This window comes from Pseudophryne corroboree, unplaced genomic scaffold (assembly GCF_028390025.1).
Source record: "Pseudophryne corroboree isolate aPseCor3 unplaced genomic scaffold, aPseCor3.hap2 scaffold_859, whole genome shotgun sequence".
NCBI classification, from domain to species: domain Eukaryota; kingdom Metazoa; phylum Chordata; class Amphibia; order Anura; family Myobatrachidae; genus Pseudophryne; species Pseudophryne corroboree.
Window position 1 is genome coordinate 95,955 of NW_026970438.1, and position 70,316 is coordinate 166,270.

A 70,316-nucleotide genomic window follows, 5' to 3' on the forward strand; every position below is an offset into this window, starting at 1 on the left:
TTCTGGCCCGGATAATGCATATAATCTTCCCTTTGGCAATGCGGCACCAGGAATTAACTCAATAGCACAATCATAAGGCCGATGGGGAGGCAGAATGTCCGCATTGCCTTTGGAGAAAACATCAGCAAACTCCTGGTATTCCACCGGAATGAGTTCTGGAATGATAGCTGCTACTCTGACTGGAAACGTGATACATTCCTTATCACAAAAAGTACCCCAATGTGAAATCTTCCCCGACCGCCAATCAATGGTGGGATTATGAAAGGCCAGCCAAGGGTGACCCAGAACAACTGGAACTGCTGGGCAATGTGTAAGAAAGAACTCGATTTTCTCGGAATGTAGAGCTCCTACTGTAAGTAGTACAGGGGGTGTACGGAGAGAAATAATCCCATTAGACAGCGGACTCCCATCTAAGCCATGCATGGTGACACACCTACCCAAAGGTAACTGAGGAATGCCTAAGGCCTTAGCCCAAGTTAAATCCATAAAGTTTCCTGCAGCTCCACTGTCAACAAAAGCCGACACCAAAGAACTGAGGCTGCCAAAGGAAACTTTAACTGGGACTAAAAGGGAGTTATTCGAGGAGATAAGCTGCAGACCTAGGTGAACCCCCTCACAATTCACCTGGTCAAAGCGTTTCCCGACTTGTTCGGACAATTACGAGCAAAATGTCCCTTACCCCCACAGTACAGACAAAGACCAGAATTTTGCCTTCTGGCTCTTTCTTCAGGAGACAGCCGGGAGAGACCCATCTGCATGGTCTCCTCTACGTCTTCAGGAATGGAATATACACACGGACTTGTCCTTACAGGTGCTCCTTTTTCAGCCCTCCGCTCTCTGAGACGACGATCAATCTTAATAGAAAGCTCCATGAGTTTATCGAGAGTCTCAGGAGCAGGGTACTGAAGGAGACTGTCTTTTATAGACTCTGATAAGCCGAGGCGAAACTGACTGCGCAGGGCTGGGTCATTCCAGCCACAGTCGTTCGACCAACGGCGAAACTCCGTACAATAAACCTCTGCAGGATTTCTACCCTGTCTGAGAGGGCGCAACTGACTTTCAGCGGACGCCTCTCTATCAGGGTCATCATACAAGAGCCCTAAAGACTCAAAAAAAGCGTCAATTGACAACAATGCCGGATCCTCTGCTCTTAAACCAAATGCCCAGGTCTGAGGATCCCCCTGGAGCAAAGAAATAATAAACCCGACCCGCTGAGATTCAGTACCCGAGGAAGTCGGTCTTAAACGAAAATAAAGTTTACAGGATTCTTTAAAATTAAAAAACTCTTTTCTATCACCAGAAAAACGGTCAGGCAAATGCATCTTTGGTTCAGGGACTACCCTTGGGGAAGCTCGCAAAAGATCTTCCTGCGACTTCACCCGAAGAGAAAGATCCTGAACCATCTGAGTAAGTTCTTGAATCTGGCTGACTAAGAGCTGACCAGGATTTGGCCCTAAACCTGTTGGATTCATGAGGCCGATAAACTCTCACAAAACTGAATGAGAAAAAATTAAACCCCGTTTAATTTTAAGTTTTGGTATGGCCGGTAATAATGTTATGATTCCAGCACTCTGGTCAGAGAAGATCTTATGGCAAGGACTGGAGCACTGGAACGGAATGCTGGGGAAGGGAGCAGGACAGGAAAATAGCCCCTGGCGCCCTAACTCTGTTGTCTCACCCGTGTTGTCAGAAATCCCCTGCAAGACTATGGTTTCTTGAGCCCTTGGCAGCCGCGTTTGAAGGGCGGATTATGTCTGCCCAACTTCGATGCCCCCCCGGTCTTAATGAGAGACAAAGGGAAACCTGAGACAGGGTGATAACAAGAGGCCCTCTAACTAAACAACCAGGCCAGGGGCTAAGCAAACTCAAAACTATAATATGTGCGGAGAAACCGCCAGGAAACAGGACAACCAAAATATCCACTTGTCCAATTCTCCTACCCGGCACCGCCAAGTACCAGAGAGGACTTGTGGAAGCGGAACCATCCGCAAATGCTCCAAACACAAAATATAAAAGGTAAAGCGGCTGAGCCGCAACACACGGCAGAGCCGCAACTCACGAACACCACTGGATATAAAACGGTGATCAGTCAGGACTCCAGGGAACCAAACGACCTCTTGGGATGAGATGACAACTCCCGAATACCGGACTTCTGCGGACTGGAATGACCGGATACAGCAGGACTGGAAACAGACTCTCAGCAAACAAAGGCAGCATGCAGGAAGCTATTACCGGCGTCTGTGAGAAGCCCTGGGAGTGTATTTAACAAGGAGTCCTCCAATCAGCTGCTAAAGGCTGATTAGAATAAATGCCGTGCAGCTGCCTTGCTGCACGGCCAGAGAGCAGGTGAATATCTTAATTTCCTAAAGCCTAGCAACGGGGAACGCGGTCCGCCAGTGGCGTCCCCGTTGCTAGGGTCCGTGCGGCTCAGCGCGCCCGGCGTCTAGCGTTGCTAGGGAGCCGGCGGCTGTACGTGCACGGCGTCTCTAGTTGCTAGGCGCCGGGCCGCGCAGACCATCAAGCGGACCCCGGCGCCTAACAGTATGACTCCCAAAAACAACAACCGCGTCATTGGGACCAACTGCGATTTTGGCAAGTTTAGGAGCCAACCATGTTGTTGAAGAACTGTCAGGGAGAGTGCAATGTTTTGCACCAACTGGTCCCTGGATCTCACCTTTATCAGGAAATCATCCAAGTACGGGATAATTGTGACTCCTTGCTTGCGAAGGAGAACCATAATTTCCGCCATCACCCTGGTGAAAATCCTCGGAGCCGTGGACAGACCAAACGGCAATGTCTGAAATTGGTAATGACAATCCTGAATTGCAAACCTTAGGTAGCTTGAGGCAGTGGCTAAATGGGAACATGTAAGTAGGCATCCTTTATGTCTACCAAAACCATGAAATCTCCGTCCTCCGGACTGGAGATCACTGCCCTGAGAAATTCCATCTTGAAATTTAATTTCTTTAGGAAGAAATTGAGGGATTTCAGATTTAAGATTGGTCTGACTGAGCCGTCCGGCTTCGGGACCACGAAGAGGCTTGAATAAAAACCTTCTCCCTGCTGACTAAGGCCAATTTGAACAATCGGTGAGGGGGAACGTCTTGAAACCCCAGTTTGTACCCTTGGGACACTATTTGTAAAACCCACGAGTCCAGGTCCGAATGAATCCAGAACTGACTGAAGAGTTTTAGACGTGCCCCCACTGGTGTGGGCTCCTGCAAGAAAGCCCCAGTGTCATGCAGTGGATTTGGCAGAAGCAGAGGACAATCTCTGGTCCTGCGATCTTGAAGAGGCTACAGACCTCTTCCTTTTCCTTCCTCTACCTGCAAAGAAAGGGGAATCTAAACTTCTTGCATATCTATTGGGCCAAAATGACTGCGGTAGATAATGATGCGTCTTCATCCGTTGACAGGGAACATAGGGCAAGAAGGTTGACTTACCATTGAAATGAGGATGCATCTTGCTGCCTTTCCAATGAAGCAAGTTTAATTTAGTAATAGGTGAAAAACCATCCTTACAAAGGTGTTAATCAGAGACTTGGCTTTGTGGACACTTTTCAGAGAACAAATTTGTTAGCATAAAAATAAAGCCAGAAAATGAAGAGCTGTTTAATCACTCAATTGGATTTTTCTGCCAGCATATTTTTTTTCTCTGCAACCCACTGCTAAATTGTGCTTCCTAGCTGTTTTTATAAAATCACTGAATCAAATCTAACTCTGATTACATCAGAGAAGGCCAGGTACCCTACACCATAACAGGGGGTTTGAAATTTTGACTTGTCTACTTAAAGATCACCAAAATCTGATAACAAGGTCAATTAGGTCCCTGGGTGGGATTGAACCACCAACCTTATGGTTAATAGCCGTACATACTAACTGATTGCGCCACAGAGACACTTTGCGAAAGACCATACTGACAAAGGCTAATAAGCATTCATCTAAAACGTTTCCTAGAAAAACTTTAAAAAGTCAATAATCTGGAGAGTTTTTGTAAGATGTTTCTTCCATCAACCAACGAAGAAACACATTGGTACTTTCCCATGATGAGTGAGTGCTTCAGGATCTCTTGCACTTACATGTGCAGCAGAGTACTGCAATGGAAGCATGCTGGGCCCATAACCCAGAGGTAGGCAGATTGAAACTATCCTCTGCTATTTGCATTTTTTTTTGTTAATTAAAGTAATCCAAAACTGGGATTGATATTTTGGCTCTTTTATTTTTACTTAAAGTACAATAACTTTTACCATTTTAATTTGTTTTAATAGTATATTGACAGTATTGTTTTCTTTCAAAAATCCACTTCATTTTCTTTACCCTATTATTAAAATGGTAATTGACAAAAACAAACTACATTGTCACCAGAAGAGCAATACAAAATGTACAAGTGATATATTAAAATCATCTTTCCAGCTTGAATTCCAATGATGCATTGGGGCAACGATTTTGTGAGAAACATCTTCACCCTTAAATAAAGATTTTCTTAATTCCTTACCTGTGTGCTAATTAGATATCACCTTGTTTTCACATTAAACAGACTTCCACATGAGAAAGCAGCAAGGATGCAGTGGCGTTAATGTTTCCTGGTGTCAACCTGTATTATTTCAGTAGACATTGAAATGAGGATGCATCTTGCTGCCTTTCCAATGAAGCAAGTTTAATTTAGTAATAGGTGAAAAACCATCCTTACAAAGGTGTTAATCAGAGACTTGGCTTTGTGGACACTTTTCAGAGAACAAATTTGTTAGCATAAAAATAAAGCCAGAAAATAAAGAGCTGTTTAATCACTCAATTGGATTTTTCTGCCAGCATATTTTTTTTTCTCTGCAAACCACTGCTAAATTGTGCTTCCTAGCTGTTTTTATAAAATCACTGAATCAAATCTAACTCTGATTACATCAGAGAAGGCCAGGTACCCTACACCATAACAGGGGGTTTGAAATTTTGACTTGTCTACTTAAAGATCACCAAAATCTGATAACAAGGTCAATTAGGTCCCTGGGTGGGATTGAACCACCAACCTTTTGGTTAATAGCCGTACATACTAACTGATTGCGCCACAGAGACACTTTGCAAAAGTACATACTGACAAAGGCTAATAAGCATTCATCTAAAACGTTTCCTAGAAAAACTTTAAAAAGTCAATAATCTGGAGAGTTTTTGTAAGATGTTTCTTCCATCAACCAACGAAGAAACACATTGGTACTTTCCCATGATGAGTGAGTGCTTCAGGATCTCTTGCACTTACATGTGCAGCAGAGTACAGCAATGGAAGCATGCTGGGCCCATAACCCAGAGGTAGGCAGATTGAAACTATCCTCTGCTATATGCATTTTTTTGTTTGTTAATTAAAGTAATCCAAAACTGGGATTGATATTTTGGCTCTTTTATTTTTACTTAAAGTACAACAACTTTTACCATTTTAATTTATTTTAATAGTATATTGACAGTATTGTTTTCTTTCAAAAATCCACTTCATTTTCTTTACCCTATTATTAAAATGGTAATTGACAAAAACAAACTACATTGTCACCAGAAGAGCAATACAAAATGTACAAGTGATATATTAAAATCATATTTCCAGCTTGAATTTCAATGATGCATTGGGGCAACGATTTTGTGAGAAACATCTTCACCCTTAAATAAAGATTTTCTTAATTCCTTACCCGTGTGCTAATTAGATATCACCTTGTTTTCATATTAAACAGACTTCCACATGAGAAAGCAGCAAGGATGCAGTGGCGTTAATGTTTCCTGGTGTCAACTTGTATTATTTCAGTAGACATTGAAATGAGGATGCATCTTGCTGCCTTTCCAATGAAGCAAGTTTAATTTAGTAATAGGTGAAAAACCATCCTTACAAAGGTGTTAATCAGAGACTTGGCTTTGTGGACACTTTTCAGAGAACAAATTTGTTAGCATAAAAATAAAGCCAGAAAATGAAGAGCTGTTTAATCACTCAATTGGATTTTTCTGCCAGCATATTTTTTTTCTCTGCAACCCACTGCTAAATTGTGCTTCCTAGCTGTTTTTATAAAATCACTGAATCAAATCTAACTCTGATTACATCAGAGAAGGCCAGGTACCCTACACCGTAACAGGGGGTTTGAAATTTTGACTTGTCTACATAAAGATCACCAAAATCTGATAACAAGGGAAATTAGGTCCCTGGGTGGGATTGAACCACCAACCTTATGGTAAATAGCCGTACATACTAACTGATTGCGCCACAGAGACACTTTGCAAAAGTCCTTACTGACAAAGGCTAATAAGCATTCATCTAAAACGTTTCCTAGAAAAACTTTAAAAAGTCAATAATCTGGAGAGTTTTTGTAAGATGTTTCTTCCATCAACCAATGAAGAAACACATTGGTACTTTCCCATGATGAGTGAGTGCTTCAGGATCTCTTGCACTTACATGTGCAGCAGAGTACTGCAATGGAAGCATGCTGGGCCCATAACCCAGAGGTAGGCAGATTGAAACTATCCTCTGCTATATGCATTTTTTTTTGTTAATTAAAGTAATCCAAAACTGGGACTGATATTTTGTCTTTTATTTTTACTTAAAGTACAATAACTTTTACCATTTTAATTTGTTTTAATAGTATATTGACAGTATTGTTTTCTTTCAAAAATCCACTTCATTTTCTTTACCCTATTATTAAAATGGTAATTGACAAAAACAAACTACATTGTCACCAGAAGAGCAATACAAAATGTACAAGTGATATTTTAAAATCATCTTTCCAGCTTGAATTTCAATGATGCATTGGGGCAACGATTTTGTGAGAAAACATCTTCACCCTTAAATAAAGATTTTCTTAATTCCTTACCTGTGTGCTAATTAGATATCACCTTGTTTTCACATTAAACAGACTTCCACATGAGAAAGCAGCAAGGATGCAGTGGCGTTAATGTTTCCTGGTGTCAACCTGTATTATTTCAGTAGACATTGAAATGAGGATACATCTTGCTGCCTTTCCAATGAAGCAAGTTTAATTTAGTAATAGGTGAAAAACCATCCCTACAAAGGTGTTAATCAGAGACTTGGCTTTGTGGACACTTTTCAGAGAACAAATTTGTTAGCATAAAAATAAAGCCAGAAAATGAAGAGCTGTTGAATCACGCAATTTGATTTTTTTGCCAGCATATTTCTTTTTCTCTGCAACCCACTGCTAAATTGTGCTTCCTAGCTGTTTTTATAAAATCACTGAATCAAATCTAACTCTGATTACATCAGAGAAGGCCAGGTACCCTACACCATAACAGGGGGTATGAAATTTGACTTGTCTACTTAAAGATCACCAAAATCTGATAACAAGGTCAATTACGTCCCTGGGTGGGATTGAACCACCAACCTTTTGGTTAATAGCCGTACACACTAACTGATTGCGCCACAGAGACACTTTTCAAAAGTACATACTGACAAATGCTAATAAGCATTCATCTAAAACGTTTCCTAGAAAAACTTAAAAAAGTCAATAATCTGGAGCGTTTTTGTAAGATGTTTCTTCTATCAACCAACGAAGAAACACATTGGTACTTTCCCATGATGAATGAGTGATTCAGGATCTCTTGCACTTACATGTGCAGCAGAGTACAGCAATGGAAGCATGCTGGGCCCATAACCCAGAGGTAGGCAGATTGAAACTATCCTCTGCTATATGCATTTTTTTTTTGTTAATTAAAGTAATCCAAAACTGGGATTGATATTTTGGCTCTTTTATTTTTACTTAAAGTACAATAACTTTTACCATTTTAATTTGTTTTAATAGTATATTGACAGTATTGTTTTCTTTCAAAAATCCACTTCATTTTCTTTACCCTATTATTAAAATGGTAATTGACAAAAACAAACTACATTGTCACCAGAAGAGCAATACAAAATGTACAAGTGATATATTAAAATCATCTTTCCAGCTTGAATTTCAATGATGCATTGGGTCAACAAATTTGTGAGAAACATCTTCACCCTTAAATAAAGATTTTCTTAATTCCTTACCTGTGTGCTAATTAGATATCACCTTGTTTTCACATTAAACAGACTTCCACATGAGAAAGCAGCAAGGAAGCAGTGGCGTTAATGTTTCCTGGTATCAACTTGTATTATTTCAGTAGACATTGAAATGAGGATGCATCTTGCTGCCTTTCCAATGAAGCAAGTTTAATTTAGTAATAGGTGAAAAACCATCCTTACAAAGGTGTTAATCAGAGACTTGGCTTTGTGGACACTTTTCAGAGAACAAATTTGTTAGCATAAAAATAAAGCCAGAAAATGAAGAGCTGTTTAATCACTGGATTGGATTTTTCTGCCAGCATATTTTTTTTCTCTGCAACCCACTGCTAAATTGTGCTTCCTAGCTGTTTTTTTATAAAATCACTGAATAAAATCTAACTCTGATTACATCAGAGAAGGCCATGTACCCTACACCATAAGAGGGGGTTTGAAATTTTGACTTGTCTACTTAAATATCACCAAAATCTGATCACAAGTTTAATTACGTCCCTAGGTGGGATTGAACCACCAACCTTTCGGTTAATAGCCAAACACACTAACCGATTGCGCCACAGAGACACTTTGCAAAAAGTGCATACTGACAAAGGCTAATAAGCATACATCTAGAACGTTTCCTAGAAAAACATTAAAAAATCAATAATCTGGAGAGTTTTTGTAAGATGTTTCTTCTATCAACCAACGAAGAAACACATTGGTACTTTCCCATGATGAGTGAGTGCTTCAGGATCTCTTGCACTTACATGTGCAGCAGAGTACAGCAATGGAAGCATGCTGGGCCCATAACCCAGAGGTAGGCAGATTGAAACTATCCTCTGCTATATGCATTTTTTTTGTTAATTAAAGTAATCCAAAACTGGGATTGATATTTTGGCTCTTTTATTTTTACTTAAAGTACAATAACTTTTACCATTTTAATTTGTTTTAATAGTATATTGACAGTATTGTTTTCTTTCAAAAATCCACTTAATTTTCTTTACCCTATTATTAAAATGGTAATTGACAAAAACAAACTACATTGTCACCAGAAGAGCAATACAAAATGTACAAGTGATATATTAAAATCATCTTTCCAGCTTGAATTTCAATGATGCATTGGGGAAACGATTTTGTGAGAAACATCTTCACCCTTAAATAAAGATTTCTTAATTCCTTACCTGTGTGATAATTAGATATCACCTTGTTTTCGCATTAAACAGACTTCCACATGAGAAAGCAGCAAGGATGCAGTGGCGTTAATGTTTCCTGGTGTCAACTTGTATTATTTCAGTAGACATTGAAATGAGGATGCATCTTGCTGCCTTTCCAATGAAGCAAGTTTAATTTAGTAATAGGTGAAAAACCATCCTTACAAAGGTGTTAATCAGAGACTTGGCTTTGTGGACACTTTTCAGAGAACAAATTTGTTAGCATAAAAATAAAGCCAGAAAATGAAGAGCTGTTTAATCACTCAATTGAATTTTTCTGCCAGCATATTTTTTTTCTCTGCAAACCACTGCTAAATTGTGCTTCCTAGCTGTTTTTATAAAATCAATGAATCAAATCTAACTCTGATTACATCAGAGAAGGCCAGGTACCCTACACCATAAGAGGGGGTTTGAAATTTTGACTTGTCAATTTAAAGATCACCAAAATCTGATAACAAGATCAATTACATCCCTGGGTGGGATTTAACCACCAACCTTTTAGTTAATAGCCGTACACACTAACTGATTGTGCCACAGAGACACTTTGCGAAAGTGCATACTGACAAAGGCTAATAAGCATTCATCTAAAACGTTTCCTAGAAAAACTTTAAAAAGTCAATAATCTGGAGAGTTTTTGTAAGATGTTTCTTCCATCAACCAACGAAGAAACACATTGGTACTTTCCCATGATGAGTGAGTGCTTCAGGATCTCTTGCACTTACATGTGCAGCAGAGTACAGCAATGGAAGCATGCTGGGCTCATAACCCAGAGGTAGGCAGATTGAAACTATCCTCTGCTGTATGCTTTTTTTTTTAATTAAAGTAATCCAAAACTGGGATTGATATTTTGGCTCTTTTATTTTTACTTAAAGTACAATAACTTTTACCATTTTAATTTGTTTTAATAGTATATTGACAGTATTGTTTTCTTTCAAAAATACACTTAATTTTCTTTACCCTATTATTAAAATGGTAATTGACAAAAACAAACTACATTGTCACCAGAAGAGCAATACAAAATGTACAAGTGATATATTAAAATCATCTTTCCAGCTTGAATTTCAATGATGCATTGGGGCAACGATTTTGTGAGAAACATCTTCACCCTTAAATAAAGATTTTCTTAATTCCTTACCTGTGTGCTAATTAGATATCACCTTGTTTTCGCATTAAACAGACTTCCACATGAGAAAGCAGCAAGGATGCAGTGGCGTTAATGTTTCCTGGTGTCAACTTGTATTATTTCAGTAGACATTGAAATGAGGATGCATCTTGCTGCCTTTCCAATGAAGCAAGTTTAATTTAGTAATAGGTGAAAAACCATCCCTACAAAGGTGTTAATCAGAGACTTGGCTTTGTGGACACTTTTCAGAGAACAAATTTGTTAGCATAAAAATAAAGCCAGAAAATGAAGAGCTGTTTAATCACTCAATTGGATTTGTTTTGCCAGCATATTTTTTTTCTCTGCAACCCACTGCTAAATTGTGCTTCCTAGCTGTTTTTTAGAAAATCACTGAATCAAATCTAACTCTGATTACATCAAAGAAGGCCAGGTACCCTACACAATAAGAGGGGGTTTGAAATTTTGACTTGTCTACTTAAATATCACCAAAATCTGATCACAAGGTCAATTACGTTCCTGGGTGGGATTGAACCACCAACCTTTTGGTTATTAGCCTTACACACTAACCAATTGCACCACAGAGACACATTGCAAGAAGTACATACTGACAAAGGCTAATAAGCATTCATCAAGAACGTTTCCTAGAAAAACTTTAAAAAGTCAATAATCTGGAGAGTTTTTGTAAGATGTTTCTTCCATCAACCAACAAAGAAACACATTGGTACTTTCCCATGATAAGTGAGTGCTTCAGGATCTCTTGCACTTACATGTGCAGCAGAGTACTGCAATGGAAGCATGCTGGGCCCATAACCCAGAGATAGGCAGATTGAAACTATCCTCTGCTATATGCATTTTTTTTTGTTAATTAAAGTAATCCAAAACTGGGATTGATATTTTGTCTCTTTTATTTTAACTTAAAGTACAATAACTTTTACCATTTTAATTTGTTTTAATAGTATATTGACAGTATTGTTTTCTTTCAAAAATCCACTTCATTTTCTTTACCCTATTATTAAAATGGTAATTGACAAAAACAAACTACATTGTCACCAGAAGAGCAATACAAAATGTACAAGTGATATATTAAATTCATCTTTCCAGCATGAATTTCAATGATGCATTGGGTCAACAATTTTGTGAGAAACATCTTCACCCTTAAATAAAGATTTTCTTAATTCCTTACCTGTGTGCTAATTAGATATCACCTTGTTTTCACATTAAACAGACTTCCACATGAGAAAGCAGCAAGGATGCAGTGGCGTTAATGTTTCCTGGTGTCAACTTGTATTATTTCAGTAGACATTGAAATGAGGATGCATCTTGCTGCCTTTCCAATGAAGCAAGTTTAATTTAGTAATAGGTGAAAAACCATCCTTACAAAGGTGTTAATCAGAGACTTGGCTTTGTGGACACTTTTCAGAGAACAAATTTGTTAGCATAAAAATAAAGCCAGAAAATGAAGAGCTGTTTAATCACTCAATTGGATTTTTCTGCCAGCATATTTTTTTTCTCTGCAACCCACTGCTAAATTGTGCTTCCTAGCTGTTTTTATAAAATCACTGAATCAAATCAAACTCTGATTACATCAGAGAAGGCCAGGTACCCTACACAATAAGAGGGGGTTTGAAATTTTGACTTGTCTACTTAAATATCACCAAAATCTGACCACAAGGTCAATTACGTCCCTGGGTGGGATTGAACCACCAACCTTTTGGTTAATAGCCGAACACACTAACCGATTGCGCCACAGAGACACTTTGTGAAAAGTTCATACTGACAAAGGCTAATAAGCATACATCTAGAACGTTTCCTAGAAAAACATTAAAAAATCAATAATCTGGAGAGTTTTTGTAAGATGTTTCTTCCATCAACCAACAAATAAACACATTGGTACTTTCCCATGATGAGTGAGTGCTTCAGGATCTCTTGCACTTACATGTGCAGCAGAGTACTGCAATGGAAGCATGCTGGACCCATAACCCAGAGGTAGGCAGATTGAAACTATTCTTTGCTATATGCATTTTTTTTTGTTAATTTAAGTAATCAAAACTGGGATTGATATTTTTGCTCTTTTATTTTTACTTAAAGTACAATAACTTTTACCATTTTAATTTGTTTTAATAGTATATTGACAGTATAGTTTTCTTTCAAAAATCCACTTAATTTTCTTTACCCTATTATTAAAATGGTAATTGACAAAAAAAACTACATTGTCACCAGAAGAGCAATACAAAATGTACAAGTGATATATTAAAATCATCTTTCCAGCTTGAATTTCAATGATGCATTGGGGCAACAATTTTGTGAGAAACATCTTCACCCTTAAATAAAGATTTTCGTAATTCCTTACCTGTGTGCTAATTAGATATCACCTTGTTTTCACATTAAACAGACTTCCACATGAGAAAGCAGCAAGGATGCAGTGGCGTTAATGTTTCCTGGTTTCAACCTGTATTATTTCAGTAGACATTGAAATGAGGATGCATCTTGCTGCCTTTCCAATGAAGCAAGTTTAATTTAGTAATAGGTGAAAAACCATCCCTACAAAGGTGTTAATCAGAGACTTGGCTTTGTGGACATTTTTCAGAGAACAAATTTGTTAGCATAAAAATAAAGCCAGAAAATGAAGAGCTGTTTAATCACGCAATTTGATTTTTTTGCCAGCATATTTCTTTTTCTCTGCAACCCACTGCTAAATTGTGCTTCCTAGATGTTTTTATAAAATCACTGAATTAAATCTAACTCTGATTACATCTGAGAAGGCCAGGTACCCTACACAATAACAGGGGGTATGAAATTTGACTTGTCTACTTAAAGATCACCAAAATCTGATAACAAGGTCAATTACGTCCCTGGGTGGGATTGAACCACCAACCTTTTGGTTAATAGCCGTACACACTAACTGATTGCGCCACAGATACACTTTGCAAAAGTACATACTGACAAATGCTAATAAGCATTCATCTAAAACGTTTCCTAGAAAAACTTAAAAAAGTCAATAATCTGGAGAGTTTTTGTAAGATGTTTCTTCTATCAACCAACGAAGAAACACATTGGTACTTTCCCATGATGAGTGAGTGCTTCAGGATCTCTTGCACTTACATGTGCAGCAGAGTACAGCAATGGAAGCATGCTGGGCCCATAACCCAGAGGTAGGCAGATTGAAACTATCCTCTGCTATATGCATTTTTTTTTGTTAATTAAAGTAATCCAAAACTGGGATTGATATTTTGGCTCTTTTATTTTTACTTAAAGTACAATAACTTTTACCATTTTAATTTGTTTTAATAGTATATTGACAGTATTGTTTTCTTTCAAAAATCCACTTCATTTTCTTTACCCTATTATTAAAATGGTAATTGACAAAAACAAACTACATTGTCACCAGAAGAGCAATACAAAATGTACAAGTGATATATTAAATTCATCTTTCCAGCATGAATTTCAATGATGCATTGGGTCAACAATTTTGTGAGAAACATCTTCACCCTTAAATAAAGATTTTCTTAATTCCTTACCCGTGTGCTAATTAGATATCACCTTGTTTTCACATTAAACAGACTTCCACATGAGAAAGCAGCAAGGATGCAGTGGCGTTAATGTTTCCTGGTGTCAACTTGTATTATTTCAGTAGACATTGAAATGAGGATGCATCTTGCTGCCTTTCCAATGAAGCAAGTTTAATTTAGTAATAGGTGAAAAACCATCCTTACAAAGGTGTTAATCAGAGACTTGGCTTTGTGCACACTTTTCAGAGAACAAATTTGTTAGCATAAAAATAAAGCCAGAAAATGAAGAGCTGTTTAATCACTCAATTGGATTTTTCTGCCAGCATATTTTTTTTCTCTGCAACCCACTGCTAAATTGTGCTTCCTAGCTGTTTTTTATAAAATCACTGAATCAAATCTAACTCTGATTACATCAGAGAAGGCCAGGTACCCTACACAATAAGAGGGGGTTTGAAATTTGACTTGTCTACTTAAATATCACCAAAATCTGACCACAAGGTCAATTACGTCCCTGGGTGGGATTGAACCACCAACCTTTTGGTTAATAGCCGAACACACTAACCGATTGCGCCACAGAGACACTTTGCGAAAAGTACATACTGACAAAGGCTAATAAGCATACATCTAGAACGTTTCCTAGAAAAACATTAAAAAATCAATAATCTGGAGAGTTTTTGTAAGATGTTTCTTCCATCAACCAACAAATAAACACATTGGTACTTTCCCATGATGAGTGAGTGCTTCAGGATCTCTTGCACTTACATGTGCAGCAGAGTACTGCAATGGAAGCATGCTGGACCCATAACCCAGAGGTAGGCAGATTGAAACTATTCTTTGCTATATGCATTTTTTTTTGTTAATTTAAGTAATCAAAACTGGGATTGATATTTTTGCTCTTTTATTTTTACTTAAAGTACAATAACTTTTACCATTTTAATTTGTTTTAATAGTATATTGACAGTATTGTTTTCTTTCAAAAATCCACTTCATTTTCTTTACCCTATTATTAAAATGGTAATTGACAAAAAAAAACTACATTGTCACCAGAAGAGCAATACAAAATGTACAAGTGATATATTAAAATCATCTTTCCAGCTTGAATTTCAATGATGCATTGGGGCAACAATTTTGTGAGAAACATCTTCACCCTTAAATAAAGATTTTCGTAATTCCTTACCTGTGTGCTAATTAGATATCACCTTGTTTTCACATTAAACAGACTTCCACATGAGAAAGCAGCAAGGATGCAGTGGCGTTAATGTTTCCTGGTTTCAACCTGTATTATTTCAGTAGACATTGAAATGAGGATGCATCTTGCTGCCTTTCCAATGAAGCAAGTTTAATTTAGTAATAGGTGAAAAACCATCCATACAAAGGTGTTAATCAGAGACTTGGCTTTGTGGACACTTTTCAGAGAACAAATTTGTTAGCATAAAAATAAAGCCAGAAAATGAAGAGCTGTTTAATCACGCAATTTGATTTTTTTGCCAGCATATTTCTTTTTCTCTGCAACCCACTGCTAAATTGTGCTTCCTAGCTGTTTTTATAAAATCAATGAATCAAATCTAACTCTGATTACATCAGAGAAGGCCAGGTACCCTACACCATAAGAGGGGGTTTGAAATTGTGACTTGTCTACTGAAAGATCACCAAAATCTGATAACAAGATCAATTACATCTCTGGGTGGGATTGAACCACCAACCTTTTAGTTAATAGCCGTACACACTAACTGATTGCGCCACAGAGACACTTTGCGAAAGTGCATACTGACAAAGGCTAATAAACATTCATCTAAAACGTTTCCTAGAAAAACTTTAAAAAGTCAATAATCTGGAGAGTTTTTGTAAGATGTTTCTTCCATCAACCAACGAAGAAACACATTGGTACTTTCCCATGATGAGTGAGTGCTTCAGGATCTCTTGCACTTACATGTGCAGCAGAGTACAGCAATGGAAGCATGCTGGGCTCATAACCCAGAGGTAGGCAGATTGAAACTATCCTCTGCTGTATGCTTTTTTTTTTTAATTTAAGTAATCCAAAACTGGGATTGATATTTTGGCTCTTTTATTTTTACTTAAAGTACAATAACTTTTACCATTTTAATTTGTTTTAATAGTATATTGACAGTATTGTTTTCTTTCAAAAATCCACTTAATTTTCTTTACCCTATTATTAAAATGGTAATTGACAAAAACAAACTACATTGTCACCAGAAGAGCAATACAAAATGTACAAGTGATATATTAAAATCATCTTTCCAGCTTGAATTTCAATGATGCATTGGGGCAACGATTTTGTGAGAAACATCTTCACCCTTAAATAAAGATTTTCTTAATTCCTTACCTGTGTGCTAATTAGATATCACCTTGTTTTCGCATTAAACAGACTTCCACATGAGAAAGCAGTAAGGATGCAGTGGCGTTAATGTTTCCTGGTGTCAACCTGTATTATTTCAGTAGACATTGAAATGAGGATGCATCTTGCTGCCTTTCCAATGAAGCAAGTTTAATTTAGTAATAGGTGAAAAACCATCCCTACAAAGGTGTTAATCAGAGACTTGGCTTTGTGGACACTTTTCAGAGAACAAATTTGTTAGCATAAAAATAAACCAGAAAATGAAGAGCTGTTTAATCACTCAATTGGATTTTTTTGCCAGCATATTTTTTTCTCTGCAACCCACTGCTAAATTGTGCTTCCTAGCTGTTTTTTATAAAATCACTGAATCAAATCTAACTCTGATAACATCAGAGAAGGCCAGGTACCCTACACAATAAGAGGGGGTTTGAAATTTTGACTTGTCTACTTAAAGATCACCAAAATCTGAACACAAGGTCAATTACGTCCCTGGGTGGGATTGAACCACCAACCTTTTGGTTAATAGCCTTACACACTAACCAATTGCGCCACAGAGACACTTTGCAAAAGTACATACTGACAAAATCTAATAAGCATTCATCTAGAACGTTTCCTAGAAAAACTTTAAAAAGTCAATAATCTGGAGAGTTTTTGTAAGATGTTTCTTCCATCAACCAATGAAGAAACACATTGGTACTTTCCCATGATGAGTGAGTGCTTCAGGATCTTTTGCACTTACATGTGCAGCAGAGTACTGCAATGGAAGCATGCTGGGCCCATAACCCAGAGGTAGGCAGATTGAAACTATCCTTTGCTTAATGCATTTTTTTTGTTAATTAAAGTAATCCAAAACTGGGATTGATATTTTGGCTCTTTTATTTTTACTTAAAGTACAATAACTTTTACCATTTTAATTTGTTTTGATAGTATATTGACAGTATTGTTTTCTTTCAAAAATCCACTTAATTTTCTTTACCCTATTATTAAAATGGTAATTGACAAAAACAAACTACATTGTCACCAGAAGAGCAATACAAAATGTACAAGTGATATATTAAAATCATCTTTCCAGCTTGAATTTCAATGATGCATTAGGGCAACGATTTTGTGAGAAACATCTTCACCCTTAAATAAAGATTTTCTTAATTCCTTACCTGTGTGATAATTAGATATCACCTTGTTTTCGCATTAAACAGACTTCCACATGAGAAAGCAGCAAGGATGCAGTGGCGTTAATGTTTCCTGGTGTCAACTTGTATTATTTCAGTAGACATTGAAATGAGGATGCATCTTGCTGCCTTTCCAATGAAGCAAGTTTAATTTAGTAATAGGTGAAAAACCATCCTTACAAAGGTGTTAATCAGAGACTTGGCTTTGTGGACACTTTTCAGAGAACAAATTTGTTAGCATAAAAATAAAGCCAGAAAATGAAGAGCTGTTTAATCACTCAATTGGATTTTTCTGCCAGCATATTTTTTTTCTCTGCAAACCACTGCTAAATTGTGCTTCCTAGCTGTTTTTATAAAATCAATGAATCAAATCTAACTCTGATTACATCAGAGAAGGCCAGGTACCCTACACAATAAGATGGGGTTTGAAATTTTGACTTGTCTACTTAAATATCACCAAAATCTGATCACAAGATCAATTACGTCCCTGGGTGGGATTGAACCACCAACCTTTTGGTTAATAGCCTTACACACTAACCAATTGCGCCACAGAGACACTTTGCAAAAGTACATACTGACAAAGGCTAATAAGCAATCATCTAGAACGTTTCCTAGAAAAACTTTAAAAAGTCAATAATCTGGAGAGTTTTTGTAAGATGTTTCTTCCATCAATCAATGAAGAAACACATTGGTACTTTCCCATGATGAGTGAGTGCTTCAGGATCTCTTGCACTTACATGTGCAGCAGAGTACTGTAATGGAAGCATGCTGGGCTCATAACCCAGAGGTAGGCAGATTGAAATTATCCTTTGCTATATGCATTTTTTTTGTTAATTAAAGTAATCCAAAACTGGGATTGATATTTTTGCTCTTTTATTTTTACTTAAAGTACAATAACTTTTACCATTTTAATTTGTTTTAATAGTATATTGACAGTATTGTTTTCTTTCAAAAATCCACTTAATTTTCTTTACCCTATTATTAAAATGGTAATTGACAAAAACAAACTACATTGTCACCAGAAGAGCAATACAAAATGTACAAGTGATATATTAAAATCATCTTTCCAGCTTGAATTTCAATGATGCATTGGGGCAACGATTTTGTGAGAAACATCTTCACCCTTAAATAAAGATTTTCTTAATTCCTTACCTGTGTGCTAATTAGATATCACCTTGTTTTCACATTAAACAGACTTCCACATGAGAAAGCAGCAAGGATGCAGTGGCGTTAATGTTTCCTGGTGTCAACCTGTATTATTTCAGTAGACATTGAAATGAGGATGCATCTCGCTGCCTTTCCAATGAAGCAAGTTTAATTTAGTAATAGGTGAAAAACCATCCTTACAAAGGTGTTAATCAGAGACTTGGCTTTGTGGACACTTTTCAGAGAACAAATTTGTTAGCATAAAAATAAAGCCAGAAAATGAAGATCTGTTTAATCACTCAATTGGATTTTTCTGCCAGCATATTTTTTTTCTCTGCAAACCACTGCTAAATTGTGCTTCCTAGCTGTTTTTATAAAATCAATGAATCAAATCTAACTCTGATTACATCAGAGAAGGCCAGGTACCCTACACAATAAGATGGGGTTTGAAATTTTGACTTGTCTACTTAAATATCACCAAAATCTGATCACAAGGTCAATTACGTCCCTGGGTGGGATTGAACCACCAACCTTTTGGTTAATAGCCTTACACACTAACCAATTGCGCCACAGAGACACTTTGCAAAAGTACATACTGACAAAGGCTAATAAGCATTCATCTAGAACGTTTCCTAGAAAAACTTTAAAAAGTCAATAATCTGGAGAGTTTTTGTAAGATGTTTCTTCCATCAACCAATGAAGAAACACATTGGTACTTTCCCATGATGAGTGAGTGCTTCAGGATCTCTTGCACTTACATGTGCAGCAGAGTACTGCAATAGAAGCATGCTGGGCCCATAACCCAGAGGTAGGCAGATTGAAACTATCCTTTGCTATATGCATTTTTTTTGTTAATTAAAGTAATCCAAAACTGGGATTGATATTTTGGCTCTTTTATTTTTACTTAAAGTACAATAACTTTTACCATTTTAATTTGTTTTGATAGTATATTGACAGTATTGTTTTCTTTCAAAAATCCACTTAATTTTCTTTACCCTATTATTAAAATGGTAATTGACAAAAACAAACTACATTGTCACCAGAAGAGCAATACAAAATGTACAAGTGATATATTAAAATCATCTTTCCAGCTTGAATTTCAATGATGCATTGGGGCAACGATTTTGTGAGAAACATCTTCACCCTTAAATAAAGATTTTCTTAATTCCTTACCTGTGTGCTAATTAGATATCACCTTGTTTTCACATTAAACAGACTTCCACATGAGAAAGCAGCAAGGATGCAGTGGCGTTAATGTTTCCTGGTGTCAACCTGTATTATATCAGTAGACATTGAAATGAGGATGCATCTTGCTGCCTTTCCAATGAAGCAAGTTTAATTTAGTAATAGGTGAAAAACCATCCCTACAAAGGTGTTAATCAGAGACTTGGCTTTGTGGACACTTTTCAGAGAACAAATTTGTTAGCATAAAAATAAAGACAGAAAATGAAGAGCTGTTTAATCACTCAATTGTATTTTTTTGCCAGCATATTTTTTTTATCTGCAACCCACTGCTAAATTGTGCTTCCTAGCTGTTTTTTATAAAATCACTGAATCAAATCTAACTCTGATTACATCAGAGAAGGCCAGGTACCCTACACAATAAGAGGGGGTTTGAAATTTTGACTTGTCTACTTAAATATCACCAAAATCTGATCACAAGGTCAATTACATTCCTGGGTGGGATTGAACCACCAACCTTTTGTTAATAGCCTTACACACTAACCAATTGCGCCACAGAGACACTTTGCAAAAGTACATACTGACAAAGGCTAATAAGCATTCATCTAGAACGTTTCCTAGAAAAACTTTAAAAAGTCAATAATCTGGAGAGTTTTTTAAGATGTTTCTTCCATCAACCAACGAAGAAACACATTGGTACTTTCCCATGATGAGTGAGTGCTTCAGGATCTCTTGCACTTACATGTGCAGCAGAGTACTGCAATGGAAGCATGCTGGGCTCATAACCCAGAGGTAGGCAGATTGAAATTATCCTTTGCTATATGCATTTTTTTTTGTTAATTAAAGTAATCCAAAACTGGGATTGATATTTTTGCTCTTTTATTTTTACTTAAAGTACAATAACTTTTACCATTTTAATTTGTTTTAATAGTATATTGACAGTATTGTTTTCTTTCAAAAATCCACTTAATTTTCTTTACCCTATTATTAAAATGGTAATTGACAAAAACAAACTACATTGTCACCAGAAGAGCAATACAAAATGTACAAGTGATATATTAAAATCATCTTTCCAGCTTGAATTTCAATGATGCATTGGGGCAACGATTTTGTGAGAAACATCTTCACCCTTAAATAAAGATTTTCTTAATTCCTTACCTGTGTGCTAATTAGATATCACCTTGTTTTCACATTAAACAGACTTCCACATGAGAAAGCAGCAAGGATGCAGTGGCGTTAATGTTTCCTGGTGTCAACCTGTATTATTTCAGTAGACATTGAAATGAGGATGCATCTTGCTGCCTTTCCAATGAAGCAAGTTTAATTTAGTAATAGGTGAAAAACCATCCCTACAAAGGTGTTAATCAGAGACTTGGCTTTGTGGACACTTTTCAGAGAACAAATTTGTTAGCATAAAAATAAACCAGAAAATGAAGAGCTGTTTAATCACTCAATTGGATTTTTTTGCCAGCATATTTTTTTTCTCTGCAACCCACTGCTAAATTGTGCTTCCTAGCTGTTTTTTATAAAACCACTGAATCAAATCTAACTCTGATAACATCAGAGAAGGCCAGGTACCCTACACAATAAGATGGGGTTTGAAATTTTGACTTGTCTACTTGAATATCACCAAAATCTGATCACAAGGTCAATTACGTCCCTGGGTGGGATTGAACCACCAACCTTTTGGTTAATAGCCTTACACACTAACCAATTGCGCCACAGAGACACTTTGCAAAAGTCCATACTGACAAAGGCTAATAAGCATTCATCTAGAACGTTTCCTAGAAAAACTTTAAAAAGTCAATAATCTGGAGAGTTTTTGTAAGATGTTTCTTCCATCAACCAATGAAGAAACACATTGGTACTTTCCCATGATGAGTGAGTGCTTCAGGATCTCTTGCACTTACATGTGCAGCAGAGTACTGCAATGGAAGCATGCTGGGCCCATAACCCAGAGGTAGGCAGATTGAAACTATCCTTTGCTATATGCATTTTTTTTTGTTAATTAAAGTAATCCAAAACTGGGATTGATATTTTTGCTCTTTTATTTTTACTTAAAGTACAATAACTTTTACCATTTTAATTTGTTTTAATAGTATATTGACAGTATTGTTTTCTTTCAAAAATCCACTTAATTTTCTTTACCCTATTATTAAAATGGTAATTGACAAAAACAAACTACATTGTCACCAGAAGAGCAATACAAAATGTACAAGTGATATATTAAAATCATCTTTCCAGCTTGAATTTCAATGATGCATTGGGGCAACGATTTTGTGAGAAACATCTTCACCCTTAAATAAAGATTTTCTTAATTCCTTACCTGTGTGCTAATTAGATATCACATTGTTTTCACATTAAACAAACTTCCACATGAGAAAGCAGCAAGGATGCAGTGGCGTTAATGTTTCCTGGTGTCAACCTGTATTATTTCAGTAGACATTGAAATGAGGATGCATCTTGCTGCCTTTCCAATGAAGCAAGTTTAATTTAGTAATAGGTGAAAAACCATCCCTACAAAGGTGTTAATCAGAGACATGGCTTTGTGGACACTTTTCAGAGAACAAATTTGTTAGCATAAAAATAAAGCCAGAAAATGAAGAGCTGTTTAATCACTCAATTGGATTTTTCTGCCAGCATATTTTTTTTATCTGCAACCCACTGCTAAATTGTGCTTCCTAGCTGTTTTTTATAAAATCACTGAATCAAATCTAACTCTGATTACATCAGAGAAGGCCAGGTACCCTACACAATAAGAGGGGGTTTGAAATTTTGACTTGTCTACTTAAATATCACCAAAATCTGATCACAAGGTCAATTACATTCCTGGGTGAGATTGAACCACCAACCTTTTGATTAATAGCCTTACACACTAACTAATTGCGCCACAGAGACACTTTGCAAAAGTACATACTGACAAAGGCTAATAAGCATTCATCTAGAACGTTTCCTAGAAAAACTTTAAAAAGTCAATAATCTGGAGAGTTTTTGTAAGATGTTTCTTCCATCAACCAACGAAGAAACACATTGGTACTTTCCCATGATGAGTGAGTGCTTCAGGATCTCTTGCACTTACATGTGCAGCAGAGTACTGCAATGGAAGCATGCTGGGCCCATAACCCAGAGGTAGGCAGATTGAAACTATCCTTTGCTATATGCATTTTTTTTTGTTAATTAAAGTAATCCAAAACTGGGATTGATATTTTTGCTCTTTTATTTTTACTTAAAGTACAATAACTTTTACCATTTTAATTTGTTTTAATAGTATATTGACAGTATTGTTTTCTTTCAAAAATCCACTTAATTTTCTTTACCCTATTATTAAAATGGTAATTGACAAAAACAAACTACATTGTCACCAGAAGAGCAATACAAAATGTACAAGTGATATATTAAAATCATCTTTCCAGCTTGAATTTCAATGATGCATTGGGGCAACGATTTTGTGAGAAACATCTTCACCCTTAAATAAAGATTTTCTTAATTCCTTACCTGTGTGCTAATTAGATATCACCTTGTTTTCACATTAAACAGACTTCCACATGAGAAAGCAGCAAGGATGCAGTGGCGTTAATGTTTCCTGGTGTCAACTTGTATTATTTCAGTAGACATTGAAATGAGGATGCATCTTGCTGCCTTTCCAATGAAGCAAGTTTAATTTAGTAATACGTGAAAAACCATCCCTACAAAGGTGTTAATCAGAGACTTGGCTTTGTGGACACTTTTCAGAGAACAAATTTGTTAGCATAAAAATAAAGCCAGAAATGAAGAGCTGTTTAATCACTCAATTGGATTTTTTTGCCAGCATATTTCTTTTTCTCTGCAACCCACTGCTAAATTGTGCTTCCTAGCTGTTTTTATAAAATCACTGAATCAAATCTAACTCTGATTACATCAGAGAAGGCTAGGTACCCTACACAATAAGAGGGGGTTTGAAATTTTGACTTGTCTACTTAAATATTACCAAAATCTGATCACAAGGTCAATTACGTCCCTGGGTAGGATTTAACCACCAACCTTTTGGTTAATAGCCGTACACACTAACCAATTGCGCCACAGAGACACTTTGCAAAAAGTACATACTGACAAAGGCTAATAAGCATTCATCTAGAACGTTTCCTAGAAAAACTTTAAAAAGTCAATAATCTGGAGAGTTTTTGTAAGATGTTTCTTCCATCAACCAACAAAGAAACACATTGGTACTTTCCCATGATGAGTGAGTGCTTCAGGATCTCTTGCACTTACATGTGCAGCAGAGTACTGCAATGGAAGCATGCTGGGCCCATAACCCAGAGGTAGGCAGATTGAAACTATCCTTTGCTATATGCATTTTTTTGGTAATTAAAGTAATCCAAAACTGGGATGGATATTTTTGCTCTTTTATTTTTACTTAAAGTACAATAACTTTTACCATTTTAATTTGTTTTAATAGTATATTGACAGTATTGTTTTCTTTCAAAAATCCACTTAATTTTCTTTACCCTATTATTAAAATGGTAATTGACAAAAACAAACTACATTGTCACCAGAAGAGCAATACAAAATGTACAAGTGATATATTAAAATCATCTTTCCAGGTTGAATTTCAATGATGCATTGGGGCAACGATTTTGTGAGAAACATCTTCACCCTTAAATAAAGATTTTCTTAATTGCTTACCTGTGTGCTAATTAGATATCACCTTGTTTTCACATTAAACAGACTTCCACATGAGAAAGCAGCAAGGATGCAGTGCCGTTAATGTTTCCTGGTGTCAACCTGTATTATTTCAGTAGACATTGAAATGAGGATGCATCTTGCTGCCTTTCCAATGAAGCAAGTTTAATTTAGTAATAGGTGAAAAACCATCCTTACAAAGGTGTTAATCAGAGACTTGGCTTTGTGGACACTTTTCAGAGAACAAATTTGTTAGCATAAAAATAAAGCCAGAAAATGAAGAGCTGTTTATTCACTCAATTGGATTTTTCTGCCAGCATATTTTTTTTTTCTCTGCAACCTACTGCTAAATTGTGCTTCCTAGCTGTTTTTATAAAATCACTGAATCAAATCTAACTCTGATTACATCAGGGAAGGCCAGGTACCCACACCATAACAGGGGGTTTGAAATTTTGACTTGTCTACTTTAAGATCACCAAAATCTGATCACAAGGTAAATTACGTCCCTGGGTGGGATTGAACCACCAACCTTTTAGATAATAACCGAACACGCTAACTGATTGCGCCACAGAGACACTTTGCAAACTTACATTCTGACAAACGCTAATAAGCATTCATCTAGAACGTTTCCTAGAAAAACTTTAAAAAGTCAATAATCTGGAGAGTTTTTGTAAGATGTTTCTTCCATCAATCAACGAAGAACATTCATGCTGATTTCTTGCAGCAGCTGGGCACTGTAACAGCTCCAGAGCTGCTCTGTAAGGCAACTAAAAGGGTGTGGGCCCTGCAGCACTACCTGTAGTTCGCATTGTGCGCTGGAAGGCACAAAGTAAGCAGACGGGAGAAGTCAGGATAGTGCGCAAGGGCATAGAAGGGAGCGGCTCAAGAAAAGAGAAGTGGAAACTGACAGCAAACTAGGCTGGAGAGAGACCTGAGACAAAGAGATCTGAATTATACGAGAGCCGACCAGGGGAAACACAAATTATGCAGTCGAGTTTCCCACATTTGGGGAAATAGCTGGAGCAGCACACACAGAGTGCAATGGGTGAGCCTTGCCCTGGGAGAAGCACCTTCATGATCATAGTATCTCACCTGGCAGGTAAGTAGGAGTTGGGCAAGAGCTGAGGAGGGTCGCTGCTCGGGCACCCCCCTGTCAAGTGAAGGAGATCCAACTGAGGCAGCACAAGAGAACTCTCGAAAGAAGAACAAGGCTAGAGGAAGATCTGAGACAAAGAAATCTGACTTTTACCAGAGCTGACCAGAGGAAAGCACAAACACAGTCCCCCTCTACCACAAATAATGCAGTCGAGTTTCCCACATTTGGGGAAATCACAGGGGTCATCATACCCAGAATGCAATGAATGAACCTCACCCTGGGAGAACAATCTTCATGACCATGATATCTCCTATGCAAAATAAGTATGATTTGGGATAGGGCTGGGGAGGGCCGCTGCTCAGGCACATCTCTGTCAAGTAAAGGCGATTCAACTGAGGCAGCACAAGGGAACTCTCATCTGGGGACAACAACTGCAGGGAGAACACATATTTTCAGATGAACATGGGAGGGCAGAAGGCTGCCTAATACTGAAGCACCCCCAAACAACAAACCAAATGCAACAACTAGTGCAAGCATTCCTGGGGGAAGGCCTGCAGCAGATGGATTTGCATATGGTGATGTCATCCAAGCAGTGGGTCAAAGTTGGCTTCAACCCTCGTCTGCATATGAAAAGAAAAAAGGGATGTGCAGGGCATGGCGGCCTTTTGCGGCGCTTGCATGACCCCTAATTCGCATTAAACACCTCCACCCTCCTTAGGTGTGGGGCTCATGTTGGCTATGCCCCAGCACCTGAAGCATTCAAGCTGATTTCTTGCAGCAGCTGGGCACTGTAACAGCTCCAGAGCTGCTCTGTAAGGCAACTAAAAGGGTGTGGGCCCTGCAGCACTACCTGTAGTTCGCATTGTGCGTTGGAAGGCACAAAGTAAGCAGACAGGAGAAGTCAGGATAGTGCGCAAGGGCATAGAAGGGAGCGGCTCAAGAAAAGAGAAGTGGAAACAGACAGCAAACTAGGCTGGAGAGAGACCTGAGACAAAGAGATCTGAATTATACGAGAGCCGACCAGAGGAAACACAAATTATGCAGTCAAGTGTCCCACATTTGGGGAAATCGCAGGAGCAGCACACCCAGAGTGCAATGGGTGAGCCTTGCCCTGGGAGAAGCACCTTCCTGATCATAGTATCTCACCTGGCAGATAAGTAGGAGTTGGGCTAGAGCTGGGGAGGGTCGCTGCTCGGGCACCCCCCTGTCAAGTGAAGGAGATCCAACTGAGGCAGCACAAGGGAACTCTCGAAAGAAGAACAAGGCTAGAGGAAGATCTGAGACAAAGAAATCTGACTTTTACCAGAGTTGACCAGAAGAAAGCACAAACACAGTCCCCCACTACCACAAATAATGCAGTCGAGTTTCCCACATTTGGGGAAATCACAGGGGTCAGCATACCCAGAATGCAATGAATGAACCTCACCCTGGGAGAACAATCTTCATGACCATGGTATCTCCTATGCAAAATAAGTATGATTTGGGATAGGGCTGGGGAGGGCCGCTGCTCAGGCACATCTCTGTCAAGTAAAGGAGATTCAACTGAGGCAGCACAAGGGAACTCTCATCTGGGGACAACAACTGCAGGGAGAACACATATTTTCAGATGAACATGGGAGGGCAGAAGGCTGCCTAATACTGAAGCACCCCCAAACAACAAACCAAATGCAACAACTAGTGTAAGCATTCCTGGGGGAAGGCCTGCAGCAGATGGATTTGCATATGGTGATGTCATCCAAGCAATGGGTCAAAGTTGGCTTCAACCCTCGTCTGCATATGAAAAGAAAAAAGGGATGTGCAGGGCATGGCGTCCTTTTGTGGCGCTTGGATGACCCTTAATTCGCATTAAACATCTCCACCCTCCTTCGGTGTGGGGCTCATGTTGGCTATGCCCCAGCCCCTGAAGCATTCAAGATGATTTCTTGCAGCAGCTGGGCACTGTAACAGCTCCAGAGCTGTTCTTTAAAGCATGTAAAAGGGTGTGGGCCCTGCAGCACTACCTGTAGTATGCATTGTGCGTTGGAAGGCACAAAGTAAGCAGACGGGAGAGGTCAGGATAGTGCGCAAGGGCATAGAAGGGAGCGGCTCAAGAAAAGAGAAGTGGAAACAGACAGCAAACTAGGCTGGAGAAAGACCTGAGACAAAGAGATCTGAATTATACGAGAGCCGACCAGAGGAAACACAAATTATGCAGTCAAGTTTCCCACATTTGGGGAAATCGCAGTAGCAGCACACCCAGAGTGCAATGGGTGAGCCTTGCCCTGGGAGAAGCACCTTCCTGATCATAGTATCTCACCTGGCAGGTAAGTAGGAGTTGGGCTAGAGCTGGGGAGGGTCGCTGCTCGGGCACCCCCCTGTCAAGTGAAGGAGATCCAACTGAGGCAGCACAAGGGAACTCTCGAAAGAAGAACAAGGCTAGAGGAAGATCTGAGACAAAGAAATCTGACTTTTACCAGAGCTGAGCAGAGGAAAGCACAAACACAGTCCCCCACTACCACAAATAATGCAGTCGAGTTTCCCACATTTGGGGAAATCACAGGGGTCAGCATACCCAGAATGCAATGAATGAACCTCACCCTGGGAGAACAATCTTCATGACCATGGTATCTCCTATGCAAAATAAGTATGATTTGGGATAGGGCTGGGGAGGGCCGCTGCTCAGGCACATCTCTGTCAAGTAAAGGAGATTCAACTGAGGCAGCACAAGGGAACTCTCATCTGGGGACAACAACTGCAGGGAGAACACATATTTTCAGATGAACATGGGAGGGCAGAAGGCTGCCTAATACCGAAGCACCCCCAAACAACAAACCAAATGCAACAACTAGTGCAAGCATTCCTGGGGGAAGGCCTGCAGCAGATTGATTTGCATATGGTAATGCCATCCAAGCAGTGGGTCAAAGTTGGCTTCAACCCTCGTCTGCATATGAAAAGAGAAAAGGGGCGTGCAGGGCATGGCGGCCTTTTGCGGCGCTTGGGTGACCCTTAGTTCGCATTAAACACCTCCACCCTCCTTCGGTGTGGGGCTCATGTTGGCAATGCCCCAGCCCCTGAAGCATTCAAGCTGATTTCTTGCAGCAGCTGGGTACTGTAACAGCTCCAGAGCTGCTCTGTGAGGCAAGTAAAAGGGTGTGGGCCCTGCAGCACTACCTGTAGTTTGCATTGTGTGTTGGAAGGCACAAAGTAAGCAGACGGGAGAAGTCAGGATAGTGCGCAAGGGCATAGAAGGGAGCGGCTCAAGAAAAGAGAAGTGGAAACAGACAGCAAACTAGGCTGGAGAGAGACCTGAGACAAAGAGATCTGAATTATACGAGAGACGACCAGGGGAAACACAAATTATGCAGTCAAGTTTCCCACATTTGGGGAAATCACAGGGGCAGCACACCCAGAGTGCAATGGGTGAGCCTTGCCCTGGGAGAAGCACCTACATGATCATAGTATCTCACCTGGCAGGTAAGTAGGAGTTGGGCTAGAGCTGGGGAGGGTCGCTGCTCGGGTACCCCCCTGTCAAGTGAAGGAGATCCAACTGAGGCAGCACAAGGGAACTCTCGAAAGAGGAACAAGGCTAGAGGAAGATCTGAGACAAAGAAATCTGATTTTTACCAGAGTTGACCAGAAGAAAGCACAAACACAGTCCCCCACTACCACAAATAATGCAGTCGAGTTTCCCACATTTGGGGAAATCACAGGGGTCATCATACCCAGAATGCAATGAATGAACCTCACCCTGGGAGAACAATCTTCATGACCATGGTATCTCCTATGCAAAATAAGTATGATTTGGGATAGGGCTGGGGAGGGCCGCTGCTCAGGCACATCTCTGTCAAGTAAAGGAGATTCAACTGAGGCAGCACAAGGGAACTCTCATCTGGGGACAACAACTGCAGGGAGAACACATATTTTCAGATGAACATGGGAGGGCAGAAGGCTGCCTAATACTGAAGCACCCCCAAACAACAAACCAAATGCAACAACTAGTGCAAGCATTCCTGGGGGAAGGCCTGCAGCAGATGGATTTGCATATGGTGATGTCATCCAAGCAGTGGGTCAAAGTTGGCTTCAACCCTCGTCTGCATATGAAAAGAAAAAAGGGATGTGCAGGGCATGGCGGCCTTTTTCGGCGCTTGCATGACCCCTAATTCGCATTAAACACCTCCACCCTCCTTAGGTGTGGGGCTCATGTTGGCTATGCCCCAGCACCTGAAGCATTCAAGCTGATTTCTTGCAGCAGCTGGGCACTGTAACAGCTCCAGAGCTGCTCTGTAAGGCAACTAAAAGGGTGTGGGCCCTGCAGCACTACCTGTAGTTCGCATTGTGCGTTGGAAGGCACAAAGTAAGCAGACGGGAGAAGTCAGGATAGTGCGCAAGGGCATAGAAGGGAGCGGCTCAAGAAAAGAGAAGTGGAAACAGACAGCAAACTAGGCTGGAGAGAGACCTGAGACAAAGAGATCTGAATTATACGAGAGCCGACCAGAGGAAACACAAATTATGCAGTCAAGTGTCCCACATTTGGGGAAATCGCAGGAGCAGCACACCCAGAGTGCAATGGGTGAGCCTTGCCCTGGGAGAAGCACCTTCCTGATCATAGTATCTCACCTGGCAGGTAAGTAGGAGTTGGGCTAGAGCTGGGGAGGGTCGCTGCTCGGGCACCCCCCTGTCAAGTGAAGGAGATCCAACTGAGGCAGCACAAGGGAACTCTCGAAAGAAGAACAAGGCTAGAGGAAGATCTGAGACAAAGAAATCTGACTTTTACCAGAGTTGACCAGAAGAAAGCACAAACACAGTCCCCCACTACCACAAATAATGCAGTCGAGTTTCCCACATTTGGGGAAATCACAGGGGTCAGCATACCCAGAATGCAATGAATGAACCTCACCCTGGGAGAACAATCTTCATGACCATGGTATCTCCTATGCAAAATAAGTATGATTTGGGATAGGGCTGGGGAGGGCCGCTGCTCAGGCACAGCTCTGTCAAGTAAAGGAGATTCAACTGAGGAAGCACAAGGGAACTCTCATCTGGGGACAACAACTGCAGGGAGAACACATATTTTCAGATGAACATGGGAGGGCAGAAGGCTGCCTAATACTGAAGCACCCCCAAACAACAAACCAAATGCAACAACTAGTGTAAGCATTCCTGGGGGAAGGCCTGCAGCAGATGGATTTGCATATGGTGATGTCATCCAAGCAGTGGGTCAAAGTTGGCTTCAACCCTCGTCTGCATATGAAAACAAAAAAGGGATGTGCAGGGCATGGCGTCCTTTTGTGGCGCTTGGATGACCCTTAATTCGCATTAAACATCTCCACCCTCCTTCGGTGTGGGGCTCATGTTGGCTTTGCCCCAGCCCCTGAAGCATTCAAGATGATTTCTTGCAGCAGCTGGGCACTGTAACAGCTCCAGAGCTGTTCTGTAAAGCATGTAAAAGGGTGTGGGCCCTGCAGCACTACCTGTAGTATGCATTGTGCGTTGGAAGGCACAAAGTAAGCAGACGGGAGAGGTCAGGATAGTGCGCAAGGGCATAGAAGGGAGCGGCTCAAGAAAAGAGAAGTGGAAACAGACAGCAAACTAGGCTGGAGAAAGACCTGAGACAAAGAGATCTGAATTATACGAGAGCCGACCAGAGGAAACACAAATTATGCAGTCAAGTTTCCCACATTTGGGGAAATCACAGGAGCAGCACACCCAGAGTGCAATGGGTGAGCCTTGCCCTGGGAGAAGCACCTTCCTGATCATAGTATCTCACCTGGCAGGTAAGTAGGAGTTGGGCTAGAGCTGGGGTGGGTCGCTGCTCGGGCACCCCCCTGTCAAGTGAAGGAGATCCAACTGAGGCAGCACAAGGGAACTCTCGAAAGAAGAACAAGGCTAGAGGAAGATCTGAGACAAAGAAATCTGACTTTTACCAGAGCTGAGCAGAGGAAAGCCCAAACACAGTCCCCCACTACCACAAATAATGCAGTCGAGTTTCCCACATTTGGGGAAATCACAGGGGTCAGCATACCCAGAATGCAATGAATGAACCTCACCCTGGGAGAACAATCTTCATGACCATGGTATCTCCTATGCAAAATAAGTATGATTTGGGATAGGGCTGGGGAGGGCCGCTGCTCAGGCACATCTCTGTCAAGTAAAGGAGATTCAACTGAGGCAGCACAAGGGAACTCTCATCTGGGGACAACAACTGCAGGGAGAACACATATTTTCAGATGAACATGGGAGGGCAGAAGGCTGCCTAATACTGAAGCACCCCCAAACAACAAACCAAATGCAACAACTAGTGTAAGCATTCCTGGGGGAAGGCCTGCAGCAGATGGATTTGCATATGGTGATGTCATCCAAGCAGTGGGTCAAAGTTGGCTTCAACCCTCGTCTGCATATGAAAAGAAAAAAGGGATGTGCAGGGCATGGCGTCCTTTTGTGGCGCTTGGATGACCCTTAATTCGCATTAAACATCTCCACCCTCCTTCGGTGTGGGGCTCATGTTGGCTATGCCCCAGCCCCTGAAGCATTCAAGATGATTTCTTGCAGCAGCTGGGCACTGTAACAGCTCCAGAGCTGTTCTGTAAAGCATGTAAAAGGGTGTGGGCCCTGCAGCACTACCTGTAGTATGCATTGTGCGTTGGAAGGCACAAAGTAAGCAGATGGGAGAAGTCAGGATAGTGCGCAAGGGCATAGAAGGGAGCGGCTCAAGAAAAGAGAAGTGGAAACAGACAGCAAACTAGGCTGGAGAGAGACCTGAGACAAAGAGATCTGAATTATACGAGAGCCGACCAGAGGAATCACAAATTATGCAGTCAAGTGTCCCACATTTGGGGAAATTGCAGGAGCAGCACACCCAGAGTGCAATGGGTGAGCCTTGCCCTGGGAGAAGCACCTTCATGATCATAGTATCTCACCTGGCAGGTAAGTAGGAGTTGGGCTAGAGCTGGGGAGGGTCGCTGCTCGGGAACCCCCCTGTCAAGTGAAGGAGATCCAACTGAGGCAGCACAAGGGAACTCTCGAAAGAGGAACAAGGCTAGAGGAAGATCTGAGACAAAGAAATCTGACTTTTAACAGAGCTGACCAGAGGAAAGCACAAACATAGTCCCCCTCTACCACAAATAATGCAGTCGAGTTTCCCACATTTGGGGAAATCACAGGGGTCAGCATACTCAGAATGCAATGAATGAACCTCACCCTGGGAGAACAATCTTCATGACCATGGTATCTCCTATGCAAAATAAGTATGATTTGGGATAGGGCTGGGGAGGGCCGCTGCTCAGGCACATCTCTGTCAAGTAAAGGAGATTCAACTGAGGCAGCACAAGGGAACTCTCATCTGGGGACAACAACTGCAGGGAGAACACATATTTTCAGATGAACATGGGAGGGCAGAAGGCTGCCTAATACTGAAGCACCCCCAAACAACAAACCAAATGCAACTACTAGTACAAGCATTCCTGGGGGAAGGCCTGCAGCAGATGGATTTGCATATGGTGATGTCATCCAAGCAGTGGGTCAAAGTTGGCTTCAACCCTCATCTGCATATGAAAAGAGAAAAGGGGCGTGCAGGGCATGGCGGCCTTTTGCGGCGCTTGGATGACCCCTAGTTCGCATTAAACACCTCCACCCTCCTTCGGTGTGGGGCTCATGTTGGCTATGCCCCAGCCCCTGAAGCATTCAAGCTGATTTCTTGCAGCAGCTGGGCACTGTAACAGCTCCAGAGCTGCTCTGTAAGGCAAGTAAAAGGGTGTGGGCCCTGCAGCACTACCTGTAGTTCGCATTGTGCGTTGGAAGGCACAAAGTAAGCAGATGGGAGAAGTCAGGATAGTGCGCAAGGGCATAGAAGGGAGCGGCTCAAGAAAAGAGAAGTGGAAACAGACAGCAAACTAGGCTGAAGAGAGACCTGAGACAAAGAGATCTGAATTATATGAGAGCCGACCAGGGGAAACACAAATTATGCAGTCAAGTTTCCCACATTTGGGGAAATCAAAGGGGCAGCACACCCAGAGTGCAATGGGTGAGCCTTGCCCTGGGAGAAGCACCGACATCATCATAGTATCTCACCTGGCAGGTAAGTAGGAGTTGGGCTAGAGCTGGGGAGGGTCGCTGCTCGGGCACCCCCCTGTCAAGTGAAGGAGATCCAACTGAGGCAGCACAAGGGAACTCTCGAAAGAAGAACAAGGCTAGAGGAAGATCTGAGACAAAGAAATCTGACTTTTACCAGAGCTGACCAGAGGAAAGCACAAACACAGTCCCCCACTACCACAAATAATGCAGTCGAGTTTCCCACATTTGGGGAAATCACAGGGGTCATCATACCCAGAATGCAATGAATGAACCTCACCCTGGGAGAACAATCTTCATGACCATGATATCTCCTATGCAAAATAAGTATGATTTGGTATAGGGCTGGGGAGGGCCGCTGCTCAGGCACATCTCTGTCAAGTAAAGGCGATTCAACTGAGGCAGCACAAGGGAACTCTCATCTGGGGACAACAACTGCAGGGAGAACACATATTTTCAGATGAACATGGGAGGGCAGAAGGCTGCCTAATACTGAAGCACCCAAAAAACAACAAACCAAATGCAACAACTAGTGCAAGCATTCCTGGGGGAAGGCCTGCAGCAGATGGATTTGCATATGGTGATGTCATCCAAGCAGTGGGTCAAAGTTGGCTTCAACCCTCGTCTGCATATGAAAAGAAAAAAGGGATGTGCAGGGCATGGCGGCCTTTTGCGGCGCTTGCATGACCCCTAATTCGCATTAAACACCTCCACCCTCCTTCGGTGTGGGGCTCATGTTGGCTATGCCCCAGCACCTGAAGCATTCAAGCTGATTTCTTGCAGCAGCTGGGCACTGTAACAGCTCCAGAGCTGCTCTGTAAGGCAAGTAAAAGGGTGTGGGCCCTGCAGCACTACCTGTAGTTCGCATTGTGCGTTGGAAGGCACAAAGTAAGCAGACGGGAGAAGTCAGGATAGTGCGCAAGGGCATAGAAGGGAGCGGCTCAAGAAAAGAGAAGTGGAAACAGACAGCAAACTAGGCTGGAGAGAGACCTGAGACAAAGAGATCTGAATTATACGAGAGCCGACCAGAGGAAACACAAATTATGCAGTCAAGTGTCCCACATTTGGGGAAATCGCAGGAGCAGCACACCCAGAGTGCAATGGGTGAGCCTTGCCCTGGGAGAAGCACCTTCCTGATCATAATATCTCACCAGGCAGGTAAGTAGGAGTTGGGCTAGAGCTGGGGAGGGTCGCTGCTAGGGCACCCCCCTGTCAAGTGAAGGAGATCCAACTGAGGCAGCACAAGGGAACTCTCGAAAGAAGAACAAGGCTAGAGGAAGATCTGAGACAAAGAAATCTGACTTTTACCAGAGCTGAGCAGAGGAAAGCACAAACACAGTCCCCCACTACCACAAATAATGCAGTCGAGTTTCCCACATTTGGGGAAATCACAGGGGTCAGCATACCCAGAATGCAATGAATGAACCTCACCCTGGGAGAACAATCTTCATGACCATGGTATCTCCTATGCAAAATAAGTATGATTTGGGATAGGGCTGGGGAGGGCCGCTGCTCAGGCATATATCTGTCAAGTAAAGGAGATTCATCTGAGGCAGCACAAGGGAACTCTCATCTGGGGACAACAACTGCAGGGAGAACACATATTTTCAAATGAACATGGGAGGGCAGAAGGCTGCCTAATACTGAAGCACCCCCAAACAACAAACCAAATGCAACAACTAGTACAAGCATTCCTGGGGGAAGGTCTGCAGAAGACGGATTTGCATACAGTGATGTCATCCAAGCAGTGGGCCAAAGTTGGCTGGAACCCTCATCTGCATATGAAAAGAGAAAAGGGGTATGCAGGGCATGGCGGCCTTTTGCGGCGCTTGGATGACCCTCAGTTCGCATTAAACACCCCCACCCTCCTTCGGTGTGGGGCTCATGTTGGCAATGCCCCAGCCCCTGAAGCATTCCAGCTGATTTCTTGCAGCAGCTGGGCACTGTAACAGCTCCAGAGCTGCTCTGTAAGGCAACTAAAAGGGTGTGGGCCCTGCAGCACTACCTGTAGTTCGCATTGTGCGTTGGAAGGCACAAAGTAAGCAGACGGGAGAAGTCAGGATAGTGCGCAAGGGCATAGAAGGGAGCGGCTCAAGAAAAGAGAAGTGGAAACAGACAGCAAACTAGGCTGGAGAGAGACCTGAGACAAAGAGATCTGAATTATACGAGAGCCGACCAGAGGAAACACAAATTATGCAGTCAAGTGTCCCACATTTGGGGAAATCGCAGGAGCAGCACACCCAGAGTGCAATGGGTGAGCCTTGCCCTGGGAGAAGCACCTTCCTGATCATAGTATCTCACCTGGCAGGTAAGTAGGAGTTGGGCTAGAGCTGGGGAGGGTCGCTGCTCGGGCACCCCCCTGTCAAGTGAAGGAGATCCAACTGAGGCAGCACAAGGGAACTCTCGAAAGAAGAACAAGGCTAGAGGAAGATCTGAGACAAAGAAATCTGACTTTTACCAGAGCTGACCAGAGGAAAGCACAAACACAGTCCCCCACTACCACAAATAATGCAGTCGAGTTTCCCACATTTGGGGAAATCACAGGGGTCAGCATACCCAGAATGCAATGAATGAACCTCACCCTGGGAGAACAATCTTCATGACCATGGTATCTCCTATGCAAAATAAGTATGATTTGGGATAGGGCTGGGGAGGGCCGCTGCTCAGGCATATCTCTGTCAAGTAAAGGAGATTCAACTGAGGCAGCACAAGGGAACTCTCATCTGGGGACAACAACTGCAGGGAGAACACATATTTTCAAATGAACATGGGAGGGCAGAAGGCTGCCTAATACTGAAGCACCCCCAAACAACAAACCAAATGCAACAACTAGTACAAGCATTCCTGGGGGAAGGTCTGCAGAAGACGGATTTGCATACAGTGATGTCATCCAAGCAGTGGGCCAAAGTTGGCTGGAACCCTCATCTGCATATGAAAAGAGAAAAGGGGTATGCAGGGCATGGCGGCCTTTTGCGGCGCTTGGATGACCCTTAGTTCGCATTAAACACCCCCACCATCCTTCGGTGTGGGGCTCATATTGGCAATGCCCCAGCATTCAAGCTGATTTCTTGCAGCAGCTTGGCACTATAACAGCTCCAGAGCTGCTCTGTAAGGCAAGTAAAAGGTTGTGGGCCCTGCAGCACTACCTGTAGTTTGCATTGTGCATTGGAAGGCACAAAGTAAGCAGACAGGAGTAGAAGTCAGGATAGTGCACAAGGGTATAGAAGGGAGGGGCTCAAAAAAAAAGAAGTGGAAACAGACAGCAAACTAGGCTGGAGAGAGACCTGAGACAAAGAGATCTGAATTATATGAAAGCCGACCAGTGGAAACACAAATTATGCAGTCAAGTTTCCCACATTTGGGGAAATCACAGGAGCAGCACACCCAGAGTGCAATGGATGAGCCTTGCCCTGGGAGAAGCACCTTCATGATCATAGTATCTCACCTGGCAGGTAAGTAGGAGTTGGGCTAGAGCTGGGGAGGGTCGCTGCTCGGGCACCCCCCTGTCAAGTGAAGGAGATCCAACTGAGGCAGCACAAGGGAACTCTCGAAAGAAGAACAAGGCTAGAGGAAGATCTGAGACAAAGAAATCTGACTTTTACCAGAGCTGACCAGAGGAAAGCACAAACACAGTCCCCCACTACCACAAATAATGCAGTCGAGTTTCCCACATTTGGGGAAATCACAGGGGTCAGCATACCCAGAATGCAATGAATGAACCTCACCCTGGGAGAACAATCTTCATGACCATGGTATCTCCTATGCAAAATAAGTATGATTTGGGATAGGGCTGGGGAGGGCCGCTGCTCAGGCACATCTCTGTCAAGTAAAGGAGATTCAACTGAGGCAGCACAAGGGAACTCTCATCTGGGGACAACAACTGCAGGGAGAACACATATTTTCAGATGAACATGGGAGGGCAGAAGGCTGCCTAATACTGAAGCACCCCCAAACAACAAACCAAATGCAACAACTAGTGCAAGCATTCCTGGGGGAAGGCCTGCAGCAGATGGATTTGCATATGGTGATGTCATCCAAGCAGTGGGTCAAAGTTGGCTTCAACCCTCGTCTGCATATGAAAAGAGAAAAGGGGCATGCAGGGCATGGCGGCCTTTTGCGGCGCTTGGATGACCCCTAGTTCGCATTAAACACCTCCACCCTCCTTCGGTGTGGGGCTCATGTTGGCTATGCCCCAGCCCCTGAAGCATTCAAGCTGATTTCTTGCAGCAGCTGGGCACTGTAACAGCTCCAGAGCTGCTCTGTAAGGCAAGTAAAAGGGTGTGGGCCCTGCAGCACTACCTGTAGTTCGCATTGTGCGTTGGAAGGCACAAAGTAAGCAGATGGGAGAAGTCAGGCTAGTGTGCAAGGGCATAGAAGGGAGCGGCTCAAGAAAAGAGAAGTGGAAACAGACAGCAAACTAGGCTGAAGAGAGACCTGAGACAAAGAGATCTGAATTATATGAGAGCCGACCAGGGGAAACACAAATTATGCAGTCAAGTGTCCCACATTTGGGGAAATCAAAGGGGCAGCACACCCAGAGTGCAATGGGTGAGCCTTGCCCTGGGAGAAGCACCTTCCTGATCATAGTATCTCACCTGGCAGGTAAGTAGGAGTTGGGCTAGAGCTGGGGAGGGTCGCTGCTCGGGCACCCCCCTGTCAAGTGAAGGAGATCCAACTGAGGCAGCACAAGGGAACTCTCGAAAGAAGAACAAGGCTAGAGGAAGATCTGAGACAAAGAAATCTGACTTTTACCAGAGCTGACCAGAGGAAAGCACAAACACAGTCCCCCACTACCACAAATAATGCAGTCGAGTTTCCCATATTTGGGGAAATCACAGGGGTCATCATACCCAGAATGCAATGAATGAACCTCACCCTGGGAGAACAATCTTCATGACCATGATATCTCCTATGCAAAATAAGTATGATTTGGGATAGGGCTGGGGAGGGCCGCTGCTCAGGCACATCTCTGTCAAGTAAAGGCGATTCAACTGAGGCAGCACAAGGGAACTCTCATCTGGGGACAACAACTGCAGGGAGAACACATATTTTCAAATGAACATGGGAGGGCAGAAGGCTGCCTAATACTGAAGCACCCCCAAACAACAAACCAAATGCAACAACTAGTACAAGCATTCCTGGGGGAAGGTCTGCAGAAGACGGATTTGCATACAGTGATGCTGGGCCCATAACCCAGAGGTAGGCAGATTGAAACTATCCTCTGCTATATGCATTTTTTTTGTGTTAATTAAAGTAATCCAAAACTGGGATTGATATTTTGTCTCTTTTATTTTTACTTAAAGTACAATAACTTTTACCATTTTAATTTGTTTTAATAGTATATTGACAGTATTGTTTTCTTTCAAAAATCCACTTAATTTTCTTTACCCTATTATTAAAATGGTAATTGACAAAAACAAACTACATTGTCACCAGAAGAGCAATACAAAATGTACAAGTGATATATTAAAATCATCTTTCCAGCTTGAATTTCAATGATGCATTGGGGCAACGATTTTGTGAGAAACATCTTCACCCTTAAATAAAGATTTTCTTAATTCCTTACCTGTGTGCTAATTAGATATCACCTTGTTTTCACATTAAACAGACTTCCACATGAGAAAGCAGCAAGGATGCAGTGGCGTTAATGTTTCCTGGTGTCAACCTGTATTATTTCAGTAGACATTGAAATGAGGATGCATCTTGCTGCCTTTCCAATGAAGCAAGTTTAATTTAGTAATAGGTGAAAAACCATCCTTACAAAGGTGTTAATCAGAGACTTGGCTTTGTGGACACTTTTCAGAGAACAAATTTGTTAGCATAAAAATAAAGCCAGAAAATAAAGAGCTGTTTAATCACTCAATTGGATTTTTCTGCCAGCATATTTTTTTTCTCTGCAACCCACTGCTAAATTGTGCTTCCTAGCTGTTTTTATAAAATCACTGAATCAAATCTAACTCTGATTACATCAGAGAAGGCCAGGTACCCTACACCATAAAAGGGGGTATGAAATTTTGACTGTCTACTTAAAGATCACCAAAATCTGATAACAAGGTCAATTAGGTCCCTGGGTGGGATTGAACCACCAACCTTTTGGTTAATAGCCGTACATACTAACTGATTGCGCCACAGAGACACTTTGCAAAACTCCATACTGACAAAGGCTAATAAGCATTCATCTAAAACGTTTCCTAGAAAAACTTTAAAAAGTCAATAATCTGGAAAGTTTTTGTAAGATGTTTCTTCCATCAACCAACGAAGAAACACATTGGTACTTTCCCATGATGAGTGAGTGCTTCAGGATCTCTTGAACTTACATGTGCAGCAGAGTACTGCAATGGAAGCATGCTGGGCCCATAACCCAGAGGTAGGCAGATTGAAACTATCCTCTGCTATATGCATTTTTTTGTTTGTTAATTAAAGTAATCCAAAACTGGGATTGATATTTTGTCTGTTTTATTTTTACTTAAAGTACAATAACTTTTACCATTTTAATTTGTTTTAATAGTATATTGACAGTATTGTTTTCTTTCAAAAATCCACTTCATTTTCTTTACCCTATTATTAAAATGGTAATTGACAAAAACAAACTACATTGTCACCAGAAGAGCAATACAAAATGTACAAGTGATATATTAAAATCATCTTTCCAGCTTGAATTTCAATGATGCATTGGGTCAACAATTTTGTGAGAAACATCTTCACCCTTAAATAAAGATTTTCTTAATTCCTTACCTGTGTGCTAATTAGATATCACCTTGTTTTCACATTAAACAGACTTCCACATGAGAAAGCAGCAAGGATGCAGTGGCGTTAATGTTTCCTGGTGTCAACCTGTATTATTTCAGTAGACATTGAAATGAGGATACATCTTGCTGCCTTTCCAATGAAGCAAGTTTAATTTAGTAATAGGTGAAAAACCATCCCTACAAAGGTGTTAATCAGAGACTTGGCTTTGTGGACACTTTTCAGAGAACAAATTTGTTAGCATAAAAATAAAGCCAGAAAATGAAGAGCTGTTTAATCACGCAATTTGATTTTTTTGCCAGCATATTTCTTTTTCTCTGCAACCCACTGCTAAATTGTGCTTCCTAGATGTTTTTATAAAATCACTGAATCAAATCTAACTCTGATTACATCAGAGAAGGCCAGGTACCCTACACCATAACAGGGGGTATGAAATTTGACTTGTCTACTTAAAGATCACCAAAATCTGATAACAAGGTCAATTACGTCCCTGGGTGGGATTGAACCACCAACCTTTTGGTTAATAGCCGTACACACTAACTGATTGCGCCACAGAGACACTTTGCAAAAGTACATACTGACAAATGCTAATAAGCATTCATCTAAAACGTTTCCTAGAAAAACTTAAAAAAGTCAATAATCTGGAGAGTTTTTGTAAGATGTTTCTTCTATCAACCAACGAAGAAACACATTGGTACTTTCCCATGATGAGTGAGTGCTTCAGGATCTCTTGCACTTACATGTGCAGCAGAGTACAGCAATGGAAGCATGCTGGGCCCATAACCCAGAGGTAGGCAGATTGAAACTATCCTCTGCTATATGCATTTTTTTGTTTGTTAATTAAAGTAATCCAAAACTGGGATTGATATTTTGGCTCTTTTATTTTTACTTAAAGTACAATAACTTTTACCATTTTAATTTGTTTTAATAGTATATTGACAGTATTGTTTTCTTTCAAAAATCCACTTAATTTTCTTTACCCTATTATTAAAATGGTAATTGACAAAAACAAACTACATTGTCACCAGAAGAGCAATACAAAATGTACAAGTGATATATTAAAATCATCTTTCCAGCTTGAATTTCAATGATGCATTGGGGCAACGATTTTGTGAGAAACATCTTCACCCTTAAATAAAGATTTTCTTAATTCCTTACCTGTGTGCTAATTAGATATCACCTTGTTTTCACATTAAACAGACTTACACAAGAGAAAGCAGCAAGGATGCAGTGGCGTTAATGTTTCCTGGTGTCAACCTGTATTAATTCAGTAGACATTGAAATGAGGATGCATCTTGCTGCCTTTCCAATGAAGCAAGTTTAATTTAGTAATAGGTGAAAAACCATCCTTACAAAGGTGTTAATCAGAGACTTGGCTTTGTGGACACTTTTCAGAGAACAAATTTGTTAGCATAAAAATAAAGCCAGAAAATAAAGAGCTGTTTAATCACTCAATTGGATTTTTCTGCCAGCATATTTTTTTTCTCTGCAACCCACTGCTAAATTGTGCTTCCTAGCTGTTTTTATAAAATCACTGAATCAAATCTAACTCTGATTACATCAGAGAAGGCCAGGTACCCTACACCATAACAGGGGGTTTGAAATTTTGACTTGTCAACTTAAAGATCACAAAAATCTGATAACAAGGTCAATTAGGTCCCTGGGTGGGATTGAACCACCAACCTTATGGTTAATAGCCGTACATACTAACTGATTGCGCCACAGAGACACTTTGCGAAAGTCCATACTGACAAAGGCTAATAAGCATTCATCTAAAACGTTTCCTAGAAAAATTTTCAAAAGTCAATAATCTGGAGAGTTTTTGTAAGATGTTTCTTCCATCAACCAACGAAGAAACACATTGGTACTTTCCCATGATGAGTGAGTGCTTCAGGATCTCTCGAACTTACATGTGCAGCAGAGTACTGCAATGGAAGCATGCTGGGCCCATAACCCAGAGGTAGGCAGATTGAAACTATCCTCTGCTATATGCATTTTTTTTTTTTGTTAATTAAAGTAATCCAAAACTGGGATTGATATTTTGTCTCTTTTATTTTTACTTAAAGTACAATAACTTTTACCATTTTAATTTGTTTTAATAGTATATTGACAGTATTGCTTTCTTTCAAAAATCCACTTCATTTTCTTTACCCTATTATTAAAATGGTAATTGACAAAAACAAACTACATTGTCACCAGAAGAGCAATACAAAATGTACAAGTGATATATTAAAATCATCTTTCCAGCTTGAATTTCAATGTTGCATTGGGTCAACAATTTTGTGAGAAACATCTTCACCCTTAAATAAAGATTTTCTTAATTCCTTACCTGTGTGCTAATTAGATATCACCTTGTTTTCACATTAAACAGACTTCCACATGAGAAAGCAGCAAGGATGCAGTGGCATTAATGTTTCCTGGTGTCAACTTGTATTATTTCAGTAGACATTGAAATGAGGATGCATCTTGCTGCCTTTCCAATGAAGCAAGTTTAATTTAGTAATAGGTGAAAAACCATCCTTACAAAGGTGTTAATCAGAGACTTGGCTTTGTGGACACTTTTCAGAGAACAAATTTGTTAGCATAAAAATAAAGCCAGAAAATGAAGAGCTGTTTAATCACTCGATTGGATTTTTCTGCCAGCATATTTTTTTTCTCTGCAACCCACTGCTAAATTGTGCTTCCTAGCTGTTTTTTATAAAATCACTGAATCAAATCTAACTCTGATTACATCAGAGAAGGCCATGTACCCTACACCATAAGAGGAGGTTTGAAATTTTGACTTGTCTACTTAAATATCACCAAAATCTGATCACAAGGTTAATTACGTCCCTGGGTGGGATTGAACCACCAACCTTTTGGTTAATAGCCAAACACACTAACCGATTGCGCCACAGAGACACTTTGCAAAAGTCCATACTGACAAAGGCTAATAAGCATTCATCTAAAACGTTTCCTAGAAAAACTTTAAAAAGTCAATAATCTGGAGAGTTTTTGTAAGATGTTTCTTCCATCAACCAACGAAGAAACACATTGGTACTTTCCCATGATAAGTGAGTGCTTCAGGATCTCTTGCACTTACATGTGCAGCAGAGTACTGCAATGGAAGCATGCTGGGCCCATAACCCAGAGGTAGGCAGATTGAAACTATCCTCTGCTATATGCATTTTTTTGTTTGTTAATTAAAGTAATCCAAAACTGGGATTGATATTTTGGCTCTTTTATTTTTACTTAAAGTACAATAACTTTTACCATTTTAATTTGTTTTAATAGTATATTGACAGTATTGTTTTCTTTCAAAAATCCACTTAATTTTCTTTACCCTATAATAAAATGGTAATTGACAAAAACAAACTACATTGTCACCAGAAGAGCAATACAAAATGTACAAGTGATATATTAAAATCATCTTTCCAGCTTGAATTTCAATGATGCATGGGGGCAACGATTTTGTGAGAAACATCTTCACCCTTAAATAAAGATTTTCTTAATTCCTTACCTGTGTGCTAATTAGATATCACCTTGTTTTCACATTAAACAGACTTCCACATGAGAAAGCAGCAAGGATGCAGTGGCGTTAATGTTTCCTGGTGTCAACCTGTATTATTTCAGTAGACATTGAAATGAGGATGCATCTTGCTGCCTTTCCAATGAAGCAAGTTTTATTTAGTAATAGGTGAAAAACCATCCTTACAAAGGTGTTAATCAGAGACTTGGCTTTGTGGACACTTTTCAGAGAACAAATTTGTTAGCATAAAAATAAAGCCAGAAAATAAAGAGCTGTTTAATCACTCAATTGGATTTTTCTGCCAGCATATTTTTTTTCTCTGCAACCCACTGCTAAATTGTGCTTCCTAGCTGTTTTTATAAAATCACTGAATCAAATCTAACTCTGATTACATCAGAGAAGGCCAGGTACCCTACACCATAACAGGGGGTTTGAAATTTTGACTTGTCTACTTAAAGATCACCAAAATCTGATAACAAGGTCAATTAGGTCCCTGGGTGGGATTGAACCACCAACCTTTTGGTTAATAGCCGTACATACTAACTGATTGCGCCACAGAGACACTTTGCAAAAGTCCATACTGACAAAGGCTAATAAGCATTCATCTAAAACGTTTCCTAGAAAAACTTTAAAAAGTCAATAATCTGGAGAGTTTTTGTAAGATGTTTCTTCCATCAACCAACGAAGAAACACATTGGTACTTTCCCATGATGAGTGAGTGCTTCAGGATCTCTTGAACTTACATGTGCAGCAGAGTACTGCAATGGAAGCATGCTGGGCCCATAACCCAGAGGTAGGCAGATTGAAACTATCCTCTGCTATATGCATTTTTTTTTTGTTAATTAAAGTAATCCAAAACTGGGATTGATATTTTGTCTCTTTTATTTTTACTTAAAGTACAATAACTTTTACCATTTTAATTTGTTTTAATAGTATATTGACAGTATTGTTTTCTTTCAAAAATCCACTTCATTTTCTTTACCCTATTATTAAAATGGTAATTGACAAAAACAAACTACATTGTCACCAGAAGAGCAATACAAAATGTACAAGTGATATATTAAAATCACATTTCCAGCTTGAATTTCAATGATGCATTGGGGCAACGATTTTGTGAGAAACATCTTCACCCTTAAATAAAGATTTTCTTAATTCCTTACCTGTGTGCTAATTAGATATCACCTTGTTTTCATATTAAACAGACTTCCACATGAGAAAGCAGCAAGGATGCAGTGGCGTTAATGTTTCCTGGTGTCAACTTGTATTATTTTAGTAGACATTGAAATGAGGATGCATCTTGCTGCCTTTCCAATGAAGCAAGTTTAATTTAGTAATAGGTGAAAAACCATCCTTACAAAGGTGTTAATCAGAGACTTGGCTTTGTGGACACTTTTCAGAGAACAAATTTGTTAGCATAAAAATAAAGCCAGAAAATGAAGAGCTGTTTAATCACTCAATTGGATTTTTCTGCCAGCATATTTTTTTTCTCTGCAACCCACTGCTAAATTGTGCTTCCTAGCTGTTGTTATAAAATCACTGAATCAAATCTAACTCTGATTACATCAGAGAAGGCCAGGTACCCTACACCATAACAGGGGGTATGAAATTTGACTTGTCTACTTAAAGATCACCAAAATCTGATAACAAGGTCAATTAGGTCCCTGGGTGGGATTGAACCACCAACCTTTTGGTTAATAGCCGTACACACTAACTGATTGCGCCACAGAGACACTTTTTCAAAAGCACATACTGACAAAGGCTAATAAGCATTCATCTAAAACGTTTCCTAGAAAAACTTTCAAAAGTTAATAATCTGGAGAGTTTTTGTAAGATGTTTCTTCCATCAACCAACGAAGAAACACATTGGTACTTTCCCATGATGAGTGAGTGCTTCAGGATCTCTTGCACTTACATGTGCAGCAGAGTACAGCAATGGAAGCATGCTGGGCCCATAACCCAGAGGTAGGCAGATTGAAACTATCCTCTGCTATATGCATTTTTTTGTTTGTTAATTAAAGTAATCCAAAACTGGGATTGATATTTTGGCTCTTTTATTTTTACTTAAAGTACAATAACTTTTACCATTTTAATTTGTTTTAATAGTATATTGACAGTATTGTTTTCTTTCAAAAATCCACTTAATTTTCTTTACCCTATTATTAAAATGGTAATTGACAAAAACAAACTACATTGTCACCAGAAGAGCAATACAAAATGTACAAGTGATATATTAAAATCATCTTTCCAGCTTGAATTTCAATGATGCATTGGGGCAACGATTTTGTGAGAAACATCTTCACCCTTAAATAAAGATTTTCTTAATTCCTTACCTGTGTGCTAATTAGATATCACCTTGTTTTCACATTAAACAGACTTCCACAAGAGAAAGCAGCAAGGATGCAGTGGCGTTAATGTTTCCTGGTGTCAACCTGTATTAATTCAGTAGACATTGAAATGAGGATGCATCTTGCTGCCTTTCCAATGAAGCAAGTTTAATTTAGTAATAGGTGAAAAACCATCCTTACAAAGGTGTTAATCAGAGACTTGGCTTTGTGGACACTTTTCAGAGAACAAATTTGTTAGCATAAAAATAAAGCCAGAAAATAAAGAGCTGTTTAATCACTCAATTGGATTTTTCTGCCAGCATATTTTTTTTCTCTGCAACCCACTGCTAAATTGTGCTTCCTAGCTGTTTTTATAAAATCACTGAATCAAATCTAACTCTGATTACATCAGAGAAGGCCATGTACCCTACACCATAAGAGGAGGTTTGAAATTTTGACTTGTCTACTTAAATATCACCAAAATCTGATCACAAGGTTAACTACGTCCCTGGGTGGGATTGAACCACCAACCTTTTGGTTAATAGCCAAACACACTAACTGATTGCGCCACAGAGACACTTTGCAAAAGTCCATACTGACAAAGGCTAATAAGCATTCATCTAAAACGTTTCCTAGAAAAACTTTAAAAAGTCAATAATCTGGAGAGTTTTTGTAAGATGTTTCTTCCATCAACCAACGAAGAAACACATTGGTACTTTCCCATGATAAGTGAGTGCTTCAGGATCTCTTGCACTTACATGTGCAGCAGAGTACTGCAATGGAAGCATGCTGGGCCCATAACCCAGAGATAGACAGATTGAAACTATCCTCTGCTATATGCATTTTTTTGTTTGTTAATTAAAGTAATCCAAAACTGGGATTGATATTTTGGCTCTTTTATTTTTACTTAAAGTACAATAACTTTTACCATTTTAATTTGTTTTAATAGTATATTGACAGTATAGTTTTCTTTCAAAAATCCACTTAATTTTCTTTACCCTGTTATTAAAATGGTAATTGACAAAAAAACTACATTGTCACCAGAAGAGCAATACAAAATGTACAAGTGATATATTAAAATCATCTTTCCAGCTTGAATTTCAATGATGCATTGGGGCAACAATTTTGTGAGAAACATCTTCACCCTTAAATAAAGATTTTCGTAATTCCTTACCTGTGTGCTAATTAGATATCACCTTGTTTTCACATTAAACAGACTTCCACATGAGAAAGCAGCAAGGATGCAGTGGCTTTAATGTTTCCTGGTGTCAACCTGTATTATTTCAGTAGACATTGAAATGAGGATGCATCTTGCTGCCTTTCCAATGAAGCAAGTTTAATTTAGTAATAGGTGAAAAACCATCCTTACAAAGGTGTTAATCAGAGACTTGGCTTTGTGGACACTTTTCAGAGAACAAATTTGTTAGCATAAAAATAAATTCCAGAAAATGAAGAGCTGTTTAATCACTCAATTGGATTTTTCTGCCAGCATATTTTTTTTCTCTGCAACCCACTGCTAAATTGTGCTTCCTAGCTGTTTTTTTATAAAATCACTGAATCAAATCTAACTCTGATTACATCAGAGAAGGCCAGGTACCCTACACAATAAGAGGGGGTTTGAAATTTTGACTTGTCTACTTAAATATCACCAAAATCTGATCACAAGGTCAATTACGTCCCTGGGTGGGATTGAACCACCAACCTTTTGGTTAATAGCCAAACACACTAACCGATTGCGCCACCGAGACACTTTGCAAAAAGTACATACTGACAAAGGCTAATAAGCATACATCTAGAACGTTTCCTAGAAAAATATTAAAAAATCAATAATCTGGAGAGTTTTTGTAAGATGTTTCTTCCATCAACCAATGAATAAACACATTGGTACTTTCCCATGATGAGTGAGTGCTTCAGGATCTCTTGCACTTACATGTGCAGCAGAGTACTGCAATGGAAGCATGCTGGACCCATAACCCAGAGGTAGGCAGATTGAAACTATCCTTTGCTATATGCATTTTTTTTTGTTAATTTAAGTAATCAAAACTGGGATTGATATTTTTGCTCTTTTATTTTTACTTAAAGTACAATAACTTTTACCATTTTAATTTGTTTTAATAGTATATTGACAGTATAGTTTTCATTCAAAAATCCACTTAATTTTCTTTACCCTATTATTAAAATGGTAATTGACAAAAAAAACTACATTGTCACCAGAAGAGCAATACAAAATGTACAAGTCATCTTTCCAGCTTGAATTTCAATGATGCATTGGGGCAACAATTTTGTGAGAAACATCTTCACCCTTAAATAAAGATTTTCGTAATTTCTTACCTGTGTGCTAATTAGATATCACCTTGTTTTCACATTAAACAGACTTCCACATGAGAAAGCAGCAAGGATGCAGTGGCTTTAATGTTTCCTGGTGTCAACCTGTATTATTTCAGTAGACATTGAAATGAGGATGCATCTTGCTGCCTTTCCAATGAAGCAAGTTTAATTTAGTAATAGGTGAAAAACCATCCTTACAAAGGTGTTAATCAGAGACTTGGCTTTGTGGACACTTTTCAGAGAACAAATTTGTTAGCATAAAAATAAATTCCAGAAAATGAAGAGCTGTTTAATCACTCAATTGGATTTTTCTGCCAGCATATTTTTTTTCTCTGCAACCCACTGCTAAATTGTGCTTCCTAGCTGTTTTTTTATAAAATCACTGAATCAAATCTAACTCTGATTACATCAGAGAAGGCCAGGTACCCTACACAATAAGAGGGGGTTTGAAATTTTGACTTGTCTACTTAAATATCACCAAAATCTGATCACAAGGTCAATTACGTCCCTGGGTGGGATTGAACCACCAACCTTTTGGTTAATAGCCAAACACACTAACCGATTGCGCCACCGAGACACTTTGCAAACAGTACATACTGACAAAGGCTAATAAGCATACATCTAGAACGTTTCCTAGAAAAATATTAAAAAATCAATAATCTGGAGAGTTTTTGTAAGATGTTTCTTCCATCAACCAATGAATAAACACATTGGTACTTTCCCATGATGAGTGAGTGCTTCAGGATCTCTTGCACTTACATGTGCAGCAGAGTACTGCAATGGAAGCATGCTGGACCCATAACCCAGAGGTAGGCAGATTGAAACTATCCTTTGCTATATGCATTTTTTTTTGTTAATTTAAGTAATCAAAACTGGGATTGATATTTTTGCTCTTTTATTTTTACTTAAAGTACAATAACTTTTACCATTTTAATTTGTTTTAATAGTATATTGACAGTATAGTTTTCTTTCAAAAATCCACTTAATTTTCTTTACCCTATTATTAAAATGGTAATTGACAAAAAAAACTACATTGTCACCAGAAGAGCAATACAAAATGTACAAGTGATATATTAAAATCATCTTTCCAGCTTGAATTTCAATGATGCATTGGGGCAACAATTTTGTGAGAAACATCTTCACCCTTAAATAAAGATTTTCGTAATTTCTTACCTGTGTGCTAATTAGATATCACCTTGTTTTCACATTAAACAGACTTCCACATGAGAAAGCAGCAAGGATGCAGTGGCGTTAATGTTTCCTGGTGTCAACCTGTATTATTTCAGTAGACATTGAAATGAGGATGCATCTTGCTGCCTTTCCAATGAAGCAAGTTTAATTTAGTAATAGGTGAAAAACCATCCCTACAAAGGTGTTAATCAGAGACTTGGCTTTGTGGACACTTTTCAGAGAACAAATTTGTTAGCATAAAAATAAAGCCAGAAAATGAAGAGCTGTTTAATCACGCAATTTGATTTTTTTGCCAGCATATTTCTTTTTCTCTGCAACCCACTGCTAAATTGTGCTTCCTAGATGTTTTTATAAAATCACTGAATCAAATCTAACTCTGATTACATCAGAGAAGGCCAGGTACCCTACACCATAACAGGGGGATATGAAATTTGACTTGTCTACTTAAAGATCACCAAAATCTGATAACAAGGTCAATTAGGTCCCTGGGTGGGATTGAACCACCAACCTTTTGGTTAATAGCTGTACATACTAACTGATTGCGCCACAGAGACACTTTGCAAAAGTCCATACTGACAAAGGCTAATAAGCATTCATCTAAAACGTTTCCTAGAAAAACTTTAAAAAGTCAATAATCTGGAGAGTTTTTGTAAGATGTTTCTTCCATCAACCAACGAAGAAACACATTGGTACTTTCCCATGATGAGTGAGTGCTTCAGGATCTCTTGAACTTACATGTGCAGCAGAGTACTGCAATGGAAGCATGCTGGGCCCATAACCCAGAGGTAGGCAGATTGAAACTATCCTCTGCTATATGCATTTTTTTTTTTTGTTAATTAAAGTAATCCAAAACTGGGATTGATATTTTGGCTCTTTTATTTTTACTTAAAGTACAATAACTTTTACCATTTTAATTTGTTTTAATAGTATATTGACAGTATTGTTTTCTTTCAAAAATCCACTTCATTTTCTTTACCCTATTATTAAAATGGTAATTGACAAAAACAAACTACATTGTCACCAGAAGAGCAATACAAAATGTACAAGTGATATATTAAAATCATCTTTCCAGCTTGAATTTCAATGTTGCATTGGGTCAACAATTTTGTGAGAAACATCTTCACCCTTAAATAAAGATTTTCTTAATTCCTTACCTGTGTGCTAATTAGATATCACCTTGTTTTCACATTAAACAGACTTCCACATGAGAAAGCAGCAAGGATGCAGTGGCGTTAATGTTTCCTGGTGTCAACTTGTATTATTTCAGTAGACATTGAAATGAGGATGCATCTTGCTGCCTTTCCAATGAAGCAAGTTTAATTTAGTAATAGGTGAAAAACCATCCTTACAAAGGTGTTAATCAGAGACTTGGCTTTGTGGACACTTTTCAGAGAACAAATTTGTTAGCATAAAAATAAAGCCAGAAAATGAAGAGCTGTTTAATCACTCGATTGGATTTTTCTGCCAGCATATTTTTTTTCTCTGCAACCCACTGCTAAATTGTGCTTCCTAGCTGTTTTTTATAAAATCACTGAATCAAATCTAACTCTGATTACATCAGAGAAGGCCATGTACCCTACACCATAAGATGAGGTTTGAAATTTTGACTTGTCTACTTAAATATCACCAAAATCTGATCACAAAGTTAATTATGTCCCTGGGTGGGATTGAACCACCAACCTTTTGGTTAATAGCCAAACACACTAACCGATTGCACCACAGAGACACTTTGCAAAAGTCCATACTGACAAAGGCTAATAAGCATTCATCTAAAACGTTTCCTAGAAAAACTTTAAAAAGTCAATAATCTGGAGAGTTTTTGTAAGATGTTTCTTCCATCAACCAACGAAGAAACACATTGGTACTTTCCCATGATGAGTGAGTGCTTCAGGATCTCTTGCACTTACATGTGCAGCAGAGTACTGCAATGGAAGTATGCTGGGCCCATAACCCAGAGGTAGGCAGATTGAAACTATCCTCTGCTATATGCATTTTTTTGTTTGTTAATTAAAGTAATCCAAAACTGGGATTGATATTTTGGCTCTTTTATTTTTACTTAAAGTACAATAACTTTTACCATTTTAATTTGTTTTAATAGTATATTGACAGTATAGTTTTCTATCAAAAATCCACTTAATTTTCTTTACCCTGTTATTAAAATGGTAATTGACAAAAAAACTACATTGTCACCAGAAGAGCAATACAAAATGTACAAGTGATATATTAAAATCATCTTTCCAGCTTGAATTTCAATGATGCATTGGGGCAACAATTTTGTGAGAAACATCTTCACCCTTAAATAAAGATTTTCTTAATTCCTTACCTGTGTGCTAATTAGATATCACCTTGTTTTCACATTAAACAGACTTCCACATGAGAAAGCAGCAAGGATGCAGTGGCGTTAATGTTTCCTGGTGTCAACTTGTATTATTTCAGTAGACATTGAAATGAGGATGCATCTTGCTGCCTTTCCAATGAAGCAAGTTTAATTTAGTAATAGGTGAAAAACCATCCTTACAAAGGTGTTAATCAGAGACTTGGCTTTGTGGACACTTTTCAGAGAACAAATTTGTTAGCATAAAAATAAAGCCAGAAAATGAAGAGCTGTTTAATCACTCGATTGGATTTTTCTGCCAGCATATTTTTTTTCTCTGCAACCCACTGCTAAATTGTGCTTCCTAGCTGTTTTTTATAAAATCACTGAATCAAATCTAACTCTGATTACATCAGAGAAGGCCATGTACCCTACACCATAAGATGAGGTTTGAAATTTTGACTTGTCTACTTAAATATCACCAAAATCTGATCACAAGGTTAATTATGTCCCTGGGTGGGATTGAACCACCAACCTTTTGGTTAATAGCCAAACACACTAACCGATTGCACCACAGAGACACTTTGCAAAAGTCCATACTGACAAAGGCTAATAAGCATTCATCTAAAACGTTTCCTAGAAAAACTTTAAAAAGTCAATAATCTGGAGAGTTTTTGTAAGATGTTTCTTCCATCAACCAACGAAGAAACACATTGGTACTTTCCCATGATGAGTGAGTGCTTCAGGATCTCTTGCACTTACATGTGCAGCAGAGTTCTGCAATGGAAGTATGCTGGGCCCATAACCCAGAGGTAGGCAGATTGAAACTATCCTCTGCTATATGCATTTTTTTGTTTGTTAATTAAAGTAATCCAAAACTGGGATTGATATTTTGGCTCTTTTATTTTTACTTAAAGTACAATAACTTTTACCATTTTAATTTGTTTTAATAGTATATTGACAGTATAGTTTTCTATCAAAAATCCACTTAATTTTCTTTACCCTGTTATTAAAATGGTAATTGACAAAAAAACTACATTGTCACCAGAAGAGCAATACAAAATGTACAAGTGATATATTAAAATCATCTTTCCAGCTTGAATTTCAATGATGCATTGGGGCAACAATTTTGTGAGAAACATCTTCACCCTTAAATAAAGATTTTCGTAATTCCTTACCTGTGTGCTAATTAGATACCACCTTGTTTTCACATTAAACAGACTTCCACATGAGAAAGCAGCAAGGATGCAGTGGCGTTAATGTTTCCTGGTGTCAACCTGTATTATTTCAGTAGACATTGAAATGAGGATACATCTTGCTGCCTTTCCAATGAAGCAAGTTTAATTTAGTAATAGGTGAAAAACCATCCCTACAAAGGTGTTAATCAGAGACTTGGCTTTGTGGACACTTTTCAGAGAACAAATTTGTTAGCATAAAAATAAAGCCAGAAAATAAAGAGCTGTTTAATCACTCAATTGGATTTTTCTGCCAGCATATTTTTTTTCTCTGCAACCCACTGCTAAATTGTGCTTCCTAGCTGTTTTTATAAAATCACTGAATCAAATCTAACTCTGATTACATCAGAGAAGGCCAGGTACCCTACACCATAACAGGGGGTTTGAAATTTTGACTTGTCTACTTAAAGATCACCAAAATCTGATAACAAGGTCAATTAGGTCCCTGGGTGGGATTGAACCACCAACCTTTTGGTTAATAGCCGTACATACTAACTGATTGCGCCACAGAGACACTTTGCAAAAGTCCATACTGACAAAGGCTAATAAGCATTCATCTAAAACGTTTCCTAGAAAAACTTTAAAAAGTCAATAATCTGGAGAGTTTTTGTAAGATGTTTCTTCCATCAACCAACGAAGAAACACATTGGTACTTTCCCATGATGAGTGAGTGCTTCAGGATCTCTTGAACTTACATGTGCAGCAGAGTACTGCAATGGAAGCATGCTGGGCCCATAACCCAGAGGTAGGCAGATTGAAACTATCCTCTGCTATATGCATTTTTTTTTTGTTAATTAAAGTAATCCAAAACTGGGATTGATATTTTGTCTCTTTTATTTTTACTTAAAGTACAATAACTTTTACCATTTTAATTTGTTTTAATAGTATATTGACAGTATTGTTTTCTTTCAAAAATCCACTTCATTTTCTTTACCCTATTATTAAAATGGTAATTGACAAAAACAAACTACATTGTCACCAGAAGAGCAATACAAAATGTACAAGTGATATATTAAAATCATCTTTCCAGCTTGAATTTCAATGTTGCATTGGGTCAACAATTTTGTGAGAAACATCTTCACCCTTAAATAAAGATTTTCTTAATTCCTTACCTGTGTGCTAATTAGATATCACCTTGTTTTCACATTAAACAGACTTCCACATGAGAAAGCAGCAAGGATGCAGTGGCGTTAATGTTTCCTGGTGTCAACTTGTATTATTTCAGTAGACATTGAAATGAGGATGCATCTTGCTGCCTTTCCAATGAAGCAAGTTTAATTTAGTAATAGGTGAAAAACCATCCTTACAAAGGTGTTAATCAGAGACTTGGCTTTGTGGACACTTTTCAGAGAACAAATTTGTTAGCATAAAAATAAAGCCAGAAAATGAAGAGCTGTTTAATCACTCGATTGGATTTTTCTGCCAGCATATTTTTTTTCTCTGCAACCCACTGCTAAATTGTGCTTCCTAGCTGTTTTTTATAAAATCACTGAATCAAATCTAACTCTGATTACATCAGAGAAGGCCAGGTACCCTACACAATAAGAGGGGGTTTGAAATTTTGACTTGTCTACTTAAATATCACCAAAATCTGATCACAAGGTCAATTACGTCCCTGGGTGGGATTGAACCACCAACCTTTTGGTTTATAGCCGAACACACTAACCGATTGCGCCACCGAGACACTTTGTAAACAGTACATACTGACAAAGGCTAATAAGCATACATCTAGAACGTTTCCTAGAAAAATATTAAAAAATCAATAATCTGGAGAGTTTTTGTAAGATGTTTCTTCCATCAACCAATGAATAAACACATTGGTACTTTCCCATGATGAGTGAGTGCTTCAGGATCTCTTGCACTTACATGTGCAGCAGAGTACTGCAATGGAAGCATGCTGGACCCATAACCCAGAGGTAGGCAGATTGAAACTATCCTTTGCTATATGCATTTTTTTTGTTAATTTAAGTAATCAAAACTGGGATTGATATTTTTGCTCTTTTATTTTTACTTAAAGTACAATAACTTTTACCATTTTAATTTGTTTTAATAGTATATTGACAGTATAGTTTTCTTTCAAAAATCCACTTAATTTTCTTTACCCTATTATTAAAATGGTAATTGACAAAAAAAACTACATTGTCACCAGAAGAGCAATACAAAATGTACAAGTGATATATTAAAATCATCTTTCCAGCTTGAATTTCAATGATGCATTGGGGCAACGATTTTGTGAGAAACATCTTCACCCTTAAATAAAGATTTTCTTAATTCCTTACCTGTGTGCTAATTAGATATCACCTTGTTTTCATATTAAACAGACTTTTACATGAGAAAGCAGCAAGGATGCAGTGGCGTTAATGTTTCCTGGTGTCAACCTGTATTATTTCAGTAGACATTGAAATGAGGATGCATCTTGCTGCCTTTCCAATGAAGCAAGTTTAATTTAGTAATAGGTGAAAAACCATCCTTACAAAGGTGTTAATCAGAGACTTGGCTTTGTGGACACTTTTCAGAGAACAAATTTGTTAGCATAAAAATAAAGCCAGAAAATGAAGAGCTGTTTAATCACTCGATTGGATTTTTCTGCCAGCATATTTTTTTTCTCTGCAACCCACTGCTAAATTGTGCTTCCTAGCTGTTTTTTATAAAATCACTGAATCAAATCTAACTCTGATTACATCAGAGAAGGCCATGTACCCTACACCATAAGAGGAGGTTTGAAATTTTGACTTGTCTACTTAAATATCACCAAAATCTGATCACAAGGTTAATTACGTCCCTGGGTGGGATTGAACCACCAACCTTTTGGTTAACAGCCAAACACACTAACCGATTGCGCCACAGAGACACTTTGCAAAAAGTACATACTGACAAAGGCTAATAAGCATACATCTAGAACGTTTCCTAGAAAAACATTAAAAAATCAATAATCTGGAGAGTTTTTGTAAGATGTTTCTTCCATCAACCAACGAATAAACACATTGGTACTTTCCCATGATGAGTGAGTGCTTCAGGATCTCTTGCACTTACATGGGCAGCAGAGTACTGCAATGGAAGCATGCTGGACCCATAACCCAGAGGTAGGCAGATTGAAACTATCCTTTGCTATATGCATTTTTTTTGTTAATTTAAGTAATCAAAACTGGGATTGATATTTTTGCTCTTTTATTTTTACTTAAAGTACAATAACTTTTACCATTTTAATTTGTTTTAATAGTATATTGACAGTATAGTTTTCTTTCAAAAATCCACTTAATTTTCTTTACCCTGTTATTAAAATGGTAATTGACAAAAAAACTACATTGTCACCAGAAGAGCAATACAAAATGTACAAGTGATATATTAAAATCATCTTTCCAGCTTGAATTTCAATGATGCATTGGGGCAACAATTTTGTGAGAAACATCTTCACCCTTAAATAAAGATTTTCGTAATTCCTTACCTGTGTGCTAATTAGATATCACCTTGTTTTCACATTAAACAGACTTCCATGTGAGAAAGCAGCAAAGATGCAGTGGCGTTAATGTTTCCTGGTGTCAACCTGTATTATTTCAGTAGACATTGAAATGAGGATGCATCTTGCTGCCTTTCCAATGAAGCAAGTTTAATTTAGTAATAGGTGAAAAACCATCCTTACAAAGGTGTTAATCAGAGACTTGGCTTTGTGGACACTTTTCAGAGAACAAATTTGTTAGCATAAAAATAAATTCCAGAAAATGAAGAGCTGTTTAATCACTCAATTGGATTTTTCTGCCAGCATATTTTTTTTCTCTGCAACCCACTGCTAAATTGTGCTTCCTAGCTGTTTTTTATAAAATCACTGAATCAAATCTAACTCTGATTACATCAGAGAAGGCCAGGTACCCTACACAATAAGAGGGGGTTTGAAATTTTGACTTGTCTACTTAAATATCACCAAAATCTGATCACAAGGTCAATTACGTCCCTGGGTGGGATTGAACCACCGACCTTTTAGTTAATAGCCGAACACACTAACCGATTGCGCCACCAAGACACTTTGCAAACAGTACATACTAACAAAGGCTAATAAGCATACATCTAGAACGTTTCCTAGAAAAATATTAAAAAATCAATAATCTGGAGAGTTTTTGTAAGATGTTTCTTCCATCAACCAATGAATAAACACATTGGTACTTTCCCATGATGAGGGAGTGCTTCAGGATCTCTTGCACTTACATGTGCAGCAGAGTACTGCAATGGAAGCATGCTGGACCCATAACCCAGAGGTAGGCAGATTGAAACTATCCTTTGCTATATGCATTTTTTTTTGTTAATTTAAGTAATCAAAACTGGGATTGATATTTTTGCTCTTTTATTTTTACTTAAAGTACAATAACTTTTACCATTTTAATTTGTTTTAATAGTATATTGACAGTATAGTTTTCTTTCAAAAATCCACTTAATTTTCTTTACCCTATTATTAAAATGGTAATTGACAAAAAAAACTACATTGTCACCAGAAGAGCAATACAAAATGTACAAGTGATATATTAAAATCATCTTTCCAGCTTGAATTTCAATGATGCATTGGGGCAACAATTTTGTGAGAAACATATTCACCCTTAAATAAAGATTTTCGTAATTTCTTACCTGTGTGCTAATTAGATATCACCTTGTTTTCACATTAAACAGACTTCCACATGAGAAAGCAGCAAGGATGCAGTGGCGTTAATGTTTCCTGGTGTCAACCTGTATTATTTCAGTAGACATTGAAATGAGGATGCATCTTGCTGCCTTTCCAATGAAGCAAGTTTAATTTAGTAATAGGTGAAAAACCATCCCTACAAAGGTGTTAATCAGAGACTTGGCTTTGTGGACACTTTTCAGAGAACAAATTTGTTAGCATAAAAATAAAGCCAGAAAATGAAGAGCTGTTTAATCACGCAATTAGATTTTTTTGCCAGCATATTTCTTTTTCTCTGCAACCCACTGCTAAATTGTGCTTCCTAGATGTTTTTATAAAATCACTGAATCAAATCTAACTCTGATTACATCAGAGAAGGCCAGGTACCCTACACCATAACAGGGGGTATGAAATTTGACTTGTCTACTTAAAGATCACCAAAATCTGATAACAAGGTCAATTAGGTCCCTGGGTGGGATTGAACCACCAACCTTTTGGTTAATAGCCGTACATACTAACTGATTGCGCCACAGAGACACTTTGCAAAAGTTCATACTGACAAAGGCTAATAAGCATTCATCTAAAACGTTTCCTAGAAAAACTTTAAAAAGTCAATAATCTGGAGAGTTTTTGTAAGATGTTTCTTCCATCAACCAACGAAGAAACACATTGGTACTTTCCCATGATGAGTGAGTGCTTCAGGATCTCTTGCACTTACATGTGCAGCAGAGTACTGCAATGGAAGCATGCTGGGCCCATAACCCAGAGGTAGGCAGATTGAAACTATCCTCTGCTATATGCATTTTTTTTTGTTAATTAAAGTAATCCAAAACTGGGATTGATATTTTGGCTCTTTTATTTTTACTTAAAGTACAATAACTTTTACCATTTTAATTTGTTTTAATAGTATATTGACAGTATTGTTTTCTTTCAAAAATCCACTTCATTTTCTTTACCCTATTATTAAAATGGTAATTGACAAAAACAAACTACATTGTCACCAGAAGAGCAATACAAAATGTACAAGTGATATATTAAAATCATCTTTCCAGCTTGAATTTCAATGATGCATTGGGGCAACGATTTTGTGAGAAACATCTTCACCCTTAAATAAAGATTTTCTTAATTCCTTACCTGTGTGCTAATTAGATATCACCTTGTTTTCATATTAAACAGACTTTTACATGAGAAAGCAGCAAGGATGCAGTGGCGTTAATGTTTCCTGGTGTCAACCTGTATTATTTCAGTAGACATTGAAATGAGGATGCATCTTGCTGCCTTTCCAATGAAGCAAGTTTAATTTAGTAATAGGTGAAAAACCATCCTTACAAAGGTGTTAATCAGAGACTTGGCTTTGTGGACACTTTTCAGAGAACAAATTTGTTAGCATAAAAATAAAGCCAGAAAATAAAGAGCTGTTTAATCACTCAATTGGATTTTTCTGCCAGCATATTTTTTTTCTCTGCAACCCACTGCTAAATTGTGCTTCCTAGCTGTTTTTATAAAATCACTGAATCAAATCTAACTCTGATTACATCAGAGAAGGCCAAGTACCCTACACCTTAACAGGGGGTTTGAAATTTTGACTTGTCTACTTAAAGATCACCAAAATCTGATAACAAGGTCAATTAGGTCCCTAGGTGGGATTAAACCACCAACCTTTTGGTTAAAAGCCGTACATACTAACTGATTGCGCCACAGAGACTCTTTGCAAATTTCCATACTGACAAAGGCTAATAAGCATTCATCTAAAACGTTTCCTAGCAAAACTTTAAAAAGTCAATAATCTGGAGAGTTTTTGTAAGATGTTTCTTCCATCAACCAACGAAGAAACACATTGGTACTTTCCCATGATGAGTGAGTGCTTCAGGATCTCTTGAACTTACATGTGCAGCAGAGTACTGCAATGGAAGCATGCTGGGCCCATAACCCAGAGGTAGGCAGATTGAAACTATCCTCTGCTATATGCATTTTTTTTTTGTTAATTAAAGTAATCCAAAACTGGGATTGATATTTTGTCTCTTTTATTTTTACTTAAAGTACAATAACTTTTACCATTTTAATTTGTTTTAATAGTATATTGACAGTATTGTTTTCTTTCAAAAATCCACTTAATTTTCTTTACCCTATTATTAAAATGGTAATTGACAAAAACAAACTACATTGTCACCAGAAGAGCAATACAAAATGTACAAGTGATATATTAAAATCATCTTTCCAGCTTGAATTTCAATGATGCATTGGGTCAACAATTTTGTGAGAAACATCTTCACCCTTAAATAAAGATTTTCTTAATTCCTTACCTGTGTGCTAATTAGATATCACCTTGTTTTCACATTAAACAGACTTCCACATGAGAAAGCAGCAAGGATGCAGTGGCGTTAATGTTTCCTGGTGTCAACTTGTATTATTTCAGTAGACATTGAAATGAGGATGCATCTTGCTGCCTTTCCAATGAAGCAAGTTTAATTTAGTAATAGGTGAAAAACCATCCTTACAAAGGTGTTAATCAGAGACTTGGCTTTGTGGACACTTTTCAGAGAACAAATTTGTTAGCATAAAAATAAAGCCAGAAAATGAAGAGCTGTTTAATCACTCGATTGGATTTTTCTGCCAGCATATTTTTTTTCTCTGCAACCCACTGCTAAATTGTGCTTCCTAGCTGTTTTTTATAAAATCACTGAATCAAATCTAACTCTGATTACATCAGAGAAGGCCATGTACCCTACACCATAAGAGGAGGTTTGAAATTTTGACTTGTCTACTTAAATATCACCAAAATCTGATCACAAGGTTAATTACGTCCCTGGGTGGGATTGAACCACCAACCTTTTGGTTAATAGCCGAACACACTAACCGATTGCGCCACAGAGACACTTTGCAAACAGTACATACTGACAAAGGCTAATAAGCATACATCTAGAACGTTTCCTAGAAAAACATTAAAAAATCAATAATCTGGAGAGTTTTTGTAAGATGTTTCTTCCATCAACCAATGAATAAACACATTGGTACTTTCCCATGATGAGTGAGTGCTTCAGGATCTCTTGCACTTACATGTGCAGCAGAGTACTGCAATGGAAGCATGCTGGACCCATAACCCAGAGGTAGGCAGATTGAAACTATCCTTTGTTATATGCATTTTTTTTTGTTAATTTAAGTAATCAAAACTGGGATTGATATTTTTGCTCTTTTATTTTTACTTAAAGTACAATAACTTTTACCATTTTAATTTGTTTTAATAGTATATTGACAGTATAGTTTTCTTTCAAAAATCCGCTTAATTTTCTTTACCCTATTATTAAAATGGTAATTGACAAAAAAAACTACATTGTCACCAGAAGAGCAATACAAAATGTACAAGTGATATATTAAAATCATCTTTCCAGCTTGAATTTCAAAGATGCATTGGGGCAACAATTTTGTGAGAAACATCTTCACCCTTAAATAAAGATTTTCGGAATTTCTTACCTGTGTGCTAATTAGATATCACCTTGTTTTCACATTAAACAGACTTCCACATGAGAAAGCAGCAAGGATGCAGTGGCGTTAATGTTTCCTGGTGTCAACTTGTATTATTTCAGTAGACATTGAAATGAGGATGCATCTTGCTGCCTTTCCAATGAAGCAAGTTTAATTTAGTAATAGGTGAAAAACCATCCCTACAAAGGTGTTAATCAGAGACTTGGCTTTGTGGACACTTTTCAGAGAACAAATTTGTTAGCATAAAAATAAAGCCAGAAAATGAAGAGCTGTTTAATCACGCAATTTGATTTTTTTGCCAGCATATTTCTTTTTCTCTGCAACCCACTGCTAAATTGTGCTACCTAGATGTTTTTATAAAATCACTGAATCAAATCTAACTCTGATTACATCAGAGAAGGCCAGGTACCCTACACCATAACAGGGGGTATGAAATTTGACTTGTCTACTTAAATATCACCAAAATCTGATAACAAGGTCAATTGGTGGGATTGAACCACCAACCTTTTGGTTAATAGCCGTACATACTAACTGATTGCGCCACAGAGACACTTTGCAAAAGTTCATACTGACAAAGGCTAATAAGCATTCATCTAAAACGTTTCCTAGAAAAACTTTAAAATGTCAATTATCTGGAGAGTTTTTGTAAGATGTTTCTTCCATCAACCAACGAAGAAACACATTGGTACTTTCCCATGATGAGTGAGTGCTTCAGGATCTCTTGCACTTACATGTGCAGCAGAGTACTGCAATGGAAGCATGCTGGGCCCATAACCCAGAGGTAGGCAGATTGAAACTATCCTCTGCTATATGCATTTTTTTTTGTTAATTAAAGTAATCCAAAACTCGGATTGATATTTTGTCTCTTTTATTTTTACTTAAAGTACAATAACTTTTACCATTTTAATTTGTTTTAATAGTATATTGACAGTATTGTTTTCTTTCAAAAATCCACTTCATTTTCTTTACCCTATTATTAAAATGGTAATTGACAAAAACAAACTACATTGTCACCAGAAGAGCAATACAAAATGTACAAGTGATATATTAAAATCATCTTTCCAGCTTGAATTTCAATGATGCATTGGGTCAACAATTTTGTGAGAAACATCTTCACCCTTAAATAAAGATTTTCTTAATTCCTTACCTGTGTGCTAATTAGATATCACCTTGTTTTCACATTAAACAGACTTCCACATGAGAAAGCAGCAAGGATGCAGTGGCGTTAATGTTTCCTGGTGTCAACTTGTATTATTTCAGTAGACATTGAAATGAGGATGCATCTTGCTGCCTTTCCAATGAAGCAAGTTTAATTTAGTAATAGGTGAAAAACCATCCTTACAAAGGTGTTAATCAGAGACTTGGCTTTGTGGACACTTTTCAGAGAACAAATTTGTTAGCATAAAAATAAAGCCAGAAAATGAAGAGCTGTTTAATCACTCGATTGGATTTTTCTGCCAGCAAATTTTTTTTCTCTGCAACCCACTGCTAAATTGTGCTTCCTAGCTGTTTTTTATAAAATCACTGAATCAAATCTAACTCTGATTACATCAGAGAAGGCCATGTACCCTACACCATAAGAGGAGGTTTGAAATTTTGACTTGTCTACTTAAATATCACCAAAATCTGATCACAAGGTTAATTACATCCCTGGGTGGGATTGAACCACCAACCTTTTGGTTAACAGCCAAACACACTAACCGATTGCGCCACAGAGACACTTTGCAAAAAGTACATACTGACAAAGGCTAATAAGCATACATCTAGAACGTTTCCTAGAAAAACATTAAAAAATCAATAATCTGGAGAGTTTTTGTAAGATGTTTCTTCCATCAACCAACGAATAAACACATTGGTACTTTCCCATGATGAGTGAGTGCTTCAGGATCTCTTGCACTTACATGGGCAGCAGAGTACTGCAATGGAAGCATGCTGGACCCATAACCCAGAGGTAGGCAGATTGAAACTATCCTTTGCTATATGCATTTTTTTTGTTAATTTAAGTAATCAAAACTGGGATTGATATTTTTGCTCTTTTATTTTTACTTAAAGTACAATAACTTTTACCATTTTAATTTGTTTTAATAGTATATTGACAGTATAGTTTTCTTTCAAAAATCCACTTAATTTTCTTTACCCTGTTATTAAAATGGTAATTGACAAAAAAACTACATTGTCACCAGAAGAGCAATACAAAATGTACAAGTGATATATTAAAATCATCTTTCCAGCTTGAATTTCAATGATGCATTGGGGCAACAATTTTGTGAGAAACATCTTCACCCTTAAATAAAGATTTTCGTAATTCCTTACCTGTGTGCTAATTAGATATCACCTTGTTTTCACATTAAACAGACTTCCATGTGAGAAAGCAGCAAAGATGCAGTGGCGTTAATGTTTCCTGGTGTCAACCTGTATTATTTCAGTAGACATTGAAATGAGGATGCATCTTGCTGCCTTTCCAATGAAGCAAGTTTAATTTAGTAATAGGTGAAAAACCATCCTTACAAAGGTGTTAATCAGAGACTTGGCTTTGTGGACACTTTTCAGAGAACAAATTTGTTAGCATAAAAATAAATTCCAGAAAATGAAGAGCTGTTTAATCACTCAATTGGATTTTTCTGCCAGCATATTTTTTTTCTCTGCAACCCACTGCTAAATTGTGCTTCCTAGCTGTTTTTTATAAAATCACTGAATCAAATCTAACTCTGATTACATCAGAGAAGGCCAGGTACCCTACACAATAAGAGGGGGTTTGAAATTTTGACTTGTCTACTTAAATATCACCAAAATCTGATCACAAGGTCAATTACGTCCCTGGGTGGGATTGAACCACCAACCTTTTGGTTAATAGCCGAACACACTAACCGATTGCGCCACCGAGACACTTTGCAAACAGTACATACTGACAAAGGCTAATAAGCATACATCTAGAACGTTTCCTAGAAAAATATTAAAAAATCAATAATCTGGAGAGTTTTTGTAAGATGTTTCTTCCATCAACCAATGAATAAACACATTGGTACTTTCCCATGATGAGGGAGTGCTTCAGGATCTCTTGCACTTACATGTGCAGCAGAGTACTGCAATGGAAGCATGCTGGACCCATAACCCAGAGGTAGGCAGATTGAAACTATCCTTTGCTATATGCATTTTTTTTGGTTAATTTAAGTAATCAAAACTGGGATTGATATTTTTGCTCTTTTATTTTTACTTAAAGTACAATAACTTTTACCATTTTAATTTGTTTTAATAGTATATTGACAGTATAGTTTTCTTTCAAAAATCCACTTAATTTTCTTTACCCTATTATTAAAATGGTAATTGACAAAAAAAACTACATTGTCACCAGAAGAGCAATACAAAATGTACAAGTGATATATTAAAATCATCTTTCCAGCTTGAATTTCAATGATGCATTGGGGCAACAATTTTGTGAGAAACATCTTCACCCTTAAATAAAGATTTTCGTAATTTCTTACCTGTGTGCTAATTAGATATCACCTTGTTTTCACATTAAACAGACTTCCACATGAGAAAGCAGCAAGGATGCAGTGGCGTTAATGTTTCCTGGTGTCAACCTGTATTATTTCAGTAGACATTGAAATGAGGATGCATCTTGCTGCCTTTCCAATGAAGCAAGTTTAATTTAGTAATAGGTGAAAAACCATCCCTACAAAGGTGTTAATCAGAGACTTGGCTTTGTGGACACTTTTCAGAGAACAAATTTGTTAGCATAAAAATAAAGCCAGAAAATGAAGAGCTGTTTAATCACGCAATTTGATTTTTTTGCCAGCATATTTCTTTTTCTCTGCAACCCACTGCTAAATTGTGCTTCCTAGATGTTTTTATAAAATCACTGAATCAAATCTAACTCTGATTACATCAGAGAAGGCCAGGTACCCTACACCATAACAGGGGGTATGAAATTTGACTTGTCTACTTAAAGATCACCAAAATCTGATAACAAGGTCAATTAGGTCCCTGGGTGGGATTGAACCAACAACCTTTTGGTTAATAGCCGTACATACTAACTGATTGCGCCACAGAGACACTTTGCAAAAGTTCATACTGACAAAGGCTAATAAGCATTCATCTAAAACGTTTCCTAGAAAAACTTTAAAAAGTCAATAATCTGGAGAGTTTTTGTAAGATGTTTCTTCCATCAACCAACGAAGAAACACATTGGTACTTTCCCATGATGAGTGAGTGCTTCAGGATCTCTTGCACTTACATGTGCAGCAGAGTACTGCAATGGAAGCATGCTGGGCCCATAACCCAGAGGTAGGCAGATTGAAACTATCCTCTGCTATATGCATTTTTTTGTTTGTTAATTAAAGTAATCCAAAACTGGGATTGATATTTTGTCTCTTTTATTTTTACTTAAAGTACAATAACTTTTACCATTTTAATTTGTTTTAATAGTATATTGACAGTATTGTTTTCTTTCAAAAATCCACTTCATTTTCTTTACCCTATTATTAAAATGGTAATTGACAAAAACAAACTACATTGTCACCAGAAGAGCAATACAAAATGTACAAGTGATATATTAAAATCATCTTTCCAGCTATAATTTCAATGATGCATTGGGGCAACGATTTTGTGAGAAACATCTTCACCCTTAAATAAAGATTTTCTTAATTCCTTACCTGTGTGCTAATTAGATATCACCTTGTTTTCACATTAAACAGACTTCCACATGAGAAAGCAGCAAGGATGCAGTGGCGTTAATGTTTCCTGGTGTCAACCTGTATTATTTCAGTAGACATTGAAATGAGGATGCATCTTGCTGCCTTTCCAATGAAGCAAGTTTAATTTAGTAATAGGTGAAAAACCATCCTTACAAAGGTGTTAATCAGAGACTTGGCTTTGTGGACACTTTTCAGAGAACAAATTTGTTAGCATAAAAATAAAGCCAGAAAATAAAAAACTGTTTAATCACTCAATTGGATTTTTCTGCCAGCATATTTTTTTTCTCTGCAACCCACTGCTAAATTGTGCTTCCAAGCTGTTTTTATAAAATCACTGAATCAAATCTAACTCTGATTACATCAGAGAAGGCCAAGTACCCTACACCATAACAGGGGGTTTGAAATTTTGACTTGTCTACTTAAAGATCACCAAAATCTGATAACAAGGTCAATTAGGTCCCTGGGTGGGATTGAACCACCAACCTTTTGGTTAATAGCCGTACATACTAACTGATTGCGCCACAGAGACACTTTGCAAAAGTCCATACTGACAAAGGCTAATAAGCATTCATCTAAAACGTTTCCTAGCAAAACTTTAAAAAGTCAATAATCTGGAGAGTTTTTGTAAGATGTTTCTTCCATCAACCAACGAAGAAACACATTGGTACTTTCCCATGATGAGTGAGTGCTTCAGGATCTCTTGCACTTACATGTGCAGCAGAGTACTGCAATGGAAGCATGCTGGACCCATAACCCAGAGGTAGGCAGATTGAAACTATCCTCTGCTGTATGCTTTTTTTTTTTGTTAATTAAAGTAATCCAAAACTGGGATTGATATTTTGTCTCTTTTATTTTTACTTAAAGTACAATAACTTTTACCATTTTAATTTGTTTTAATAGTATATTGACAGTATTGTTTTCTTTCAAAAATCCACTTCATTTTCTTTACCCTATTATTAAAATGGTAATTGACAAAAAAAACTACATTGTCACCAGAAGAGCAATACAAAATGTACAAGTGATATATTAAAATCATCTTTCCAGCTTGAATTTCAATGATGCATTGGGGCAACAATTTTGTGAGAAACATCTTCACCCTTAAATAAAGATTTTCGTAATTTCTTACCTGTGTGCTAATTAGATATCACCTTGTTTTCACATTAAACAGACTTCCACATGAGAAAGCAGCAAGGATGCAGTGGCGTTAATGTTTCCTGGTGTCAACCTGTATTATTTCAGTAGACATTGAAATGAGGATGCATCTTGCTGCCTTTCCAATGAAGCTAGTTTAATTTAGTAATAGGTGAAAAACCATCCTTACAAAGGTGTTAATCAGAGACTTGGCTTTGTGGACACTTTTCAGAGAACAAATTTGTTAGCATAAAAATAAAGCCAGAAAATGAAGAGCTGTTTAATCACGCAATTTGATTTTTTTGCCAGCATATTTCTTTTTCTCTGCAACCCACTGCTAAATTGTGCTTCCTAGATGTTTTTATAAAATCACTGAATCAAATCTAACTCTGATTACATCAGAGAAGGCCAGGTACCCTACACCATAACAGGGGGTATGAAATTTGACTTGTCTACTTAAAGATCACCAAAATCTGATAACAAGGTCAATTAGGTCCCTGGGTGGGATTGAACCACCAACCTTTTGGTTAATAGCCGTACATACTAACTGATTGCGCCACAGAGACACTTTGCAAAAGTTCATACTGACAAAGGCTAATAAGCATTCATCTAAAACGTTTCCTAGAAAAACTTTAAAAAGTCAATAATCAGGAGAGTTTTTGTAAGATGTTTCTTCCATCAACCAACGAAGAAACACATTGGTACTTTCCCATGATGAGTGAGTGCTTCAGGATCTCTTGCACTTACATGTGCAGCAGAGTACTGCAATGGAAGCATGCTGGGCCCATAACCCAGAGGTAGGCAGATTGAAACTATCCTCTGCTATATGCATTTTTTTGTTTGTTAATTAAAGTAATCCAAAACTGGGATTGATATTTTGTCTCTTTTATTTTTACTTAAAGTACAATAACTTTTACCATTTTAATTTGTTTTAATAGTATATTGACAGTATTGTTTTCTTTCAAAAATCCACTTCATTTTCTTTACCCTATTATTAAAATGGTAATTGACAAAAACAAACTACATTGTCACCAGAAGAGCAATACAAAATGTACAAGTGATATATTAAAATCATCTTTCCAGCTATAATTTCAATGATGCATTGGGGCAACGATTTTGTGAGAAACATCTTCACCCTTAAATAAAGATTTTCTTAATTCCTTACCTGTGTGCTAATTAGATATCACCTTGTTTTCACATTAAACAGACTTCCACATGAGAAAGCAGCAAGGATGCAGTGGCGTTAATGTTTCCTGGTGTCAACCTGTATTATTTCAGTAGACATTGAAATGAGGATGCATCTTGCTGCCTTTCCAATGAAGCAAGTTTAATTTAGTAATAGGTGAAAAACCATCCTTACAAAGGTGTTAATCAGAGACTTGGCTTTGTGGACACTTTTCAGAGAACAAATTTGTTAGCATAAAAATAAAGCCAGAAAATAAAAAACTGTTTAATCACTCAATTGGATTTTTCTGCCAGCATATTTTTTTTCTCTGCAACCCACTGCTAAATTGTGCTTCCTAGCTGTTTTTATAAAATCACTGAATCAAATCTAACTCTGATTACATCAGAGAAGGCCAAGTACCCTACACCATAACAGGGGGTTTGAAATTTTGACTAGTCTACTTAAAGATCACCAAAATCTGATAACAAGGTCAATTAGGTCCCTGGGTGGGATTGAACCACCAACCTTTTGGTTAATAGCCGTACATACTAACTGATTGCGCCACAGAGACACTTTGCAAAAGTCCATACTGACAAAGGCTAATAAGCATTCATCTAAAACGTTTCCTAGCAAAACTTTAAAAAGTCAATAATCTGGAGAGTTTTTGTAAGATGTTTCTTCCATCAACCAACGAAGAAACACATTGGTACTTTCCCATGATGAGTGAGTGCTTCAGGATCTCTTGCACTTACATGTGCAGCAGAGTACTGCAATGGAAGCATGCTGGACCCATAACCCAGAGGTAGGCAGATTGAAACTATCCTCTGCTGTATGCTTTTTTTTTTGTTAATTAAAGTAATCCAAAACTGGGATTGATATTTTGGCTCTTTTATTTTTACTTAAAGTACAATAACTTTTACCATTTTAATTTGTTTTAATAGTATATTGACAGTATTGTTTTCTTTCAAAAATCCACTTAATTTTATTTACCCTATTATTAAAATGGTAATTGACAAAAACAAACTACATTGTCACCAGAAGAGCAATACAAAATGTACAAGTGATATATTAAAATCATCTTTCCAGCTTGAATTTCAATGATGCATTGGGGCAACGATTTTGTGAGAAACATCTTCACCCTTAAATAAAGATTTTCTTAATTCCTTACCTGTGTGCTAATTAGATAATTAGATATCACCTTGTTTTCACATTAAACAGACTTCCACATGAGAAAGCAGCAAGGATGCAGTGGCGTTAATGTTTCCTGGTGTCAACCTGAATTATTTCAGTAGACATTGAAATGAGGATGCATCTTGCTGACAGCCAACATCCCGAAGGCGAGTATTGGAGGGAGGGTTAGGACCGGGGGAGGGGGTGTTAGGGAAGGCACTAGGGGGGGGGGGGTTAGTCCTAGCTGCCACCCCCTGAGGGTTAGCCCTATCCGCCACCCCCCCAGAGGGTTAGGATTAGATATCATATGACTGCTGGAATCCCGAGCGCCGGATGCCATACCCAACCCCCTTTACTTTTTCAGGCATTTCTATCTCTCCTCTCTCTATGGTGTTCCGATTGCCCACTTTCCCTTGTGCTTTTCTCTCTCTCTCTCTCTCCTTTGTTTAGAGCATCAGTTTCTGTAGTCCACTTTATCCTTATTTTTTCCAGTGTTTCACTATCTCTCTGATGTAATGAGGATGTATGGTCTAGAGGGATCAGTAATGCATTGTACTGTATAGAGGCGTCAGGGATGTAGCGTAGGGTATAGAGGCGTCAGGGATGTAGCGTAGGTTATAGAGGCATCAGGAATGTAGCGTAGGGAATAGAGGCATCAGGGATGTAGCGTAGGGTATAGAGGCGTCAGGGATGTAGCATAGGGAATAGAGGCGTCAGGGATGTAGCGTAGGGAATAGAGGCGTCAGGGATTTAGCTTAGGAAATATAGGCATCAGGGATGTACTAGCAGGTATATAGAGGTCAGTGTACTGTATAGAGGGTAGAGATGAGCGGGTTCGGTTCCTCGGAATCCGAACCCGCCCGAACTTCAGGTTTTTTTACACGGGGCCGAG

General features: G+C 38.4%; 27 non-coding genes and 2 pseudogenes across 27 annotated transcripts; all 29 read right to left on the bottom strand.

Annotated features, from left to right (window-relative positions):
- Positions 1-25,288: 25,288 nt before the first annotated feature.
- Positions 25,289-25,451, bottom strand: LOC135043398 (U1 spliceosomal RNA). The gene has a single exon (XR_010236279.1). It is a non-coding gene; the product is annotated as a U1 spliceosomal RNA (small nuclear RNA).
- A 152-nt stretch (positions 25,452-25,603) lies between these two features.
- On the bottom strand, positions 25,604-25,767 carry LOC135043382 (U1 spliceosomal RNA). The gene has a single exon (XR_010236264.1). It is a non-coding gene; the product is annotated as a U1 spliceosomal RNA (small nuclear RNA).
- A 671-nt stretch (positions 25,768-26,438) lies between these two features.
- LOC135043391 (U1 spliceosomal RNA) lies at positions 26,439-26,601 on the bottom strand. Its single transcript, XR_010236274.1, has one exon. It is a non-coding gene; the product is annotated as a U1 spliceosomal RNA (small nuclear RNA).
- A 152-nt stretch (positions 26,602-26,753) lies between these two features.
- On the bottom strand, positions 26,754-26,917 carry LOC135043377 (U1 spliceosomal RNA). The gene has a single exon (XR_010236259.1). It is a non-coding gene; the product is annotated as a U1 spliceosomal RNA (small nuclear RNA).
- A 671-nt stretch (positions 26,918-27,588) lies between these two features.
- Positions 27,589-27,751, bottom strand: LOC135043389 (U1 spliceosomal RNA). Its single transcript, XR_010236271.1, has one exon. It is a non-coding gene; the product is annotated as a U1 spliceosomal RNA (small nuclear RNA).
- A 152-nt stretch (positions 27,752-27,903) lies between these two features.
- On the bottom strand, positions 27,904-28,067 carry LOC135043372 (U1 spliceosomal RNA). The gene has a single exon (XR_010236254.1). It is a non-coding gene; the product is annotated as a U1 spliceosomal RNA (small nuclear RNA).
- A 671-nt stretch (positions 28,068-28,738) lies between these two features.
- Positions 28,739-28,901, bottom strand: LOC135043393 (U1 spliceosomal RNA). The gene has a single exon (XR_010236276.1). It is a non-coding gene; the product is annotated as a U1 spliceosomal RNA (small nuclear RNA).
- Positions 28,902-29,053: 152 nt separating this feature from the next.
- On the bottom strand, positions 29,054-29,217 carry LOC135043383 (U1 spliceosomal RNA). Its single transcript, XR_010236265.1, has one exon. It is a non-coding gene; the product is annotated as a U1 spliceosomal RNA (small nuclear RNA).
- Positions 29,218-29,888: 671 nt separating this feature from the next.
- LOC135043386 (U1 spliceosomal RNA) lies at positions 29,889-30,051 on the bottom strand. The gene has a single exon (XR_010236268.1). It is a non-coding gene; the product is annotated as a U1 spliceosomal RNA (small nuclear RNA).
- A 152-nt stretch (positions 30,052-30,203) lies between these two features.
- LOC135043378 (U1 spliceosomal RNA) lies at positions 30,204-30,367 on the bottom strand. The gene has a single exon (XR_010236260.1). It is a non-coding gene; the product is annotated as a U1 spliceosomal RNA (small nuclear RNA).
- A 671-nt stretch (positions 30,368-31,038) lies between these two features.
- Positions 31,039-31,201, bottom strand: LOC135043388 (U1 spliceosomal RNA). Its single transcript, XR_010236270.1, has one exon. It is a non-coding gene; the product is annotated as a U1 spliceosomal RNA (small nuclear RNA).
- Positions 31,202-31,353: 152 nt separating this feature from the next.
- LOC135043379 (U1 spliceosomal RNA) lies at positions 31,354-31,517 on the bottom strand. Its single transcript, XR_010236261.1, has one exon. It is a non-coding gene; the product is annotated as a U1 spliceosomal RNA (small nuclear RNA).
- Positions 31,518-32,188: 671 nt separating this feature from the next.
- LOC135043385 (U1 spliceosomal RNA) lies at positions 32,189-32,351 on the bottom strand. The gene has a single exon (XR_010236267.1). It is a non-coding gene; the product is annotated as a U1 spliceosomal RNA (small nuclear RNA).
- A 152-nt stretch (positions 32,352-32,503) lies between these two features.
- Positions 32,504-32,667, bottom strand: LOC135043380 (U1 spliceosomal RNA). The gene has a single exon (XR_010236262.1). It is a non-coding gene; the product is annotated as a U1 spliceosomal RNA (small nuclear RNA).
- A 692-nt stretch (positions 32,668-33,359) lies between these two features.
- On the bottom strand, positions 33,360-33,501 carry LOC135043399 (U1 spliceosomal RNA; annotated as a pseudogene).
- Positions 33,502-33,653: 152 nt separating this feature from the next.
- On the bottom strand, positions 33,654-33,817 carry LOC135043381 (U1 spliceosomal RNA). Its single transcript, XR_010236263.1, has one exon. It is a non-coding gene; the product is annotated as a U1 spliceosomal RNA (small nuclear RNA).
- A 672-nt stretch (positions 33,818-34,489) lies between these two features.
- Positions 34,490-34,652, bottom strand: LOC135043390 (U1 spliceosomal RNA). Its single transcript, XR_010236272.1, has one exon. It is a non-coding gene; the product is annotated as a U1 spliceosomal RNA (small nuclear RNA).
- A 152-nt stretch (positions 34,653-34,804) lies between these two features.
- On the bottom strand, positions 34,805-34,968 carry LOC135043373 (U1 spliceosomal RNA). Its single transcript, XR_010236255.1, has one exon. It is a non-coding gene; the product is annotated as a U1 spliceosomal RNA (small nuclear RNA).
- A 671-nt stretch (positions 34,969-35,639) lies between these two features.
- LOC135043387 (U1 spliceosomal RNA) lies at positions 35,640-35,802 on the bottom strand. Its single transcript, XR_010236269.1, has one exon. It is a non-coding gene; the product is annotated as a U1 spliceosomal RNA (small nuclear RNA).
- Positions 35,803-35,954: 152 nt separating this feature from the next.
- Positions 35,955-36,118, bottom strand: LOC135043374 (U1 spliceosomal RNA). The gene has a single exon (XR_010236256.1). It is a non-coding gene; the product is annotated as a U1 spliceosomal RNA (small nuclear RNA).
- Positions 36,119-36,783: 665 nt separating this feature from the next.
- On the bottom strand, positions 36,784-36,946 carry LOC135043392 (U1 spliceosomal RNA). Its single transcript, XR_010236275.1, has one exon. It is a non-coding gene; the product is annotated as a U1 spliceosomal RNA (small nuclear RNA).
- A 152-nt stretch (positions 36,947-37,098) lies between these two features.
- Positions 37,099-37,262, bottom strand: LOC135043375 (U1 spliceosomal RNA). Its single transcript, XR_010236257.1, has one exon. It is a non-coding gene; the product is annotated as a U1 spliceosomal RNA (small nuclear RNA).
- A 692-nt stretch (positions 37,263-37,954) lies between these two features.
- Positions 37,955-38,096, bottom strand: LOC135043394 (U1 spliceosomal RNA; annotated as a pseudogene).
- Positions 38,097-38,248: 152 nt separating this feature from the next.
- LOC135043384 (U1 spliceosomal RNA) lies at positions 38,249-38,412 on the bottom strand. Its single transcript, XR_010236266.1, has one exon. It is a non-coding gene; the product is annotated as a U1 spliceosomal RNA (small nuclear RNA).
- A 4,648-nt stretch (positions 38,413-43,060) lies between these two features.
- Positions 43,061-43,134, bottom strand: TRNAN-AUU (transfer RNA asparagine (anticodon AUU)). The gene has a single exon. It is a non-coding gene; the product is annotated as a tRNA-Asn (tRNA).
- An 8,102-nt stretch (positions 43,135-51,236) lies between these two features.
- TRNAN-AUU (transfer RNA asparagine (anticodon AUU)) lies at positions 51,237-51,310 on the bottom strand. Its single transcript has one exon. It is a non-coding gene; the product is annotated as a tRNA-Asn (tRNA).
- Positions 51,311-52,405: 1,095 nt separating this feature from the next.
- On the bottom strand, positions 52,406-52,479 carry TRNAN-AUU (transfer RNA asparagine (anticodon AUU)). The gene has a single exon. It is a non-coding gene; the product is annotated as a tRNA-Asn (tRNA).
- Positions 52,480-54,743: 2,264 nt separating this feature from the next.
- TRNAY-AUA (transfer RNA tyrosine (anticodon AUA)) lies at positions 54,744-54,817 on the bottom strand. Its single transcript has one exon. It is a non-coding gene; the product is annotated as a tRNA-Tyr (tRNA).
- A 1,093-nt stretch (positions 54,818-55,910) lies between these two features.
- TRNAN-GUU (transfer RNA asparagine (anticodon GUU)) lies at positions 55,911-55,984 on the bottom strand. The gene has a single exon. It is a non-coding gene; the product is annotated as a tRNA-Asn (tRNA).
- Between the last annotated feature and the right edge of the window lie 14,332 nt (positions 55,985-70,316).